This window comes from Eucyclogobius newberryi, unplaced genomic scaffold (assembly GCF_026437365.1).
Source record: "Eucyclogobius newberryi isolate DKJ021-1_F unplaced genomic scaffold, fEucNew1.0.hap1 SCAF_15, whole genome shotgun sequence".
NCBI lineage: Eukaryota > Metazoa > Chordata > Actinopteri > Gobiiformes > Gobiidae > Eucyclogobius > Eucyclogobius newberryi.
In genome coordinates this window covers 21,806,369-21,878,457 of record NW_027315779.1, presented here as the reverse complement: position 1 = coordinate 21,878,457, position 72,089 = coordinate 21,806,369, and the positions used below count along the sequence as shown (strand labels likewise).

General features: G+C 44.3%; 3 protein-coding genes across 5 annotated transcripts; 2 read left to right on the top strand and 1 right to left on the bottom strand.

The window, feature by feature from the left end:
• The first annotated feature begins 24,673 nt into the window (after positions 1-24,673).
• On the top strand, positions 24,674-35,284 carry samsn1b (SAM domain, SH3 domain and nuclear localisation signals 1b). The gene is made up of 14 exons (XM_072446740.1): positions 24,674-24,938; positions 26,589-26,717; positions 26,803-26,843; positions 26,940-26,980; positions 27,136-27,210; positions 27,348-27,427; positions 28,305-28,440; positions 29,568-29,941; positions 32,212-32,319; positions 33,606-33,693; positions 33,899-34,050; positions 34,437-34,607; positions 34,679-34,829; positions 35,117-35,284. The coding sequence occupies exons 1-14, from the start codon at positions 24,915-24,917 to the stop codon at positions 35,242-35,244; spliced, it is 1,698 nt and encodes a 565-aa protein (XP_072302841.1). The 5' UTR covers positions 24,674-24,914; the 3' UTR covers positions 35,245-35,284.
• Positions 35,285-35,538: 254 nt separating this feature from the next.
• Positions 35,539-52,025, bottom strand: gdpd5a (glycerophosphodiester phosphodiesterase domain containing 5a). 3 transcript variants are annotated; one of them, XM_072446748.1, is made up of 17 exons: positions 51,794-52,025; positions 46,918-47,088; positions 41,443-41,546; positions 41,274-41,367; positions 41,135-41,194; positions 40,841-40,939; positions 40,554-40,647; positions 40,330-40,475; positions 39,012-39,094; positions 38,705-38,855; positions 38,327-38,548; positions 37,872-38,017; positions 37,446-37,593; positions 36,978-37,060; positions 36,604-36,618; positions 36,291-36,403; positions 35,539-36,188 (listed from the first exon to the last, which is right to left on the bottom strand). In XM_072446748.1, exons 2-17 carry the CDS (start codon positions 47,032-47,034, stop codon positions 36,100-36,102), a joined length of 1,764 nt encoding a protein of 587 aa, XP_072302849.1. In that variant the 5' UTR covers positions 47,035-47,088; positions 51,794-52,025; the 3' UTR covers positions 35,539-36,099. The 3 variants fall into 3 exon arrangements, with proteins under 3 accessions (XP_072302849.1, XP_072302848.1, XP_072302850.1); XM_072446747.1 differs by having other exon boundaries at positions 38,318-38,548; positions 51,794-52,024; XM_072446749.1 differs by lacking the exon at positions 36,604-36,618 and having other exon boundaries at positions 38,318-38,548; positions 51,794-52,021.
• A 2,681-nt stretch (positions 52,026-54,706) lies between these two features.
• On the top strand, positions 54,707-58,480 carry serpinh1a (serpin peptidase inhibitor, clade H (heat shock protein 47), member 1a). Its single transcript, XM_072446739.1, has 5 exons — positions 54,707-54,863; positions 55,909-56,523; positions 56,601-56,699; positions 57,646-57,878; positions 58,016-58,480. Exons 2-5 carry the CDS (start codon positions 55,917-55,919, stop codon positions 58,316-58,318), a joined length of 1,242 nt encoding a protein of 413 aa, XP_072302840.1. The 5' UTR covers positions 54,707-54,863; positions 55,909-55,916; the 3' UTR covers positions 58,319-58,480.
• The last annotated feature ends 13,609 nt before the right edge of the window (positions 58,481-72,089 follow it).

Here is a 72,089-nt window from a genome sequence, read left to right as displayed (position 1 = left end):
CTGTCCTTCAACCACAGGGCAGATGTGGCTACAGATCAGATTTAATGTAGTGCTTTGGGAGGCGTGTCAAACTGATAACAAGCAATACCAATGTAAGGCATTATTGAATATTTTTTAATTGGCTTTTTTGTCATATTATGGGCTGCTGCCTGCCATCTAAAAGCATAACATAACATTTGAGAATGTCAAAAATACAATCTATTTGGTCAATAACTGACTATGCCACACTTTTGCTGTAATTGTACATGTCTGTATGACAACCCCCACAACATAAATCCAGTTCTGCAACAAAGGCAGCACAACCAATTCATTCTCTGGCCTGTAAAAGCTTTTCATAATTCTACACATTCAGAGACAGGTTTCACAGCTGCCACAAACTCTAACCTCTAAAGTCTAATTCCTGCCAAGTTCTAATGCAAGAGTGGGACAGTCCCCAAAACATAAAGATTTTGCATTCCACAGACAAAACTGCCTTTCCAGTGATTAGCTCGAACGCTGCTGACTCCATCTGAGGATAAATGAATGACTCCTACAGCTTTATGTTGCCGTGGCGATGACTCACAGGTCTGGTGTCTCTATCAGAGTTGACCTTAAGATGTGACAAGTCTGGCTGGATGAGAATGGCCCAATGTGAAGACAGAAAGAAAGCATCCATCACTTTGAAATATATAAAATGGTTATAATAATTCAGGTTTTTAAGAGCTGATGGAGGTGAGGGTCAGATAACAAATCAAACACCGAGGTCACACAAGTATTGTAAAAGGTGCTTCTACATGAGCATTCAAATGACTTATGACATGGAAACTTCAGCATGTTTGATATCAAAAAGAGGAACATATGCAATTGTAGTACATGGTTTAATTTATACTTTAAAGCCCAATTCTAAAACCGCCTGACATCAAAGGTTTATTCCACTGATCTCCAGCAGCCAATCTCTGCCTTCTACTCTGCTAATGTCTAACACTTATATACATCTCACTTAATATTATACTATGTTTTATTTATGCCAATCTCTGTTCATACAACTCTCAGTCATGGTCATTTGTCAGACCTTAGTTAAAATGTTGGGAGCTAAAGGAATCTTTAGCTGCAATACCACATTGTAATGTTTCTTGGTAAACTGGTAACGTAAACTGGTTAGAGAAGAGCACGATAACTTGTTTCAAAAGGTTTCAAAAAAGGTTCGATTTTTACCAACAAATACAATACTGGTGTAACAACTTGTTTGTTGTCTTGTTAGGTGTCTTGCTCAAGGGCACATACTCTAAGTACTCCCTGCTGATTTTGTTATGATGAAAAAGTACAACAGAATCTAGATAAACTCTCCTGTTTCTCATTTGACCTTGAGTGAGGTATGTATGTTCAACAATGTGTTGCACATTTTACACAGCAGACCAATCATACACAAACTATGAGCAAATGAAGTTGTTTTGAAGATATGCCAAATGTGAAAATCGAGTATATCCTTTAAAATAAAAAAAGTAAAATTGCTACAAAAAGAGCTGGTTAAAAATTAAAATGAAAAAGTAAGTTCAAATACGGGTAAAGGGTGATATTCCTGAATGTTTGTGATTCATTGGACATTTCATCTTTATCTGATACTAAAACCTAAACTAAAATGTTAAAGACATGTTTAAACACATTTCTGTTTGATTGACATATTCACAAAAAAGATAATATCAAGAGGAGATTTTTTGTCAAGATCGCCCACTCCTGGTATAAAGACTTGAGTTGTTTCCCAAACCTAACAGGTAACAAAACCAAATGTAATCCATACAATAGTAACCATTGGAAACAAGTCAGGTAAAGCTTCAGTTATACTTGTGAAAACCCTATAGTATTATTTGTATGCACTGACCCCACACCCCCTTCCTCCCCCTCCCTGCGCTGGGATGACAGATCGATGGAAGAGTGACAGCGTGTGAGGAAATAGAGAGAGATCCAGGATTTACATCGTCCCGTGACACCCTCATATAAACGCCCTGCCATGGTAGTCACAGTGACAAGGACACTCGGATTCTGCTGCTCACAACTTCCAACATTTGCTGTCTCACTCTCCCTTCCCTCCCTCTTTAGCGGATTTCAGCGCAAAGCGTATAACCTTTGTGAATTATTTAGTTTATTGACCTCTGTGGGGATTTAATATGAAGGTCGTTTCCTGCTGGCAGAGCGAGAGCCGGCGGGGTCCTCAGGTGACACGGCCAAGGTCGCCTGTCTCCCTCCGGTTAATAATATATTTGTCACACGCACGGCCACAACGCCATCGCCTTCCACTTGATTAGTGCAACCAATAAGGACTGCCAAAGATAATAAAGTAGACATTGGCTTAAGGAGATGTGTCAAATGTCCACAGCATCCCTCCCTCCTGCGCCTCCCCCGCCTCCCCCTCTCTTGTTCTTGCTTTATTGTTTCCTAGATGAAGGTTAAAGGGAGATGCTGAACAGACAGAACAGCCCCAGGCCGTGAAGTGGCCTGCCTCGGAAAAATGCCAGCACTCTGGGTATACATACAAGTCCAGTGGAGGGTCAAGAGGGGTTTAGTGGTCACGGGGGCCAAGCATCCACACAGCACAGGGGCATGTGGGTTACCGAATCTGATGCACAGTTAAGGCCAGGAGGGGAGCTGACCGCACCCGTCATGGATAAGAAGCTACATGGTCTTATTAGCGCTCCCCGACAAAATGGCGCCCCATAGGTGAAAACCAGGTGAGTTATTGCACGGACAAGGCAAGGCATTACGGTATGAGGCAGAACGGGAGGCGAATATTTCCTGGCACAGCGCTGCTATGAGGATAAAAAAGTGAGCAGGTTTAAATCGTTCAGGGGTGAACAAGACTTAAGTGCAACATTATTGATTTCATTGTACAGGAGCTGGTGATAATGGAGAATTCTAGGAGGCCCGGCGGTGACAGTGGAAAGGACAGCGGTGTGAAAAGGGAAGGTGGCACAGGGAAGGTTGTGCGGCGCCCGTGTCTCCTCCGGTTTGTCCCTTTCACTGAGCCTGGAATAGTTTGCATGGAGAGGTCAATGCAATGTGACTCGCATATGCAAAGCACATCTGTGAGAGACAAAAGGTGGAGGTGATGTAGAAGACAGAATAGTAGGCAATGTGTAAGACAGAATATGTAGCTGTCAACAAGCTACATGAATACACTTATTTTCAGTTTCTACATATAAAGATATTTCTCTAGTTGTCAACAAGGATAATTAACATACTTAGTAAAATGTCTGTCAATCTTGTTCCGCATAGTAGTGGACTGAACCGCAGCACTTATGTGGAGCTCCGTGCTGGCCTCAGCCTCCATTCTCGGTTACAACAATTTGCTCCCTGCAATTTGAGCTGGTGCAATTATCAAATCAAGACTGCAATTATATAGGTATTAGACTGTCAACTGTAAAAAAAAAGATCTTGTCAGTGGGAAAAACAAATCCGCAAACCATTTAATCTTTATTTTTAGTTAATGCTTCGGTATGTGTTTGAAATGAGTACTCTGAACAAACATCTTGGTCACTTCAATTCAATGCTTTGGCTGTTTTAAATGTGCGCTATTCATTTTTTTAATTATTTTTTTTATTTGATTGAGAATACAGCCTTAGCCTACGTAATCAAAATGAATATACAGTACGAAACTAGATTTTTAGCTTTGTTACTGAGTCCTTGTTACAAACCTCTTCCTTTATGCTACAAACTGTGATTTTTAAATAAATACAAGCATTTTGGCTGACTAACTATAGCTGACAATTTTGGGAGTGAATTAAGTATTGTGAACGTAAATGACATAAATGTAGTTTTCTACTTGAAAATTCATCCAAGCTACACATTTGCAAATGCTATTTCTCAGACTGTAAGGAGACGCCTACTTTAAATCAAGCCGATTCTGTCCCCGTGACCCCTGTGAGCACATAAGAGGGTGTCAGAGGGTGGTGATGAAGCCGATACCAGTCTGAAATAAACATTAGGAGCCGGTGGAGATGGGAGGCCACACCTGCCAGAGTATTAGCATGATGTATGATTTGACTAGAGCGGCGACGCAGTACATTCTCCCTGAATGAATAGATTTGTTGAGTCTATTAATGACCTTCTATTCTAGACCTTTTTCTCTATTATCTGAACTGCCCGGCGCCATCCATAACATGGGCCGCTCCTATCTTATAAATCATTGTTCCAGGCCCATCTCTGCTCTATCATGACAATTAGGCTCAAAGCTTGGATTCGTGTTTGCTAAATCCAGATTAACATGTCCCACCTCTATATCTATAGAACATATGAAGAGGATTAATAGAGACAATGCGCTCCATTATATTTGAGACGGTCTTGTGACAGAGGGAATTAACATTAAGGAGACTCTAATCACAGCAGTTCATCCTAATGCACCAAGGTGACATTTTACAGTCGCACTAAAAATGGGACTTGTGAAGAGCAGCCACAAAGTGTTATATGCAATTCAATTAAAACCATATATCATAGCCACATTTTTATAGTAAGGATTCAATGTATGTAAATTCAATTATATAATTTTATGTCTGTTGAAAAGCTAAATCGCAAAAGAACAAAAAATATTGAGCGACTGCTTGTAAAATGTGTCGGTTGGCACTAACAGTACTTTTTTTTAACACATTTTATTCAACCCTTTTATTAATCATTTACCCTTGAGCAAGAACTTATTTAGCTCTTTGGCCCTATTTCAGTCATAGGTTTTTACCTACTAGTTTAGGATGTATAATATAACAGCCTTTGACCATGTTAAATTCTATAAATAAATAAAGCTTTAAAAAATCAGGTTTTGAGATCATTATGTAAATAGAGTTTCAAAGTAGTATTTAAATATACAACTAGTTGCTAGCTCTCATATAGACAGTACTCACATGCATGAATGTCAAGGCTTTAGAACAGCTTCTCTCAGAGAGCAAAGTGAAAATGGGGTGCACAGTCAATCCAAGCGCTGCTTTTGGCTCTTGCTTCAAGGGCTGCAATTGCTATAATACTTCTTTCTTAGATGCAGAGAGGGTGTACTCATTAACAAGAATAAAGTCGGGCACCTTTGCAAATGTATGTTATATTTATTGAATCCCTAATTCATTTGCGTTTTGAAAATGAATCAATTCACAATTTTTTATGCATTAATTTGAAGGGTTTTCATTTAATCATTTATTACAAATGTTAATTAGACTTTATTATTTACTAGCCCTCTCAACAGTATTAACCTTCCTCCTGGCACACCATATACTACAACTACAGCCTTGACTGGAGCTAACTTTAGGCTCTCGGGTCTCCGTGCACTTCTAAAGTAACTGTGCAACTTAGACCTCATTTGCAACCAGACTAGCCTATTGTAACAGCAAATAAAACAATATTGATTTGGGGCGAGTGGCAACCGGGGCTGTGCATCTTATTGATCCGGATCAAGCACTTATCACTCTCAGACCCGGAGTGTGCCAATGCTAAAGCACAGGTCTTAATTACGTCGGTGGCCTTTACATGATTCCGCACCTGATGATGCTCCGCTGAGTTTGACCTTCGCCGGGTGGATGCAAGGCCCCGCTATGTACAGGGATAAAATTTTACCGCTTCAATCATTTCCAAAGTAGTTCCAACCAAGGATTGTAGGTGGCGCGGGCTTGTTATTTCATATTTAACATCTCTCTGCGGTGTTGAATCTGCCGGTGCATCAATATCAGTGAGTAGCTCTGACCTCGTCCACAAAGTGACTGCTTTGTTAATGGGAGGTTACAGTGCTCCCAGCAGCCATATGTTGTGCTTTAGTGCTGCGGGGCAAGGCACTCAACTTTGACTTAATGACAGTAATGACAGTGGAAAGGTCAATTTAGTTTAATCACAACATGTGTGATGTTTTAGCGGATGGAAAAAGGTGACACAAGGAGAGGGACACCGTGGTCATGTGATTGCTTCCTGTCAAACAATGTCAAATGTAATCATTAGCTAGACTGTCTATTAAAACATCCATAAAGTTTTATTGAATTGACTTATTGTTGATTTACACAGACACAATAGGAAGACCAAGAGCAATGCTACACATTGATATTTGTGTCTTTGTTCCCTTCGTCATCAGTAGTATCTTTTCCCTAAAATAACAAACTTTTGCTACAGATGGTTCTTTTGCCATTCCATCTCTTAAGCATGACTAAGCACTACAGCAACAGAGTGACAATAGAGATGCATCATATCCTCAAATCCAACAACAATGGAGTGCTAAGAGTTTGCTTTGTAGCATGTTATTCTAAAAATCTAAAGTTAAAGAAAGCTACAAAGGGAGACTGCAAAGTTAAAAAGTAGGCCTCCTGCAGAGATTGGGAAGTAATTCAGCAGTGCAGGCCAAAGATGAGAGGATACAAGCCGCTAAAAGAACTCGCCAATATATGTAAAATGCGTGCAAATTTTTCTGGCCAGGCAAGGTCTTGGTCAACGGCAAATTAGCTAACTTCTATTTGGCTCCACAGAAAACCTTGTTAATGGTGTCTGGAACTTCCACACACAAATCATTGAAATGTAAAAGTAGACTGAACTTTGTGTTGATAAATACAGTCTCACTATGACAACGCTTGCTTTGTATAGACCATAGCCTGTATTTCCAGAAGTTTACATACCATGCTTCGGTGTCACGTAACCCATGGATCAGGCCTCAGCCTACTGTGGCTCCAGCATCAAAATGCCCTCAAGATGAACTGCCTGCAATGATAAAAAAAGTAAAATGCAATTACCTCCAACAGATATTTAACCATTACCATTGCAAAGCCAGTGTCGCTTAAAGGTAATAATGTGCACCTTCTGGAAAGGCCTTGGCGTGATCTGCCTTTGAGGAATAGGAGTGTAATTGTGATTCTCAGAAATGTCATGCTGTCTCAAAGACGTAGCGTATTATGAAAATAAAATAAAGGTTCACAAACTCATGAATATATTTACTTAGGCCTGCCAGGTCAACAAACTCTGATACAAGCATGAAGAAAACAAACAGACTGAGTGCATTTCCCCCGTAATGTGGAATACACTCACAATGTGGTGCTAATGCAGTATTATTACTATAGTACTGTAGAAGGAGAGACTCAGTATTGTGATGCACCACACGTTTTGATCAACAGAAGATTTGAGAAGCAGATTCCATAACAGCAGACATAGATTAGGGGGCTAAAAGGAGCATTCCCACTCAAGCTTCTGTCAATTGTTGAATCTCAGTACTAGGTCAGTCAATGGTTCCTGTGCCCTCTCATTTCTCCCTCTGCCTCCTCTCTCAGCAGTGATCTTCTCAGATCTTTGGAGGAGGGAGTAAAATCAATGGAGTAAAGTAATCACTTGGCGGAAGATACAGCAGAGGCCCGGGGCCCACCCAACTACCTGAGTTCCATTTCACGCCTCAGCAGCTGCAACACAAACACACGGCGCTCGCCTGTATTCTCATCTTAAACAACACGAGCAGCCAGTGCTCTGCTCCCAGATGACCTATCAGTCCCCAGAGGAAGCTCCCAGATTGCACTGCAGCACATGGTTCTGTCTACGCACAGCCCACTATTGATCTGCAGTCTTCCTCACAGAGCTCTGACAGCGCCGGCATCACCAGGTTTCCAAAATGCCAAGTGGCACAAACCTGCCCCAGAGCCAGTGACATCAATGGCAAATGTGTGTCAGGTTGAGTCCACATGGCCCTGTAATAATGCAGTGATTTTATGACAAAATGGTGCCTAATTAAGTAGACAAAATTTGAATTCTGCCATTCCTCGACATTTTCTGCGTTTCTGTGTAGCAACAACACTTGGCCAGCATTCAAACATTGGCCAGTGTCTAGACAATGCCACTGTACTGGTTCTTTTACCTTTGGTTCGTATGAGAGGAGAGTGGGCGGAGGGTCACAGTAGGAAGCAGGGCGAAGCAGCAACAAATGTAAAATGCAAATGTGTGTGTGTGTGTGTGTGTGTGTGTACTGTAGCTGCTGTTATAACAAAGGACCAAAGGGAGAGGTCAGCAGTGCCTCAGAAGGGTCACACCAAGGAGAGAGCTGAAGAGCAATGGCTCCAGCATTAAATACTAACTAGACACATTACTGCATGTCCTTAGGTCTTAGCGGCCATGTTGTTTATGTATGGGGTCAATACGGGCCAGTCTTTTTCGCTGGGGTTATCCGTTTTAAGCCGTTCTCACACAGCTTCTGTTGCTTTATTAGTTTGCATAGCAGCAAAGGAGAGAGAGCAGTGAACTCTTAAATATATGGTTGAAATATGAAATATGGCTAGCTTTTAAATACCCTTATTAGAAATGCTGTGTTTTCTCAGAGGAATAAAATAAATATTCAAAGTAGTGGGATGAAAAGAGCATTCAAAATAATAATGCAAATCCTCTAAGTTCTACTTAAATGATTTGTCCAAAACCGCCCCCAGTCAAAACCTACAGTTTTTTAAGGCTCGCAATAAGGAATGGCCTTAAAATACAGAGGCTGTTACTTTGCTGTAGCGACTCCTAAAATTTAATTGTGCTCAAAATGCATGTACATATGTGTTTGTTCTTGTAAATGTGTTGATACAACTATGACCTTTGACCTGCGTATGTGAAATAGTTCAAGTGAACATTTGCAGCAGATGGAAAAAACTCTCCTCAGGCATTTGTAATATTTCAGTGGGATTAAAGTCAAGTCTCCGTGACCCTGACTTTTGACCTCTGAATTTAAATTGTCTGAGTCAAAATATACAAAATTATGATGAATCATATGTTGTAGCCTCGGTTACAAATATCATGCTGTGCTATTTAAACTGCATGTAGAAAGTTGTCATGATATGTATTGTACCCGCGTGGAAAGGATATTGTGGAAATATGGAGAATGCTGCCTTTAGTGCAACCATTGTTGTGATATCTGATAGGTACCAGTACTTGTTCTGCCTTCTTGTGCTATGTAGTTATTACAAATATACTTTTGTGGTCATTTATAAGTATAAATATAACTAAGTCGCACCCTGGCCAAAACTAGAAAGAAAATACGGTATATAGGCCCAGATCGACCACACCAGAGAAGACCCAAGGTGTAGGCTGTGCAAAGGGGGCCCTGAGACAATCCCGCACATAACTGCAGTGTGCAAGATGCTGGCATGGACGGCATACATGGAGCGCCATAACCAGGAGCTGGCATAGTGTACAGAAACATCTGTGCAGAGTACGGGCTGGAGACCCCAAGGACAAGGTGGGAAACACCTCCAAAGGTGGTGGAGAATGACCGAGGTCTTCTGGGACTTCCAGATACAGACAGACAGAATGGTAATGGTGAACCAACCGGACATAGTGGTGGTTGACAAGGGTCAGAGGAAAGTGGTGGTGGACATTGCAGTACCATGGGACGGTAACATCCGGAAAAAGGAACATGAGAAACTAGAGAAATACCAAGGCCTCAGAGAGGAGCTGGAGAAGGCCTGGAGCGTGAAGGTATCGAAAAACATCAGACATCTCCATCCCAGGCCTCGACCCGAGCTCGAAGGGGGATAAATAGAGGCCGCCCGCGGAGGGTGATATATATATATATATATATATATATATATAATCACACAGCAGCAGACAGTTCATAATCTTGACTTCACTATAAGAAGGCATGCTAAACTATAAGTCTTTTCCTACCTTCCCTGTGTGTTTCCTTCTGACAGTTTATTGTTAAGCTCGTCCATTTATCGTGTACAAGCTGAGCCACTGCCTAATTGTTGCCATTTCTTTGAGCCGGCGGTGACCCTGACAGCTCTCTTCCTTGTTGCCACAGACTAATGCACATCTTGGTCAGCCTCAGTCAATTTAAGTAAGAGTTTGTTTTGCTTTGAAGATAGGTAGAGACCATTAAAGCTGACATATATCAAAGCGAGACACCATCTGCTGGGGATGTTTGTGTGAGCCTGCTTCCTTACTCTTACTCTGCTCTGGCAACACTGTCTCTGGAACAAAATATTTCCCCTCTGGTTATTTTAGCGAGTTAGAGTTGTTGCTAATCAGTGATTGTTTAGAGGAGTTTTCGGAGAATTGACAATGACAGGATTTTGGTGGAAAAAATGTAGTGAATAGTGTATATACCATTAGACCTTCAATTTATAAGATTTGCTATTCACAAAGAACATCTTAAACAAGTCTAGGAACTGTAACATTTGGGAAAGAGTGAAATATAAGAAATAAGAATCACTAACATTTCAGAACAAATTTGTAAAAGTCTAAACTCCAGGCACAGCAAGATTTGTCAATAAAGGATGGGATATTTTATTAATTGCAGAAGATTTTCCATCATCAAAATAATTGCAGCCTTTGCAATGTGATAATTGTTATTGATTCAATTGTCATCCGTGGAGTTCAATAAACACTGGGAGAGTTTGGGAGCAACCTGCCTTTAACTTCACAGAAACATGGTCAATGTCAAAATGCCAAAGTTCCCGGGACGGTGACAGTCCTGGGATGATTCCGAGCTAAACTTCTGCTCTTTTTGTTTCTCGGCGTATAGGCAGAGTGTTCCTTCGTGGCTCGAGGTCACCCTGATCTCTAATGCCTCTCCTCCTCCTCTCCCTCGTTCTTCCTCTCCTTGTCTGTGTTTTGGTGATGTTATCTTCTCACTCTCCTCCCACTCACTGCTGTTCCCTGGATGAGTGCTTCATTGTTTTTGTCCTTGCGCGGCTTTGCAGATTTGGGTGTACTGCCTGTGCGTGTAAAGAGGCCTCGCACTCAGTTTGACCTGTTCCATTTTACAACTGCAGAGGTCATGTCTGGGCTAATTACTCTATATGAAAAAGTGTACTCATCAGCAGCCAGTTTATGGGCTTTTTCATTAGTCTCTTCATTACGCAATTAAAAGCTGCGCTGCGTGTTTTTGTTACACACAGTCAAATGTGACGCATATGGCTACTGTGACAAATCAAGGGCACATTGGACACATTAGAGTTTATTTGACTGAAGTAATGTCATGGAGGTGATTATGATAGCAGGCGTGACCCTACTTATCCAGAAAATGGCTGACTACAATACCTGTGGACTAGAGTTAATACATGAGGTACAAGCTTATGCACATTGCACAGTAAATGATAAAAAATACAGGTGGACAAACACATTTGGGATGATATTGTGTATGGTTAAAACACTCTCAGCCTAATTTATGTATGATTGGGATAGAGATGCACATACCTTTACCTTTTAAATGTATCTTGTTCCTTATAAATATTATGATATTAACCTAACATCCAATATATTGCTTTGGATGGCATTTGATTAAAGTAAACTAAAGTTTTTTTCATATTAAATTACAAATTACTTTTAAATGTAACACTAAATTATGGTATTTTCTGACATGGCCAGCTCGAGGAAGGTCAAAGTATGTGCTATCAGGTCATCCATAGGGGGTTATAAACACTAATGTGGAATTGTTAAATTTGTTTTAGCGTTATTTTGTGGTTGCCATTTGAACATTTTTAGATTGAACAAGGGGCTAAAATGTTTGGAGGATCTATGGGATCTAACATTGGCCATCCTACAGGGGACTGGGCAAGTGTGAATGCACCTGTGACATGCAGTTTTGCCAGTCAATATATGAAGCAACTGGTTAAGTCTTGGTGCTTAGTGATTAAATACAAACTCCTCTCCAACTCTCAAAGCTGTTTTTTGTGTTACCAGTCTGGCAGGATGTTTATTTTGCCACTGGCCTCTATTAAATTCTTCATTCCTACCCTCCAGGCAAAAAGCAACTATCAGTTGAATTGCAGGAGTTTTCTTTGAAATGAAATTAAAGATATAGCATCTCATTTAAGTTTGGATGGACTGCTGTTTCAAGATGTAAATTTACATACAGAAGGCTTTACATTGTGCCATATTGTTTTTGACAACTGCCTTGTGCCTAATCAGTGTCTTTCCAGTTGTTGCTCGTTCCGTGACGCCGCCTGGCACCACATGCCGAGGTGCCTTCCATCTGTTTACCCAGTTTGCATAGCGCTTTATTTTCTGATTCTGATCATGCACGCTGGCAAGTTTCACACAAATCAAACACACCTTCAGATGTGGGTCCCTCCACAGGGGCCTGAGTGATCGACAAGGAAGACGCAGTGCCTCCCCCCAGACGGGCCTCCAAATTGATGCGCCCTTTTGGCTCTGGCAACGGTGACCTTAACAATGTGAAACGCTCACGTAGGAGGGCTCCAGCCACTGCCTCACCGCTGATCAATCTCACAGGCTACGTTGTGAACTCGGCTCCCCTTCTCATGATATGTGCTTGAATTGTTGTTCTGCGATGGCAAGTATTAGATGAAGCCAGTACAGTACAAGCAAAGTCTTGTGCATCTCTACATCATGTCACATGTGACAGCCGTGTAAGACGAGAGCTATTAGGAAGCATATAGTCCAAGGATTCAAACATGACAGACCCTGACAAGCTAAAAGTATCTGACAGAACGCAAAACATCAACAAACCCATGTCTTGACCTAACCCAGCTTTGCAATGCATTCCATGATTATTCCCATTGCCCCGGGAGTTCTCATTACGGATTTCGACCTTGAAGGTGTAGCACGCTGTTGACATCTTAAATAAAAAAGACCGGAATAGGCACAATGCACATGCGAGGGACGCTCTGATCGCATTGTCCGTGCTCGAAGACAAGACAACTGGAGCGGAAAAGCCAGTGAAAGTTCAGGAAGAAAAAATGAAATGTGATGAAGTGCTGCAAGGGTAAGATGTCTTTGGACTGACCCCCTCCCTCCCCCTTCTCTGCATCACCGAAAATAAAACCTCTTCCCAAACCAAATCCACCCAAACAGTGTGCGTGCTTCGTAACACACAATCCCTAAAGGCCATTACCTCAACCTGGCTCCCCTCTCTGACCCTGTCATCCTCATCTTTTCCCCTCGACTTATTACTCCCACTCGGCCGATCTCGCTCCTCCACCTGTTCTCTCACCCGCCCTCCCCCATCACCAGCACCACGACTCCCACCTTAGGTCGCTACTGTGTTCATGTCAAGGTAGGAAGCGCACTGCGTAATTCTCCCAGTGATACGGGGATGCTGACCTTTCGTTGCACCTTAAGGAAAGAGGGGGATTTTTTTTTCCCTTTGCCCGGCGTCACTTCTCATCGGTGCTGACGGATCCCGGTGCATTCTGGGACGCGAGATCTGGAATCAGAGATGTAGGATGGAGGGAAGAAGGAGGAGAGAACGTGGGAGGAGGAGAGGGGGCACGGGCTGTCAGAGCGCTGAGTGTCAGGCCTGACCCCCCCAGGTGGCCTAAAGGCAGACAGCAGACAGACCTGCTATTTGTTGCCTTAAACACCTCAGAGGGAGATGTCAGCGGCCATCACAGGCACACATCACCTGCCTGGACGGCTCATGCACTTTTATGAACATGCGCTGTACACTGACCGACCTCTAGTCAACATGGAAAAGCAATCACACTGTAAGAACCCAAATCATAATAGTTGAATGGCACTCCTTCTGACATACATTTGAAAAAATCTCTACCAGAATATTAAAATAGAAAAGACAACAAAAAAGTGGTCTGTAGGGATGAAAAAGAACTCATGTCTGAAAATCATAAACTGCATTACACCAAATTGTGCATTGTTTTTAGCGATGAATAGAAGTAGATATAAAGGTATCTAGCATGGATCTATTATATCTAGGCATTAGAGAAATAGTTTGCTGTCATGGGGAGGAAGGAAAGAGGGGGAAGCATGACAAGGCCTTGAGGAACAAATGTTGCTCGGTCATTTTCTTTTTTTGCAGATTGGAATGACAAATAAAATAACCTTGAACCTTGATTAACTAAACAATCACCGATGAAGCACCACGTGCACAGACGCCTGACTCCACTGTGAACTTTCCCTGATCAACGTAAGATGAATGTGGCCTTTACAAATGTAAAGGTATACACCCTCTGAAAAGAACATTTAAAAAAAAAACAAAGTCCTTAGAATTTAAATTGCATTCAAGATTCTGAATACATTTTGCCTTGACACTTAACACACTGCCTGTGAAATACGCTGATGGGAACACAAAGAACTGATAAGGTTTGTCTTGAAAACGATAAAAAGATGAGCTGTCTGTGAGCTTTTAATTATCAAAGCTTTCAGAAAATGCGAAAATACATCTCTACTCAAATCGCTGTTATTGTTTTAACAGGGGCAATTGAAAAGGGCATATGATTCATTGAATTAGTAATTTGCAATGGCAGAGTGAAGAAACATGGGGAGTGAGCAGGATTTTACCAACATACAAAAAGGACTTTCAGGCTCTAGTCATGTACGGATCAACTGCACTTTAAATGCAGTTTGTTCAAATTCCATTACAGATTGAATAGAAATGACAAAATACAGAAAATAATATCGGTGTGTGCATCCCCGAACTGTAAAGGAAAGTTAATTAGGGTTGGACTACTTTGACAGATCTGATTGCAGTGAAACGCACCCAGATGTATAGGCTGACAGCTCATGGCGGAGCTTCTGTTTATAGAATCTAATGTACACTTCCTTGACAGCCCGCTCCACCGTGGTTCTGCACCAAACATTGGGAGAAATGTCAAAGGATTGTCACAGCTGTTATATATTAGCTGTACATTGAATAACATGGCCTGTCATCTCGCTGTTAATTAGCATGCGGCTTTGAAGGAGCTGGAATGAGATCAAAATAAATGGGCCATGGTACCGATCTTTTGTTTGAAGCCTGACAGACAAAGATAGAGACTAAATTATACACACTACGTTTTCAGGCAAAAACACGCCTTTAATACGCAGCTTTGGGATTGCTTATGCATGTGTTTAATGCAAAGGTCAGCTGGATAGTCTTTCTCTGTGGAGTCTGCATGTTTTCCCCTGTGCTTAGCGCGTTTCCCCCAGGGTTATTCTACTTCCTCAAACCGTCCCCGCACATACATATATCAGAGCACTGGTGGCTCTAAATCGCCCATAGGGAATGAAAGTAGGTGCAAGTGGTTGCGTGTCAATGCGTGTCTCCCAAGTGCTGGCCCTGCAATTACCTGGCTATTGTCCTGGGGTTGTCGCACAATCTATGCAACTGAGACTCGACACGACAATGTTCAAACTGTAAATGTGGTAAAATGTGCGGATAAAGCTCTCGTTTTGTGGTGTTGTGGTGGTGTTTAGGTTGTGTTTACTGCACAAAATGTGAATTAACTGTAAAACTAACACACACATTTTAGACAATACAATACACAACGTTCTAATTTTGCCAAAACAATAGTTGGAATATTCATTGTAATATATATTTTGGTATATATTTCTCACTTCTATAAGACAAACATGAAAGGAACCATACTTATAAATGAGCTGAACTAAATGGAACAAAGCAAAATAGCACAGAAGGGAGGATACATGTTTAAAGAAAAATAACCTTGTTGCTTTACACCACAGACTAAAGCCACTTGCTTCCACTTGCCTTGTGTGGCTTTTGACAAATGTCCTTATTGGTCCTTGATTGAACACCTCTTTACCCTTAACAGTAAAGTGACACAAGATGCACTGCAGTAGAAAGTCCCCTGACTCGAAGGCCGATGGGGAAGTGATAGTGTGTGGCAGAAGTCATGATCCCGTTTTCTGTCCGCTCTTGTGACGCTGTGGTTCATAGCTCCCAGTCTGTGTGTGCTCTGTGGTCTACCATGAAGAAAAGGTGTTTGGTTTCACCGCAGCAAAACAATTTAATGGAAGAAAACACAAAACCAGAACATATGTACACGTAGGAAGCGGCCTATGAACATTATGGAAGATTTGTTGTATTGCATAACACTACGTAGACTACATTGCGTCATGTTAAAAAAGGTCAAATCTTTCTGAAAGTCACAAAAACATGAAGCCTATAAAATAGAACTAGGACGTTTTGATAAACTGTTTATTTTGATTAATTGAAAAGTTAAATGTATAATGAATTTTGATCATAATGCTACATTTGTCAGGTCGGTTCAACAACAATTTGAGTTTTTCTGAGGTCACCCACAACTCTACCGCTTTGCATATGGGAACTAGGTGTCAGATTCCTCACTGACACTGACACGTACTAATTATCACAAATACATGAAAATATTTCACTCTGAGGGCACTATTAATACGTATAGACTGTTTTTCACTTTATTGACTATTCAAACAAATTGAATTAAAACAAATATTAAGATACTAAAGTACATTGTCGCCAAATGTCCTCCCTGGACTTCTTTGTCAGGAATTCCTTGAATTTGCCCATCGTTCCAAATTAAGAAACACAATTATAGCAAAACCACACGTTGCCTACTTAATCCTTTTAAATGAGACCTTTAAAACACTTCATGGGATGTTTCAGTGCTTTATTGGTGCACGAACTATAGCTCTGTGATTTTGGTAAAAGATAATTGCACAATGGCCCATCCACTGTGCCACATGTGCTGGACACGTTTCTGTGCCTGTCCCGCTGCCCTGAAACCTTTCTGGGCATTTTAGTTCAGGTGTCTGTGGATTTAAATCTACAATTATTAGATCTACGTCATGCTGTTTCACGAGTTATATCAGAATCTTATTGTCACGTTTGCCCCTTTTGAAAACTTTGAACCATGAAATAAATCAAAATGCCAGTATAGAAATGTGACAAATATCAGTAAACATGTATTTGAGAACATGGACAGTAAAGAATACATCTCTTATTTTTCTCTATATCCACTTTCACTGTGAGCAACGAATGTTTCCAGGCTCACAGTGCTTACACTTGTTTCAAGCAGGGCAAAATAGTTTTAAAGCCCTTGTGCTATCTTCAGATGACCCACAGGCACCTGTAGTAGAACCCCTCCTCTCTCCCTCCACAGCATGAACATTGTGTGGGTTTATTTGTTTGTTTTATGTTTGTTTTTGTTGTTTTATTAAAAAATAAAATAGTTCAAAACAACGTGCATTATCTTTGTAAATATTGCAGGGGTTGAATTGTCTTGCTCTGAACAAATTATGCCTATGATGGCAGCGCTGGGCAATGTCCCACCAGGAAACACATAATTGTACAGTATAATTGGTACAGTCACTCTTTGATGGTCACTTTACTCAGATGCTCAACATGGTGCTTAAATTTCAGGTTATTCGTGATTATCACACCTGACCTATCATAAATGTTTTCCCTTGCTCAAGAAGGAACTATTATGACCTTCAAAGATGACCTGCTTGTCGGATAGATTGCTTAAAGACTGTTTGGAATAACATAAACACATAGTCTTGGATGTGTTAAATGTCATGCCCCAGGTGCTGGCCCAGTTACTTGCAGTAGCTAGTACGTAATTCCAACCTGTGACTGCTAAGGCTGGATGTGCACTGGAAAGAGTTATGAACTGTCATCTGCATATGCAGCTAGTATAACTTTAATGTGTTTGTGAAACAGTAAAATGATAATAAGAAGAGCACAAACAGGGGTGGGGCAATCACACCACCCTGAGGTACTCCAGATTGCACTGGTGGAGAGGAAGAGTTAGACATTTGAAATCTATTTCTCAAAAGGCATTGTTTGATTGTTGATTCAATTAGGGAAGAAAAGAAAAGAAGGCTTATATTGTTGATATTGTTTTTATTTGTACTGCTGAAATTGACTTTTCCACTGCACATGTTCAAATGTAATGACTTAAAATTGCACATAAAGATATTGAAATCATGACAATAAATCATTATTTTATGTGACAAGCCTTAACACTATGTATGACAGACATTCTATAATAATTCAATAATATAGGCCATGATATATTTGACTAATCAAACCGTTTTTGGTCAATGCGCACTGCAAACCTTTAAGAGTGATGAAAACACCTTCTTACCTCTTGATTGCTTATACTGATTTGAGAATAAATTAGATTAACCAATTCTCCCATGGGTCATACTATTCTTGCAGTATCCCGCAAACAAACGCTTTGCTTATTACTGCAAAGCTCTCTTTCAATGGCAGCTCTGGGTTGTAAAAAAACACCTTAATTTGATATCCTGTCTACTTCTTATGGCTTCAAAGGCCCTTCTCTGCCTAATTTATACACCCAGCCAGGAAAATAGATAATTGCTGACCAGAAAACAGGTCTATTGTGGTATCATATCAAAATAACACACACGCTTCATCTGAAGGGGCTACAAGCTCCTCACACTTGGTTCCAGATGGGAGGGACAGTTGTTCATGTCTGTTTCGGAGGAGGTGCTGGTTGTCACACTGCTAAAGACATTCCCGTGTGGAACAATAGTAATGTTCTTTTTATGAGGCATAGGGGGATTGTAGATGCTTAGGCACCCAGGGGAAACTGCTTTTTAATTATTATATTTATTCTTGACAATAGAGCCCACACAGGGACAGAAATGGGTCACAAATGGATTATCTTTTTGTGTTTGTGATTTTTGACACTGCTTTCGTTGTGTGCTATATATATAGATCTTATACGAACAATTTCAATGCTGAGCCTTTGATAAACAAATGGAGTGGCATAACATAGGATTAATAATTAGGGCAGCAGACAGTACTGGATCTTTACTTACATTGTAAGGAAGTAAAAAATGCTCAAATTCGTAATTTGATTGAAGTAAAATCACATTACTATTACTGATTCTTTTACGTATGACTACTATGACTGACACCACCACCATTGCCATCATTAATACACTTCTACCACTTTCTACCATTTAAATAACAGCATTGCTTTTTGCAATGACTAATTACAACTATTACCGCTACTTAAATGTGTTACTAGCACCTCTAATATCAGAGAATATTACCGACTATCGCTACTGTATTTTTTTAAATTATCAATACGTATTTTCCTCAAATCAACAGTACGTTAATTATATACATACAAATTGGCAATAATTCAATACGACAATAATAATAATAATAATGTATTGTAAAAAAAAACTAACTACTAAAAAACTAAACACTAAACAGTAGTTACAAAAGGAGCAGATCGAAGGTCATTATGTGGGCCTGCCCAGTGAACATTGGAACAGCTACATAAAAAAGTCAACCAAAGGTGAAGGTTAATCTAAAACTTAGTTGTATAAAAACAATACCTAAATAGCAACAGTTGACCTTTGAAGCCACAAGAGAAAATGAATGAAATATAGGTCATAATGTGTGGCGTGTTTGACAATGATAACATTGAGCAATGGGTAAGAGAGTGGACTTTTGAACTTGTGGGCAGATGTTTCAGTGTGTCTAGGTAGCATTTTGCAACCATAATATTCAAGAGTTGTAGTTCTAGTGTGTTTTTATTTGTTGTTATTTGCAACACTAAAACTGTAACTAACTTCTAAATTTGTCTCATCTAGTTGTTCACAAGATATGCAAATATGAATGCTTGGATGAAGATCGATTAAAAACAACGAAAAGCAATATTTCCTTGGTACATCTGTGTTTGGTGTTAGAGTTATGCATTTCCTTATAATACTTAATACGTATAAGCACCAGTACATTTAATAAAGTAAAAGTTCCTTTTACATTCTGCATTGTTGCCTCTGACACCGGGTTCATGTCTGTTCTGGAGGCAAAGCTCGCACGGAGCCGTGTAGATTGTTTTATTGTGACGCACTGACACACCTCGTCCTTTATCAATCCAGCAGCAGCATTTCCAGTGCTTTGTCATGCCGGGGTTATAACTCCCTTTATGGCTGCTGCCATCACACAGTGTGGTAATTAGCTTGGCCGTCGCCACACTGGTGGGAATGAAAAGGCATTTTGTGACCCCTGGGTCGGGTCAGGTCAAAGGTCATAATTGGGCCAATACTAAGACTGGAGTGTATGTGTAAAAGTATACACACAGCTCTGACAAATCTGTCAGCTCATTATATTTATTTGAGTTTACAGTGACACAATGGATTATGTAAAAGGCAGTAAACAGTAGCCTGAGCGCAGTCTGGCTGGCCTCTCCTCTTTGCTACAACACTAAGAGGTTGAAGGGTGAATGTGGCCCTGGGGACACACGCACTACATGTGATGGGCCAACTGAGAGTGACATTTAAGATAGAAATGACATCAAGTGTGGCACCGCTGTGCCCTGTGGCAAGTCACCACATGGAGCCACTGTCAGCTGATCTGACTGATCCTCCCTTTTCTGTAGATTCTCGACCACAGATAGCACACTCACACAGATCATCTTTCACATGTCAGCTCATGTCAAGTGACAGTCAACACGATCTGCCACCTTCCAGATGTGGAAGCCTCTTCTGCCTTTGGGGAGATTTGAACATTTGCCAGAAATTCCCACTGAAGGGTATTTTTAGGTGTTTTAAGTTTAACACGAGGCAATACATCGTTGCTAAAATCATCAGCATTCCATCAACATTGATGTTAAGATCAACAAACTAAGCTAACATAATTGAAATAAGCATACGGTATACATACCAGGAAGTTGGATTTGACACACATAAACCGTTAACATTAAAACTAATTTCTTTATGTATTATTCAGATGCCAGATTTGGGTTTGCTAACACTGACAAAGTCTGTTTATGATCATATGAAAGGCACACTCACTGTGTCACATTTTCATTTGTGCCCATGTGAATTACAGCAGTTGAGGCGAGAGGATGCATCACCTGGTAAGCTCTTGGTATCAGCAAACCACAAAAAACAATTATCTTATTCATACATGGTACAATGACCTTTGACCCTACATTCAAATGGTCAATTTTAGCAACCGTCAGCAAGCTGAAGTGAGCTATGAGAAATCGTTTTTTCCTGTTTGCTGTAAGCTTATCTAGAGGAGGTGCAATGTTTTATAAGAGATCTGTTTGGTGTCCCGCATAAGTCATCAGAACTACAACTCCCAAGGAGAATAGCGATCAGATAGGAAGGTCCGGCATCAAGGACAGGGAAGCCATTTAAAGGTGACATTTCAGTCAACGCAGCAGATGCCACCAATCTATCTTTCCTTGGCTTTACGTGCCACGCTCCCTCTATTCCCCTATCTCTCCTTTCCTCTGCTCTATCCCTCGCTTTTTATTCTGTCCTTTAAACTACTCTGTGCCCTTCTCTCCTTCTTACTTTCTCCCTCCCCTCTCCCAAACTCCCTCCCCCAGCCCCACTGCTGACGAGGCAAGAGGGTGGAAGTCCTGTAATAAAGGGAAGCGCTAATGAAAGGTCACCAGGGGTCAAGCTACTCACATACCTTTGCTGGACAAGGGCACAGGAGGTCGCTCACTCGGAGGGGACAAACTGTTTCACTTTTTGACTGGGAGGTGTCCGCTCCTCTGGAGGTCATCACAGAGGTTACAGGGTCATCGCCCTCAGGCTGATATTGTGCCTGTCCTGAGGTTAAAGGTCACCAGAGGAATGCTGGGTAAAAGGGAGGCAGGGCAAAGGGTTAAAGGTGCAGTTCCCGCCCACTTCGCAGATGATGTAAATGACCAACATTTCAGCCTAGTACCTATCCTAAAAGTGGAGGTCAGAATTGGCCTGCAGCAGTCTGTGGATGAAAGCCAAAGGTGTAACCGTGATTTAATATTATAATTACACACAAAGGGAGGATATAATGGGAATTGATGGATCATATTACATTCAGAATGTCACCAGAAGAATTATGCATTTTAATTAAACTTTTCAGGAATAACTGTTGCAGTGGTTAAAATTTATGCAAGTAATATAAGATCCCATGACAGCAATTCCTCCAAGGCCCACACTGTACCGCGCTGCATACTGTAAGTTATTACAAGGCTGATGAACGTCAACCCAGACAGACGCACATGGACTATTTAAACCAGGGCTTTTAAGGTGAGGCTTAAAATACAGGCTCTGCTAAATGTCTCCAACACCTGAGCATTGCTAATAAAAGAAGCTGGTAGCAGAGGCAAAGCTGTGAGATCTGATGACAGGTGAGAAAGGCTTATTTACAAGGAGCAGTTGGAGAGGCACTGCCATCTAGAGGAGAGGAGAGGATCAGCCAGAGGAGAGACTGAAAAAGGATCTTTCTACTTGAATCTCAAAGAACATCTATTCTCAGTGTTCATGCACATTGATGACTTAACCATGTCTTTTCTATCTCGTATTGAGTGGTGAGTCGACGTCCCCAACGATCATCAACACAAGCTATCCGTATCAATTAAATCTATAGTAGTTACAAAATAGTCCTCAAATTTCCAGCTGTACAGAAATAATGTGGCTTTGTTGAGTAACTCCACATTGTTAAAACATTTTTTCTTTTTACTTCTCGTTTTAATCACAGGGTCGTGCATTTGGGCCTGAAAGGTTGAACATGTTGGATGGACCATTACATTGAGGTTCAATCTTCTCTTTTTTTCTGTGAATTGTAACAGTTAAGTGGTGATTAGAATAAGTCAGAGTCTCTTACCAGACCAGAGTGGGCAGAGGCCGTGCTCTGGATCACAGCACACATGGAAAGTGCAAACCTAACCAAACCAACCAAACAAAAGGTCTGGCCCCTGGACTAGAGTGAAGCGACTGGGTCTGAATGGCAGAAGTTTGAGTCCCACTGCATTTGTAAATTAAACAAAAAGAAAAGAAAAGGGAAAAGGCTGTGATAATTAATCATGATAAAGTATACATTAATATACATAGCCTATAGGCTACATGAATAAATAATGATGACGTGAGCTCAAAAACAAACAAATTAAATTCACCTTTGATGGGGCTTTGAATATTATTCTCACCTGTGGTGTTGGGCCAATGAATAAGCAGCAAGCAAGTTTTTCATCATGTTTAATGTCACTTTTGGCAGACTTGGGACAGACTGACAGAAACATGGAGACTATTATGTACTGTGATTAAACAAACATGTTTAAGATTATAAATAGTGTTGAGAGTGTTCTTTCTTGGTACATGACACAAAATAATTTCATGTTTGACCCTCCAAGTCTTATTTTCAGCTATAATTGTCATAGATTTAATCCTACCCAAACTTGCTTAACAGCAGAAAATGTAACACAGATGGAGAGGAGCAGCCTACTTTTTGACAACTTGTGCAATTCTTTCTTTTGATGCGTGTTGTTTTGTCCTCATTTTCTGACCTAATTCTGCAGCATGGCCCTGATCACAACACCATGAAACGATCTTCTCTTTTCTGAATGAAAGACAAAACGACAGCTCTGCAGAAGGAGTGCAAAGAAGAGGTTTAACTGACAGACAGAAGAGATGTTATTATGAACTGAACTATTGTGGATGAAAAGGCAGCTTAAAGATTTGGAACATAAACTAAAAAAAACCAACAACATTTCCTTGTGTTTATAGATTTATAGGATCGTCAACGGAGCAGCATTAGTATTTCTATGAACAAGTTGTTTGAAATAGAATGAAACCGCTGTAAAGCTTGTGGCAACACCAGAGCTGTCTGCTTCTATCTGATGTTGGGGTTTATTACTTTTTCATTGCTCATGAATACAATTGTAATGCACCTGTCAAAGCCATGTTGTTCTCCCAACATGCTGAAAAATACATCAAATACCGATATCTGCAGCTTTGAAGGTGCAATAGCCTGGATGAATCACAAATTTAAAGGTTTAAGCCTTTTAAAAATAATTTTCTTTGGACATGTCACGATTATTCAGTTGATCGATGATGGTGATTATTTAGGTCACAATATAAAACTTACAAATTACGAACATGATTGTAATTGTGACAAATTTAGAAGCAAAATTGGAGTCCCTGATTTTCACGCCACAAAGAAGGAAGTTTGCATTTTACTATATGTTTAACTCGTCCCTTGCACTCACACGTCAGGCTCATGCATGGCTTTGGAACAGCTTTTTTCAGACGTGAAGTGACACTAGGGCGACCACCCAAGCACAGCCAATCAGAGCACAGCTTTCGACTCTTACTTCCAGGTTGACGAGAGAAAAACACTTTCTTTTCAGCTGCGGACAGTGGAATCCCCCCACACACACAAAATATACTACAATATATTCTTTAGGGGAAAACCAAAAATGTACTCATTAAAAAAGGGCATTCTAGCTTTAAGTAATTCTCAAATGAAATTGTTAGTCTAAAAAAGTAAACCTACAGTAAATGTAAAGTGCTTTTCTGTTGTACATTATCATTCAGAATGTTTTATTTCTTAAAGCGGGTCACAGACTTTAGGAATGGGAATGTGATATACAACAACTTAAAAGAATAGTGAAGATTTCCCTGATGTTTGATCAATGTTTGTGAATAATCGTTAAATCGTGACGTTCCTTCTCACAATAATTGCAACACTAAAATGTTATATTGCTACATCCCTAACCGACATTTCAAATGCATTAAGGGAAAAATAAATGACACTAAACGTGATAATATTGCTGAAATGGCCTGGCACCAAACCTGTGTCCCTGGTCCCTGGTCCCTGGTCCCTGGTCCCTGGTCCCTGGTCCCTGGTCCCTGGTCCCTGGTCCCTGGTCCCTGGTCCCTGGTCCCTGGTCCCTGGTCCCTGGTCCCTGGTCCCTGGTCCCTGGTCCCTGGTCCCTGGCACTGCTCTGTGACTCCTGACAAAGTGTCCCAGCAGCACTAAAAGGCAGGTCAAATGCAGAGGAGACATTTCCCTAAAGGATGATAAAACAAAGTGTCCCTTAACCTTACCTTTAATATTACAATGTGCTTACAACCAATAGAATATCCCAGTCCAATAGATAGTGAGTTCCCCGTCCCTTCTGATAACTTAATCTCTCTTCTGACATTACGGTAATCGTCGCAGACACAAGCCAAACAAAGGCTGTCTGTGCTTGTTTATTGTCTTGTTGTTGGGTGGCCGGGCTCTCCCTGTGGCCCCTGTTGGACGGCTCTGTGCTTCTATTGGATTACGTGAGGGATTTTGAAGTTGGGATTAGGCTGTAGGGCGGGCGGGCTGTGGAGCGGGCGGTAGGGCGGGCAGCATGGGGGCTGTGTGAGCTTTACCATGGCACAGACATGTGTGTGAAAGTGTGTTGTTTTGTCCTCTCCTCAGGCCACGCCGCTCAGCTCGTCTCCCCATCAAAGCCTTTGTCTTCCAGCACAGACTGTCAGACATGAACCTGTTTTGCTTCACACTGGTAAGAATTGTTTCTTTTTAATATATTTTGTGCTTTGCTTTTCTGCATTGGAAGTGCTTATTTACATTGTTTCAGAGTAGATTTCCATAGCCATAGTGCTCCAAATTTGTACTGAAGTATTACTCTAGTTCTGTTACTTTTTTCTAAACAGCATTGCCTGTATATACAACTATATATGAAGTCAATACCTTTTAGGCCCATGTACTATATGTAACTTTTACTTCTATCATCACTTTTACTAACGTTGGACCTAAATTTACTGCTAAAAATACTTTGCTGCTACTTATATGCCAACATCTAAACTGTGTTCTAATTCGACAGTAAATTTGTAACCATAATCACTACTACTCTAACATTTAATTATCTTTGTTTTAATGCAAATTGTCATTGACTTGGAATTCCATTAGTGATTGTCACATCAAGAGAGCGTATTTTTAGATTATAAAACGATCACAAGCTAAATTTGCACCTTTGATTCAAGTGTATCCTGACTTTTAATACTCCCTCCAGGCCAGATTTAGACTTAACACTTAGCTGAATCCTGATTTACACTAAGTTACACAAATGAAAATAGATGACACGGAAGCACTTGTCCTCAGACCTCAGACACCATCACAGATCGATGTTTCGACATGGAAAACTTCATTGCTCCACAAGGGAAATGACTTGGGCACACTTGAGCTCACACATTACAAAATAGTAATAATAAAGAGCAAAATGACTTATCTAAATGGGAAAAATGGCATGAGAAGAGATACTGCTGAAAGGAAAACTAAAATAATAATGTATTTGGAGAGCTGAAAACATGGAACACTGTGTAATATAATAGATGTCCCGGGGTTTACTGTAAGAGCTTAGGATATCTGTGTCAGAGTGTTTTGGTTGAGATGATTGAGCTTCTTGCCCTTTGTGCCAATCACGGACATAACCAACTGCAGCTACATCTTTGTCCGCAACTGATTCTGACGGTCAAACTCAACTGAAGCTGCTAGAATGCAGTTATTGGTATAGATGCCCTTCCTTTACTATATACCTGCGGTTGAGGCTAAAAAACAAACAGAATATTGATAATGAATTGTGATAAATCCACTAGTTTTGAGTTTTGTTCAGGTTTCTCTTCCCACTGCGTGCCAGTCTACAAGTGACTTCATGTTGACTGATGAGAACATTGGTATTTCATGTTTACTGTGGATACTTTTTTACTCTAACTTAACTACATTTGCGAGCAGGAATCTGTACCGGACTGAGAAGTAAAAGTACTTTCTGTATTGTTTGAGGGATTGTTTTTAGCACATTCAGGTTTTGAGTTCAAGTCCTGGCTTTGAGCAAATAAAAATATACATATACAACGTTCAGAAACACACAAATTCTGCTTTTTTATTACGATAACCACATTTCACCCTTTAATAATCTGCACAAAATACTTTTTAGATTTTAAATGTGTACTTTACTACTTTGACGTAAGCTGCTTTTTCTATGTGATGCTTTTATTTTTACACATTTACACATACTAGAGTAAATGCTTTTATCAATTATTTGTTACTCTTGCGTGAGTAATTTCTTGGAACACTACTTTGTACTTCTACTTGTGTAACATAATGTACTGAGGTAAATGTTTGGCTCCTCACCCCACCCGTGTGTCCCGTCCAGGAGGGCTCCACAGAAAGCATGTATGAGCCGTCCCACAGCCTCAAAGAGGAGCGGCCCATGTTCCAGTGCAGTCCTGCCGTGCTGCGGAGGAGGCCAGAGTGGGGAGGCTCCGATCCCTCCATCAACTGTGTACGTTCTGTTTATTCTAGCAAACGACGGACAGAATGTAGAATTGTGACAAACGTGTGCTCAAAAATATTCTTTTTTCTTTCAGAGCAAATCACAGAGCACAAAAATAAAAAGAAACCATGTCAAGTGCGTACAAATTATTATATACAGCATGTAAATCAATTCATTGTTTGGAATTTTATTTCAACTTACAATGAGATCAACTCTTGTGTGGTTTTACAGGTCATGCTTTGTAACATCAGCCTTGGACTGTGAAACAATTGGTAAGTCCACTCGCTTCCTCACTCGCTTCCTCACTCGCTTCCTCACTCGCTTCCTCACTCACTCACACTCACTGTCCCTCATTTAATTAGCTGCTCCACTGAAGGACAGCCTGTCACATGTGTTACACCCTCTTTACATATTACCATACTTGCAGATATTCACAGAGCATGTTGGATTTCATCTGCTGATAAAAAGGACCAAGCTCATCAAAAGAGAGTACCAAATAAAGGTATTGTACTGCTTGTACTTCATTCAGTCACTGTACTATACTCCGTGTAGAATTGTAGAGCGCTTGAATGAAGACATAAAATCTGTAAAGTGCAGAAAAGGTTTTCTTTAATAACATGATTTTCTTTCCTCTTCAAGACATGTGTAAAACATCAGGAGACACTGCAAAAACACCTGGAATGGACCATGAAAGCATAAAGACAGATCCTACTCTTCAGGTAAAAAAGTTAGTCAGTCTTGGGACAAAGAGAAGTTGTATTTGTCCTGTTTCACTGAATGTTTACTCTGTCTCCCATTGATGCATTCAGTTTGTGGCCAGAGCCAGAAAGTGAATGAGTTATGTCTGTAATCCTGTGCCCACATGGCCCTGTGTGGAGTACCTGTTGCACCTGCTGCACCTGCATGTGGACCTACATATGCACATGCAGGTGCACATGCGTGGGGGAAAAACACCAACTTATCTTCTATATTCTAATTCTTCTTACGTAACAACACGTGTACATTATAAGTAGAGACTCAGTGTGGTCGTATAGTGCTGCAGTAGGAGATTGGTGTTTATAAAATAATTCAGACATTACATTTATAATCCTCCTAGTTTTGCATTTGCCTCAATGTTTGCTTCTAAAATGAAATACACTGGTGTTTCTCATACTAAACAATATGTCGTAATCCTAACAGATTGTAGAGAAAGTGAGAGGTCAGCCGCATGTCAGCCAGATCTGATCCACTGTTCACTTTAATCTGGTTCTTTAATCTTTCCAGCCCTTTTGTATCTGCTCTCGAGGACACCTGGATTCAAACATGTTTTTAATGTTAGAACATGCCAGCTCTGACAGCAAAGATCACAAGAATTCTTCTCAGCTTCTTACAAAAACATACCCACAAGGGAAATGACATGGACAAGCTTTTGGTTCAAGCGGTGATATGACAATTTAATAATAAGTCTATATTGCCGACGTTTTTTCCAAAGATTCCTATATTCTCAGACTTTGACCACAAGCAAAGGGATGAGAAATGGCTTGTACTTTCTAATGCAAAACGAAACACGCTTAGCCTTGAATGTGTGCACGCTGCACATATTGTTCTTTATTGCAGGCCAGCAAAACTGCCGCTGACACAGCAGAATCAATAAAAGCAAGAAGTCTAAAGAAGTTACAGAATCTGATGCCAACTACGAAAGGAGGACAACAAAGAGCAAGTGGGAAAGAGAGGAGCGTGTCTGAGGATTATGGTGAGTGTATTTAGTCACTGTTCGTGCACACATTTTGAGCCCGTTTGTGCCCTTGTTTTATTTCTTTATTCATTTCTCTGTTCCTTTGTATTGTATTGATTGGACATTTTAATATCAGAACAGGCAGATCATTACTGCTATTTATTTGACTTATTCCAGAACAGAAAAGGAAGAATCTCAATTAAATAATGCATTATGTCACTTTTCTGGGGGAGGGTCGGCCACTTGTTTGTCTCCATGGAATTGTTATTGTTTTTTAAGACTGGGATTTAATCCCTCTATCGTTATGTAGACAAATAGTCCACATTAAGGTTAAGGTTAAGCTACACTTTGTTGTCCTCGTAGGGAAATTTGACCCAATCCTTCAGTGCCGCTGGGACATATCCTCAGCAGCAGTGCAGTGCCTGGGGGCCCATCTACAGATCTTTGTGCTAGGCTTGGTCAGGACGACTGTAGCTGGAGGATTTTATCTATGGTGCGGTTAAGACTGTTAATGTGTATAAATGTATCAAGGTTTGAGTAAAACATCTGTTACTGAATAAATACTGGATGGATAAGTTTTAGGGTGCACGGTGAAGGCAAAGGCGGTTAGCGCTCTTGCCTCCCAAGAAGGAGATCATGGGTTCGATTCCCGGACCAGACCAATATCACATGAGCTCTCTGGGTGGAGTCTGCATGTTCTCCCCGTGTTACCGTGGGTTCTCTCCGGGTTCTCTGGCTCCTCCCACCGTCCAAAGACATGCATGTGTTGGTCAAAATTGGTGACTCTAAATTGGCCCTAGTGAATGAATGTGAGAGTGACTGTCTGTAATGTCTATGTCTCTGTGTTGGTGACGAGTTGGCCACTGTCCAGGGTGTGCCCCGCCTAAGGCCCGAAGTCACTGGCATAGGCTCCAGTCGCCCGCGACCCCGAAAGGGAACAAGCGGTACAAAATGGGTGGATGGATGGATAAGTTTAATGTGATACTGTTTTATTCCAGGCAAAGCTAATTCACATTGGGAGGAAGCAGGTGGCTGACCAAAAAGTTACTTGACAAAATATTATAATTCATTGTAAAATACAATTATGATATGAGCATTACTTAATGACTATACATTTCACTTGGTTACTTATTGTGACTTTTTAGATCATTTGACAGACATCTATAACCCAGTTTTGACCTGCATCGGTCTGGGAAAGAGGGAAAAGAAGTCCTCAGTCCCTTCACCATCACCGCAGCAGTCTGACAGTCTATCACATGAACATTCAGAGGTGGAGACAGTCTGGAGCCCTTTGGAGAGCCCCTGTGAGCTGTGGAGACCCCCGCACCAGAGCTGTCCTGAGGCTGGGCACACGTCCAGACATGAGATGTGGGAGTGTGGCTCTCCCCTGTCTCTGTCTCGGACTGCGGCCTGGGATCGCTTTGAGAGCCTCATTCAAGAACTGGACAGCAAAGAACCAGACCCCGGGCTTCCTCACTTGGTCCGCTCCATCACTGACCTGGACTTCCACCAAGATGAGGTAAGAGTCTCCTGAATAACAACGAGAGATTTGGAATGTTTTCTTTGTTTGTCAATGTTTCAGAAAAATATTAAGCTGCGTGTTTCAGAGTAAGAATTGCGTCTATATGTGTTATGAACGTGAAATTGTATAAATGACAGTAAAATGGTCAAAGTCAAAGAACTTCTTAATTTAGGGTTCTGGATAACTGACAATTTCAAGTTGTTTCAAGTTGACAAACAAGTGGACCATGTTTGCTAATAGGTGCTAATAGGTGCTAATAGGTGTTAATAGGTGTCAATAGGTGTTACTCTATATTCTATGTATAACTCAGTCTTTCTCCTGTGAAGACTCTCTCTCTGGAGTCACTCATGCACTTCAATTAAGACTGTACAAGTGCTATACTTTGCCCCACTTTTAGTATGCATCACCTGTCTGGGTCTCACTCAACATTAAACAAGCCGACAGTTTAGAAAAGCTCCTGCTATTCCTACGCAATTCATTCAAGCTACCTTAAAAACATAGGAGACATTTCCCCTGTGCCATGGATAAAAGCTGCTGCATGGTTTAATGCCCCGAGCTCTTCTCTCATTTAGACCAATAACTAAACCTACTATTATTGAAACAAACACCAAAAGTCTCGATCAGCCCTGCATAATGCATCCTACAGCAGAACATTAGGCCGCTCACCCTAACCAAGCTTTTAAATCAGGTTCAAGAGCTACGGGATTGTTCCACCTTGGATATTTTAAGAACAAGCTTTTAAGGACAAATAAGACGATTTTTGACATGCTGTTTTAATAAGAAAAGCTACCAACAGTTATCATTGTGGATGTGCTAAAAAAAAAGTGCTATATTTTGTCTAAATATCTGCTGCCGATACAATTTGCTAATTGCAACAATACTTCCCAAATACCATAATAGCTATACTTGTTTTTGGAGTGAATGTTTGATGATAAAACGCTGTGATACATTTTTTATTCCCTTTGACTAGAAGCTTTTAATAAGAACGTCAAGAGCATCATCAAACAATCTCCGGGTGGTTCATGCATGTCCTCTACTCGCATCTGTCCTTCACATGAAATGGGACTAAATTATTTCTATGGAAATATGGAAATAAAGTCATAATACTCAAGACACAAAACGAGAAGTGGGAGATACATTGTATATATTATAATATTGACATTTGAAGCTATGAATAATTACAACCATGACTATATAGAGAGACTATAATAAAGAAAATATTAAAAACAGTCCACTCAACCAAGATGTTTTAGTACATTCCTGAAAGACTACAAAAATATGAAACATGTTACTTCATCTGTCTCATTTGCCTCACATTTATTATGGTTCAGGCTAAAACTTCCTATTGCCACAAAACCACGGTTGTGTTTTGTTTAGGACAGTTATAATATTGTTGCTTATCCATCCAGTGAGTGCGCCCCTCTCTAACAGTGTTGGGAATGAGCCAGCAGTGCGTGTAACAGCTGCTGTGAGAGGCGCGCAGAATGACCGCTAAACTAAAGTTAATGGCCAACCGCTAAGGAGAGCCTCATTGCTTTCATCCTGCCTCCACCATTTGGCCACTAACAGTTCATTATTCCCAAACAATAACAGAATATGCATCAACAAAATGGTGCAAATAAAGGAGACAGGAGCCGCACTGTGACAGCCAATAAAAAACAGAGCACCAGTTGTTACGCTAATTCAGGAAAAATGTTACAAATGGGAATAATAAACAAGGACTGGGGTCAATGGCGCAGAGTGGGCAGATAACGTGCCATCTGTCAGGAGAAAACACACATTTTAATCTGTCTTTGACCTAAACAGACGACCAGATTTGGCGCCTTTAGACAACAGTGGTCTTCGACAATGCAGAAGGATAATGGAAGGCGCTGCATGGTAAGAGGCGTGTCATAACTCTGCCAGTCTGTCATCCAGCTATCTACTTTCACTACACCAAAGATTTGTAAATGCCCTTTAGTCCACAGAACGTACAGTATATTGATTGCATAAAACTCCCAAACAAATATTCATCTTTATATAAACCTTTATGAAATCTAAATAATACGCTAATATATTACCACAAACATAAATGTGCAGATGAACAAGGTTTTATATGTTAGTAGAGTTGCAGAAGTGGTTTCAGTTGTGTAATAGTAATAGTAATAGTGAAATAGTGATAGCCACAGCAGAATGTTCAGTATTAGTAATAATAGTAGCACATTTTATTTTCTTTGACAGTTTTTCATTCATAATTTTCCCTCTTCTCCCGTTTCGCCAAAAAACAGATGAATCCAGTTCGAGGGTCAAACCTCACGTGTCTGAAGGAGGAGGCTGAGGTGAAGTCACAGAAAGACAGAAAGCAAATCAAGACAGATGATGCCAAATCCATCAATGTACGTACATAGAAACACAAACGAAGCATGATTGTCATAGTTTCAAATCAGACTTCTTCTTCAGAGTTTATCAGCTCACAGCTGCTGTCTCTCACAGAGATGACAGCCTCACACTTGTGCTGCCTTCAAAGGCATTGTATAGGGACTGTAAGGAAAGGCTTAGGTACATTACACTTGTCAGTGACAACATAAATGTAGCACTTAAATGTAATTCTCAACACTTTTCAAAAGTGTTGATAGCCAGACATGTCACTTTGAGAACTGTAATCTTGTTTTATCTTGGCTAAGCAGGGTCGGGCCTGGATAGTATTGGGATGGGAGACCCAGGTGCCACTGTGGGGCGGTGGGTTTTGTGCATACTATTATTGTGTCCTTAAGCAAGACACTTCACCCACCTTACCTATGAATGTGGTGCATGTGGTGTGAATTAATAATAAACAAAATTGTAAAGGCGCTTTGTGCTTCTGGAAAGTGACGTATAAGACTATTGTTGTAATATATTCATCAATAGTTATATATTCCCTGTTTCCTTCTTAGCAGTAATAATATTGTTGGAAGCCTACTATGATTAATCCTTTTAGAATTATTCAAATTTGACCTGACACATTTTTACAACCAAAATGGTTCATCTTTCACAGTTATCAACATGTGTAATCTTAGTCCATTTGTACATCCTCCGTACTCTACTTACTTAACTACAGTTCAACCCACTTTTCACTTACACGTCTCGCTTTTGCCCCACTTCCAAAACTATGTCAAACGCTCTCAGAAGCTCTCATGCTGCTACTGACAGAACAGAAAGACAAAAGAAAAGCACAGGTAGTTGGGGATTATGCTCTTGTTTCCACACTTCTAGGTCTTGGCTATAAAAAGCTAAGCAACTCTTGCAGGATTAAGTCTATTTCTTGTCACTGCACACCGTTGGGACCCTGAGCTCCTTGTCACATATGGAATCAAACAGCAGCAGACTATTGCCCTAAGTCAGCATTTTGGTTGGTTCATGCTAGCTTTTTTGTCTGCCCTGCAAGAAAAGTTGACCGGATTTTAGGGAAGTGGTGTCAGTGTTTTTGTAGATCGCAGAGCACAGAGTGGACATATACACCTAAAACATCTTTAATCATTGATGTTTATTATAAATATAAGTGGATAGGAAGAAGTCATACATGTTTTCAAATGTTTTCTATAAATTGCTGGATCAAAACCTCATCCTAATATTCTTTCCTTTGGCACAATAGGTCATTTGTGTGAACAATGCTAATTCAAGTCAAAATGTTCTTGTTTTGCAGGTGAAGCAGAATCTTCATGGGAGAGATCTTACCAAACGACACAGTAACTCCATGGAGAGCCTCTACAGCAGTGGGCAGAGCTCCTCCAGTAAGAATCCATTGACCTCTGACCCTAATGTACACTCTGCCTGTGATTGTGCGACTAGGATGGTTAGGCTCTTCTGTTACTCTTTTAACCGCGGCCGTCAGTGACAACCCCACTGGTCCCAGCACCAGGACAGTTCAGGCAGAGAGTTGAATTTGAATTATTCATTGTGGCTTTGACTTTACCCTGTTGTTCCTGTGGTTCTCAGGCGGAGTCACCAGCGGGTCAAACTGCTCCAGTAACAGGGCCAGTCTGAGGCTGGACGAGGAGCTGTCGTCCCCCAGAACCTTCTGTGGACGAGCCCGAGTGCATACGGAGTTTGTGCCAAGTCCATACGACACCGACTCACTCAGACTCAAGGTGACACACATCTGGGAATATGATAAATAACTGAAGATCATAGATATCATTAAGTATTCATTTATGTTATTCTCTAAATGTCAAGATTATAAATTGTTGTACTGTAATATGTATAATCTTGGTAATACATCATATCTATAATTTAAATTTTCTTGTCTGCCCTGCTCTCTCCACAATTTCATCCTATACTGTCCTATCTAATAAAGCATACAGGCCAAAAAACATGTCATTTAAAAAAATACACAAAATAATAAAATGTATGCGATTTACCGTAATTCATTTGCAGTTCATGGGCTGTTACGCTTTGCTTGTGCCGTATGGATTTATGAATCAATGTGCATTTGTGCATACATGAATAAAAAGCAACTTGTTTTCCCCTTTTTCAGGTAGGAGACGTGATCGACATCATATCCAAACCTGCGATGGGAACGTGGACAGGAATGCTCAACTACAAAACAGGTTACTTTAAATTTATCTACGTGGACGTATTAAAAGAAGAGCCCATAACCGGAGACAGCACATATGTTCATGACTTTCTTCAGCGCTTCGATTTAGAGGTAATGCATTTTCTTCTACGTCTACGCTCATCTTTCCGCAGGGTCACTAAGAATGTCTCCTTTTATCCCAGGAGTATTCGTCGACTTTGGTGTCGCACGGTTACAAGGCATTTGAAGACTTGGTGAGGCTGAGGGAGCGCGATCTGACCGAGCTGAAAGTGACAGATCCCAAACACAGGCGGCGTCTCCTCTTCGCCGTCAGCACACTCAGGCCTCTGCACCGTGAGTGATAGTGAACACGGGAAAGGGCACTCAAAGACGGCCTTATCACAGCACGCTTTACGGCACGATAAAGAATAAAGCAAATCGGAAATAATACACTTATTACTGAAGACATTACGCAGCGATAAGACTAGAACGCTGTTTAGTTTCCCACTAATCAAAGCGACTGGTCAACAGGATAAAAAGCGAAGAGCGTTTGCGTGAAACAGTGGGTGTGGGATGATGAGGGCTTTGGAGGTCGTGACAAAGAAGGATTATTTATATATGTTTGTTTTTCCTGTTTACAGCTGACAATCAGGAGGCTGCGGACGTTAAAAACTGCCCCAGGGACTCGGGCTGTGGGATGCTCAGTCCGGACAACGCCGCTGAACTCTACTCTCCGTCTGAATACACAGATCTGGTCACAGTCTGTTGAAATAGTGAAAATAAACTGGTTTTCATTCATTGTTGTGTACAGTTTGATACGAGGTGGCATGTGTAGGCTCGGTTGACTTGAAGCAATTGACAAAAATAAAGATTTTTTATATTTCAGTTGTTGTTACAGGGATTATTCGCATTTCTACACTATTTTGATAGGATAATTAGAGAATTCAAGGTGTTGTAACAGTTCAGAGCGCAACCAAATTGTTCCTTGTGTTTTTTCATGTCACACAAACACTTATTGTATGAAAGTACAATACGAAACAAGAAACAACAAAGCATCCAAAAAGTGGGAAACATCATTTATTTTTTGGAATTCTCGCCTATCAAAAAATTGTACAGAGCTCATTTTAAACTCTAAGTGACTTTTTGAAGCTACACATAACATGTCACTCCAGATGTACAAGATTAGGAAAAAGGCAACCATGTGAACAATACTACCTTAAAAGAATTATCAGGTGTTCAACAAGCATTCAATCTTGTGTCCAAAACGCTTGAATATGAATGTAAAAGAAAGAAATATTCATAATAATGCGTACACAATACTGCAGTTCATGCTCTTACAGGAAAATACACAGACCCCAAGTGTTTTTACAGAATGTTCCCTTAATGTACAGTAGTATTCAAATCAACTGTATATACACTTGAAAGCATTGGTCATTTTGGTAACAGTGTGAAGTAATCAAATACTTAAATCTGGACTCCAGGCAGACATTTCAAACAGTACATTTATACTGGCATTTTTATTTAATTTCAAAATAATGAAGAGTGAAGCAAATAGTTTGTCAGATTCTCGCGATCCACAGTGTCCAGAATAATCCTCCCAAAGTGTTGAGTTGAAGCAGTCATTTTACAAAAGTCCTCCTTGCGAGTAGGTTGCATACCCATTGTCAGGATAAAGGCAAATCTCCTCTGAACTGCTATGACCGTTACTGAGCTCTGGAAAAGACATACGACATTCCATATTTATCTTCATACAAAACTACTCAAAGATGTTATTACATTTCCTATGTGTGGTTTGTAAAAGGACTATCGTTGTACCTGAGAAGATGAGTTTCTCCTTCATTATGTTGAGCTCTCGGGTTGGTGGGCGCCCAACAGCATTCAGCACTATCTGCTCAGGGTTACAAGTCTGGATTCCACTAATCTTCCACCTGAATACAAGCAAGCACAACATACGTGAATAAAAAGAGTATTCCGTGAAGGAGGTAAACAGTCAGGATGAAAGGATCGAGAGCTTGGCCTTGAAGCGTCAGGCACAAAAGGCACAAAAGGCACAAAAGGCACAAAAGGCACAGGGAGCCGGACAGAAGAGGCAGGGAGGAAAGGCCAAGGCGGTGGCAGCAGCAGTTACCTGATCATATGATAGCTGACAGATGCCAGGGAGCAGTGCAGCAAGGTCACATGCAGATTAGGCACGCAGAAGAATAAGAAGAAGCAAAACAAAAACATCCACACAAGAGCGGCAAAAGACAGAAAAGAAGAATGAAGAGTTATAATTAGATTTGAAGGTGAAGCAGTTTGAACAAAGGGCAAACAAAGTGGTAATAAAATATTTGTACTGCAATGCAAGAATAATTGTATTCTATTTCCTTTTTGTAGACTTTAATTTTAACAGTTGGCACAGAATTCCTGAGATTAAACAATAAGCACAGAATGGTTGAGACAAACATTTAAATGTATGTGTGAATTATACATCTTTGACTTTGCTCATATCCTTGGACTTACTTCTGAAAGGAGAAAATCATAAGGACGACTGCGAGTGACAATAGATCTGAGGCGATCCAGATGAAGTAGTAAGCAGTCTGGCTCTGTAGGACATGAGATAGAAGAGTCAATTCCACCTGGCGCCACTGGAGGTCAGCGTCAGCACCGAGCATGTCTCCAGGCACCAACTAATGCAAAAAGCTGCCAGACAGCTGCTTTTTGGTCTCTTTGTGCCCTTGTCCAAAGCTGTGCTGCACGTCTCTGCCTCCGTCTCAGCGTGTTGTTATTCCCTTGTACCACGCTGAGCTGAAGGCTGCCCACAAGCTCCCGCCCCATTTCTCCAGTGTCCTTGCCCTCCAGTCTAGCGTGGGCCCCTCGTCAGTCTCTGTCCTCTCTCCTGCTGTCCCCTTGTCTCTCTGCGTGACCTTGCCTATGTGTATGTATGTGTGTGTGCGCTGGGAGCAGATGAGAGAGAGGAGGAGTGTTTACCATAAGCCAGATGGGGTAAGGCACCTTTCTGAGGACTTGGGGGGCATCAGAGGACACAGAAGGCACCCCACTACACCACAGTGTGGAGTAAAGCCAGGCCTCGTTCACTGGGTACACGGTCACGCTCATGTTGTTTGCCAGATATTCCCTAAGGAAGAGGAAAGGCACTAGTCATTGCTGACTAAAAATATGGCTTCCCTTTCAGCTCTTGGCACCTTTTGCTTCTCTGCCACATAACTCTACATCAAAACAGGCATTTTTACAGGCACAGTAAATACGGTCATTTCCACCGCTCATAAATCAGGCATGCACAGACTGGGAATCTTAAACGGAGTTGAGAAAAGTTTACATTGCTTTACTGACATTGTAACTTTGAGCCGTTGCCGGGCGTGCGCAGCCTGTCTGTCAGGGGGTCATTTGTCTTACTGTATGTCTTTGTGGTTGGCCTTGCTGTAGTGGAGGGTCAGGCTTGTAATTCCCCGCTGCCTCATTTCTTGCACTGACAGCTTCTCTTGTGTGGTCTGCTGAAAGCCCCGCACCCTCCCCCTGTCGCTGTCCGGGCTCCATGTCACCTGTCCCAAACACAAGGGACACATCACATGAGACAAGCTTTTGTGTTTTGCAAGTGTAAGTGGTATATTTATAGTAAGGTAATAGTGTATTCAGTAGGTCTTGTATAGTACACTAGTCAACAGGAATGCACATATTAATCCATTACTTACAAAACGTAAAACTTAAATGGTCATTATGCTTATGACTACACATTAAGGAAAATAAAAGTGATTATTGAAACTGTGTAAAAAAGGTGGAAAGTTATCAAAGTAGAAAGTATGGACATGATGGCGTATTAGAAGATGATAAAGTTGACATACAGTCCTCACCCGCTTGGTGGGGATGGCTGCCTTCTGCACAGCCCACAGACTGTCCATGAACCAGCTCCTGGCGCGGGGGTGTTGCGCGGGGGGCTTACGGATATTCAGCAGCGCAGAGGCATTTGCTCGGGCTGCAAGTCGCAGCATATCCACCAGACTGCACACCGTCTGGTTCTCGATTCTCACTCTGTCCTTAGACGTGAGGGAGGCTGCTGTCCAGAAGGGGTCACTCTAGAGCAGGAAACAGTGGCCTTAAGATATTTTAAACTGTCAATGAAACAGGAAGCAGTCTAATGGAAAAAATCTAAACTGTACATTTGACACATTCATTGAAGTTCCTATGGGAGGTTGAGTAATAATTCAATTTAGATTTGTGAATAGTCTTACCTCTAGGAACCATTTGCCAGCATTGAGAGTGCGTATCTCTGTCCAGTTGAAGAATGAAGCTTCTTCATATTGTCTGGATGGAAAGACCTTTCTTACATTTGTGGTTCGCCTCAAAGTGCGATCTCTCATGAGGAATGGGACTCCATCCATACTGTAAAGAAATAGTACATGTTTATTTGAAAGATGGGTTGTACTTGAATGTGAGATCTAGTTATTGATCTACGAGAAGTAACCTTTCTATGAGTCTTATACAAAAAGCCTAAACCAATGTAGCGTAGCGTAATTGTCAGACAGCTGCCCTCCTGACCTGATGGTGACGTCGGCCTGCAGGGAGGTGGCCCCTTGTTGCAGCGCTCTGTTAAAGGACAGCACGGTGTTCTCTGGAGCCAGCTACAGCACAAACACAAGGACGTTAGGCTATTAGTATTTAAGCTTATGACCACTGGATCGTAACAGTACAAACATATAGTAACTATTGTTATCAGTGTTGCAATGCTAAAACTATTCAGGAAAAGTACAAATGTGTCCTATTTTTGGTGGTTTTCTTCAGTATTGATTCTTGTTCAAACAAATTATTGAGTTTCAATAATAGTTTTAGTATCAATTAGTACCTGGCTACATATTATTTGACGAGCCTAATTGAGTCTTCATTTGAGACACACATTGCTATACATTTGTTCTTCATTTGATCACATGAAACAGTTTTTGTTTGCACAGCTGTGAAATGAAGCGCTGCAGACTGTCACATGCTCACTTGGTGGACAGGAAAGTTCCACCAATGTGTGTGTGTGTGTGTGTGTTCGTGTTTGTGTGTGTGTGTGTGTGTGTGTGTGTGTGTTCGTGTTTGTGTGTGTGTGTGTGTGTGTGTGTGTGTTTGTGTTTGTGTGTGTGTGTGTGTGTTTGTGTGTGTGTGTGTGTGTGTTTGTGTGTGTTTGTGTGTGTGTGTGTGTGTGTGTGTGTTTGTGTGTGTGTGTGTGTGTTTGTGTGTGTGTGTGTGTGTGTGTGATTTTTTTTCATGATCGATGCCAATACCAATGTTTTTGAATCTAGAGCAGCCGATGGCCCATATTTTAAAGCTGGCATAGAGGACATATTTGGACAATTTCCCCAAAATGATGATATGTAAAAACTTTAACTGAGTCAAGTTAATACATGGCACTGCTCTACATGATAAAAAGCCTGTCAGAGAACTGTCATCACATTTTGTGCAGTGCTACGTTCTTATAGGCTGAAGTTAATGCACCACTAAAGAGAACAAAGCCCCATGTATCTCCTTTAGTCAGGTTTTTTGACCCAAACTAGACGTTCTCCGTGCCCCCGTCTCATCCATGCATATTTCTGTTTTGTTTTACTCACCACACTTACATAACCCACATACCACCAGTTTATTTTATAGTTGATGAATGTGATTTTGAGCATGTTATTTCCAGTTTGGTATTTTAGGAGTTGGTCCCCCCCATTTGTTGTGGCATTTATCCAGTCAAAATGATTTGATCTAAACTCTAAATGTGTTTATGGAATAGGAATCCTACCGTCTGCATGGGATGCTACAGGCAATTTAGCCCAGTTTACATTTGGAAATATTAACTGGATCAGACAGGGGGGCTGGCCCAGCACCAACTCACCATGGGCGATCCCCGGCGGCCGATGATTTCTGGCCGAGCTTTGAGGCTGTGGCGGTCCATGACACAGGGGCAGGTAAACAAGAGCGGAGCCAAATACAGAGCAACCAGGATGACGAAGTACACTGTCAGAACTATCATCTGGAAGTCTGACAAACAAGTGAAACCAGTTGAGACTGTTGAAACCAACTGTGAAAATTGAATTGCAAAAACACAAAAAAACATACTGGATCTTTCTCTACGAACCACGTATCCAGCAACTAACCAGCCGACAGCGGTGACTGTTACCAAGGCGCCAATGTGTAGAAACGGCGCAGTGGCCTGAAAAGCAGACAAAAATGTGAGTTATTTCCATTATTACGGCATTTATCATTAGAGCTCAGATTTGTAGATATATTTGGCATATATTTTATGGCAGATGCCCTTCCTGAATCATTGAAGAAGAGTAAATCCTAGTAAATAATGCGGTGTTATGAGAAATAAAACTGACTATGACACCTTTTTTATGACTAACCTGCAAGGAAATAAATAGAATCTCCCACTCATCTCCCCAGATGTCGTCCACAGACACCACTCCAGAGATGGTGGTGGCTAATGTCGCTAACACGCCAATCTGTAATGAGAGAGGCACAAACGTTCATGATAATGTAGTGAAAGTTGGAACATACTCAATTTAAAGCTGCACTGTGTAACTTTTCTGGTGGAGGTACGCTGCCTGCTTGTCTACATGGAGCTACAGGCACCGTACTATCTACTGAAAAGTTGCACAGTGTGCCTTTAGTTAGATATTTTTTAAAAGCCAAAATACCTTGTGCACCCAAAAGAGGTTGAGTTGCTGACCGAGAGAAATGTGGAAGAGCGCCAAAATCTGAAATAGACCGGAGCAGACGTTAAATTAAACCAGTATTAAATAAAATATAGAACAACTCTCAAACTGGTTTATTTACCACTAAGAATGTAATGTAGCTGATGCCCACAGAGGTAGAGACCACAATGGGAATGGTCTCGTCTGTCCATTCTCCAGTGCGGTTGTATACTGACCTGTAATGTTTCAGTGCAAAGAATTATACATTATTTTATAACATGTGGAGAAATGATGATGTGACTATAATGTACCAATTGAAGTCATTGAAGTCATTTTGTGCCACAAACCAGAAGTAGGTCCAGAAGAGGAGGAGGAAGAAGGAGCAGCAAAGGATGCTGAACCAAAAACACTCCCACTGTAGACAAAGCACAAGAAAAGAAGTAAAACTAATTATTTTAGCATAAACATTTAGTACAAAGTGATGAGATATTACATTTAATAAAAAACAAATGGTTATTTGATATTGAGTAGACTATAAACGTTCTAAAACTATTCAGGAAAGTATGTCGGTGTAATCCCTCATTCGTCCAGGCATGTTCCATTGTAGAAAAAGCTTCAGTTGTAGTCATCTGGACTCAGTTTGAAAAAATAGACGTTTCGACTCTCATCCAAGAGTCATTGTCAATAAAAGAATTTAGATCGAGAACTCCGATATTAATACTGTTCTGTGGTAAGACCCACCCATTGGGAGGAGCCTTCCTGAAGTAGAAGGGCCTAAAACCTTGGATTTAGTTCGGGAACTCGAATCTGTAGCCAGGAAACTAGCAGACAACAGGAATCACTTGAGGTTCAATCTTAGATGCAGACAGAACAACATGATCCCGAAGAGCCTGCAGATCAAATCACCGGTCAGAGGACACAGAGCAGAGAAGATTTGGAGAAGGAGCCTTATGCAGATGCTCAGTGAAAGGATCCAGGAAAACAACGTCAGATTTGATAAATTGAAAGACAGAACAGGAACTTTACAGGAGAAATTAACCAGCATACTCCCTGAAGAAGCTTTCAAAAGAGTGCTGGATTTTACACAGACAGCACAAGAAGCACAGCACAAGAAGAGCAAGGAACGCCAAATCAAGAAGTTCAACATTCTTTTGAACAAAAAGAATGCAGGTGAGGTCGAGCTAGACATTAGGACTGAGACAGACAAATTAGCGACCAGCAAAAACAATTAGATTAAGAACCTATCAGATCGTGTTCTGACACAGGCAGAAAAGGAGGTGCTCTCTAAAGGTCTCAACTTTTCTGTCACCTCTAAACACATCCCTACAGAGGACTACATCACAGCCACTGAAACGGCAATTAGGAACAACAAAATGACTGAATCGGAGGCTACAGACCTGAGGTTACGTGTCACAGCGACCCTGAAGAGTGCCAAACCACCGCCTTCAAATATCACAGCTGAAGAGAGGAAAGCACTTTCAGCACTGGAAAAAGATCATAGCATCAACATCCTCCCAGCAGACAAGGGACGTTGCACTGTGATTCTCAACGCAGCTGATTACGAAGCCAAAGTCCACACCCTCCTCGAGGACACGACCACATACGAGCGCTTGAAAAGAGATCCGACCAGTGGCTACAAGAAGAAAGTGATAGACTGTTTACAAAGGCTGGAAAAAGAGGAAGCGATAGACCGGCCTCTGTATTACAGACTGTATCCTGGTGAAGCCATGCCTTGCATTTATGGCCTTCCAAAAATACACAAAAAGGAGGTTCCACTCAAACCCATAGTGTGCAGCACAGATTCCATCACTTACAATGTGGCCAAGCATTTAACAACTATATTGCTCCGCTTGTGGGGAATTCGGAACATCATGTGGAAAACACGCACAACTTTGTGGATAAAGTGAAACATCTCCAACTGGACCCAGATGACCTCATGGTTTCATATGATGTTGTGTCCCTGTTCACCTGCATCCCGACCTCTGAGGCAGTAGCAGCAGTGAGGATCAGACTGCAGGAAGACACCACCCTACAGGAAAGGACCAAACTGACACCTGAACACATATGTAAACTGTTGGACATCTGTCTGAACACCACTTACTTTCAATTCCGGGGACAATTTTACAGACAGATTCATGGCTGTGCCATGGGCTCGCCCGTCTCTCCCATAGTGGCCAACCTGTACATGGAGCACTTTGAGAAGAAGGCACTGTCCTCATTCTCAGGCATAGCCCCAAAACTGTGGCTTCGCTATGTCGATGATACTTTTGTAACAATCAAGAAACAAGAGCTGGAAACCTTCTCTGATCACATCAATGCTGTGGACCCACATATCAGGTTTACAAGAGAAGACGCTAAGGAGAATCGCTTGGCCTTTCTTGATTGTTCCACGATCAGAGGAGAGGACGGGAAACTCCAAATAGAGGTATATAGGAAACCTACACACACGGACCAGTATCTGCTCTTTGGTTCCAACCACCCACTACAGCACAAGCTGGGTGTGATCAGAACCTTACAACACAGAGCTCAAGGTGTGCCCACCAGCTCAGAGGGCAAGAAGAAAAAGGAAAAACATGTCCGAAATGCCCTCTCAGCCTGTGGTTACCCCGCTTGGGCTCTCAACAGAGTGAAGAGAACCAAGAAGCAGGACAAAAGGGAAACTGAACAGAGAAGGAAGGGTGTTTCTATCCCTTATGTGTCTGGCCTGTCGGAAAAACTGCAGAGAATTTTTAGACAACACGAAGTCCCTGTTTATTTTAAACCAGGAAACACTTTAAGACAAAAACTGGTTCACCCTAAGGACAAGTTGCCGACTCAAAAACAGAGCAATGTAGTTTATTCGATCCAATGCAGTGAAGAAAGCTGTAAAGAACGTTACATAGGTGAGACCAAACAGCCTCTACACAAGAGGCTTTATCAGCACAGAAGAAATACAAGTTCAGGACCTCAGAGCGCCGTGCATCTCCATCTTGAAGCCTCTAATCACTCGTTTGAAGACGGTGAGGTGAAGGTTTTAAGCAGGGAGAAAAGATGGTTTGAAAGAGGAGTCAAGGAAGCTATTTTTGTTAAAAAAAGAAAGACCTTCTTTAAACAGAAATGGAGGGCTTAGGTTTAATCTTCCTGTTATTTATAATGGGTTACTGAACCCCTGGAAAGGTAGAGGACCAGGACATTTAGATGCTAATCAGGTACTCAGGGTGGTTGAGCCAGGGTCTCACAAAGACAAAGAGGATTCTAATAGCCCATTAAGATTCTGAATAGGCTAGCTCGGTAGATACAAGGGGGGAGTTTCTGTTGAAACAAACAACTCCTTCTACTTCAGGAAGGCTCCGCCCAATGGGTGGGTCTTACCACAGAACAGTATTAATATCGGAGTTCTCGATCTAAATTCTTTTATTGACAATGACTCTTGGATGAGAGTCGAAACGTCTATTTTTTCAAACTGAGTCCAGATGACTACAACTGAAGCTTTTTCTACTATTCAGGAAAGTCATTTTTTGTAATTTAATGTAATTATTTTTGTTCAAATGAGTATCAAGGTTAGTTTAGCTTATTTTTTTTTATTTGAGCAATGTCAGTTGAAAGAGCTGTGAAATAGTTTCTATATTATACAGTTAGGATTTGTATGCTATCTAGGTGTTGCAGTGACTTTATGGATGGACAAGCACACTTGGGGTTCATTAATATTTGTGGATAACATTTGCTCACAAATTTGAAAAAACTCTCACGCAAAAGTGAGATTTGAACCCCTCCTCCACATGAAGGGCGATCGCCTATCTTCCTCCCATACCTGGAAGAGCAGCTGAATGGAGTAAATAGGCTCTGGTTCTAAAAGCTTGCTTCAGGTAGCGTAACATGAACAGGCCTCTGAACACGGCAACAAAATGAAAAGGGGAGGGAGAAGAAAAATCAAGCTTCCTGCAGTACTGCTCAGCGGCCTGTAGTGGGCACTAAAATACATTGTGACTTCCAGCCAAACTTCAGCAGCAGAAGTGAGGGGAAAACCGGCTAATTTGGATGTATTTTGGAGCAATTTAAATATAGCTGAGACACACGGTCATTTAAAATATTATTGGTCAATCACTGCTTACCTTGATTGCCCTGACCACTGAGGTCTTACCTTTGACAACGCAACATACTGCCAACAAAGACAATATAAAGAGTAGTCAAATTAAATAACATCAAATTTGTTCCTTCCAAAACATGTATTTAACTTTTATTAATAAAATCACAAAGATTTTAACACTTTCAAGCATTTCATGATCTCAATTATTTTTGTCAGAAGAATGAATAGTATAGAGTTATTAAAATGTTCGAGGAAGTCTTGCAGGTTGCAGCTCTTGTGAGTCAATGGCACTGAAGGACACTTCCCTTCAGTAGTTAACAGGATTAGCAGCTAACGCAAGTGAGAGAATGTGTTGAATATGATCACTCACTGGATCCTATTGAGCATTAATCATCTTTACAACACTGGGACTGGACAGATTATAGAATGGAAAGAGAACTAACGTAATCTGTTCATCAGTTAAAATCATTTTGTTTTTTTCCAGTGACGGAAGTGATTAAGTCGAACGCTTACACAGGTTGTCAACTGAGGTGAGAAGAGACGGTTGTGACAGGCCTGTTTTAATTAGTTTAGCTGATAAACACTGGTCAAACACTGAGGCTGAGCCAGAGTCACGTTATAGGCTTCATCTCCTGCACTGAAAAGAAACACTCAAACAAGATTATTTTGCTTTGTGTGCAACTGTGTGTATAGTTCAAATCGGAGTCTTAAGATTTGTCCTTTTGATACATATGGACCTGTGTGGAGGAACACAGAATTCAAACCTAGGACAGTCCATTTCAGGAGATGTGTGCTCTAACACATGGGCCATTGTGAAAAAAAGAAAAGAAGAAAAAACATACACACAGTTGTATATTCCCCATTGTGGGACAAATAAAGGCTTATCTTATCTTATACAAACTTTTTTGGTAGCCTACATTTTTTTGGGGAACTTTTTGCAACAATTACACGTTTTTCCTTGAGGCAGGCAGCAGAGTGGCAGTTTTTGTATTGTCATTAAAATCTTTGAAGCAAGTGAATTGATGAATGAAAATTCATGAAATACAGAGTATTATCCAGCAGGACTCTGAGCGGCTGCTTGCTCTGGTTCACAGCTGGGTGTCTGGCTCATCTCGCTCTGTTCACAGTAGCCAGGGCCTCAACAGAACACATCCAGACTTTAGGAAATCTGATGACTGGGTTTGTTTTGGAAACACGCTTTGTCATTTACAAGAACACCAATGATGTGCATTGTCATTGTTAAAACAGATTCATAAAATAACTGGAATGTCTAATATGTGTATACCAGACTTAAAAATACTAACTAATTTTACAATATTTTTGCAATAATATATTGAAATGCAATTTTACATGACAACCTCAAAATGGCCTGCAACTATAACAAGGCTTTCCTGAACAACAATACGTTGTGTTCATGTGGTGTCATAACATTCTACAATCTCTATTGTTTAACATGGAGCTGGTGCAGAATTTCTGTGGTTCCGCTGTCAGATTGCAGCTAAAATAATGATGAGGGTGTGTTTTCACCAACCCCTGATTAATATGACAGGTTTGTGGAGCCAATCCCAAACAAAGAATGAAATAATGACAAGGTTCAACATTTATTTTGAACATTTCCTTCAACCATCTGAGATTATGAACTCACCTATTCTCCAAACACAAGACAACCTACCAAAAACGAAACAATAATAATACAGGATGAGTCAGTGACAAAGCTTACCTTGGAGGTGTCGTCTTGGGAACGCTGGTAGCGTTTCCAACGGCAACCATAGATGCCAGTGATGAAGGACAAGAAGATCTGCTTCTCATAGACCTGCAAGGGTTGGTGTTTCACCATGCTCCTTTAGCCTCGCACTGCTGGTGTGTCAGCATCCCACACCGCACACCAAACCTGCACAGCACAACACAACCCGCTCAGTAACACACAGCACCACAACACAACCCGCTCAGTAACACACAGTAACACACAGTAATGCAGAGGCAGACCAGGTCACGGCGTGTAGTGGAGGTATTTTCACTAAACACGCAGGATCTGTTGACAGGCTTTGCACTTGTTTGGAGTGACAACAGACCCCAAAAGAAGTCAACAAAGTCCAATTGTGAGTCATGTCTGGGACGGACAATAATGATATGTTTCTATAGACTGCACAGTCAGTGGGACGTCAGCCTTTTCAGTGCAAGGCTTTGGGAACTTTTCATTATCTAAGCTACTGAGTCTAGAATAGGGCGGGGCAATAGGACAAACAATTCCATTTCCCCCCTCTTATTGATCAATCAATCAATCAATTAATCAATCTTTGATTTATTTGTTTATTCAGAATAAAAAACAAATTCCTCCAAAATATGAACTCTGCTCCAAACCTCAAACTAAGGACTGGCTGTAGACCTCTTAATTAATCAATCTTGATTGAAAATTTTATTATAGCATAGCCCCAGTTTATAAATGCAAAGATATGTACGAAGGCTGTTTTTATATTAACCTTGGCTCAGACCGGCCATGAGCTGGAGATTATGGTATTGCTTAGTTTAGTATACAATTAAATATACCTCCACAAATATCACTTTACATTTCATTAAAATGACTGTATTATTTCCACACACACTCACTGGACTCTCAGATATGGCCCGTTGCCCTGGTCCACCACACACAGAGCTGGAGGCTGAAAAGCCCCAGCTTCAATGACTTCCCTAAAATGTCACAGTGACACGCTTTCAAAACAACTGCTTTATTTCAGTGTTTTGAATGGCGTCTCATGCCCTGTTGTTTCTGCATCAGTCGTTCCATTATGTGTTATGCTATGTATATTAAACTTTTATGATCTTATAACCATGTTATAACAGTTTTCCCTCATCATTATCTTGAGCTGAGCAGTATTTCGATTAAAGGCTGGGTGTGGCCCCCTATCAGCGCCAACTCTTATGTCTCACACGTGCAGGGTTTAAAAAAGTCACCTAGTTTTTTTTCAACAATAAAAACATGTAGTTGAACATCTATTGCTTGAAATGGTGAAATGCCACTATCAGTTCTGCAGTTTTGAACTGGAAGTTAATGGACACATTCCTATTCAGCCGCTTTAGATCAATATTGCTGTTTACAATGAACAAAATGTAAAATAATAATCTACATGTTATACTGTAGCTACAAAACTAGTTATAAAAAAAGTATTATGTGTCTTCTCAAGTTAAACATAAACCTGAGATTTTAGATTTTTTTAAGATAAAGATCTTTTAACGCCATCTTTTGTGTGTTTTAATTAAAAAAAAACTTAATTAAATGGTCAAATCAGTAAAGGATCTGTTTCCAGGTAACTCTCTCTCCTGCTGTCTGGAGATAGAGGCAGAGCAGAACAGGAAAGAACAGCTTTCAGCATCTCAGTGGATCTGATAAGAATGTAATAAATATGCTTTCTAATTTTAGATGTAGGGCCTGTTCTGATTGTTGAGAAAGAGAGCCTGTAACTGCAGAGGAGGTAAAAGTATTCTACCTTCTGTTTTGTATAATGCGAGAACAAATAATTGAAGTTTGCCATTTCAGCACTTTATAAAATGTTTCTTTTACTTTCCCCCTCATTCTTGCATCTCTGACCACAAAGCTAGAGTATGCAGCACACAATTCTATCTTCTGTGATTTAAGTCATTCAAATCTCAATGTCAGTGTGAGTAAAGAAGCCCGTGCCTTGGCTCTTCTCGTGGATTGGCTTGAAATCTTTATAGCTTCGTCCTTGGCCTGTGAAGTACATTTTGGCAATGTTTTATTAAAAATCAGCAGAGAACGTTTTCCAGTATAATTCAGCAGCTGATCACGTAACCTTGGTGAGGGTAATTAAAGTAAATGGGAGTGATAAAGTATCTTGGTGAGGTGCCTCAATGAGAAGGATGCAGGCTGTGAGAGCAGGCTTACTGTAGGACACGGTCACAGAGTTTAACAGACTTGATCAAAACGATAAGATCTGGATTAGAGGAAAGAAAGAAACACTCCATGTTCTAGAATGTCACACACTATTTACAAGGACATTTCTGATATTCAGATATTTTGATGTTGGATCTAAAATATTCTAAAGCTAAATCAAAAACCTTGCAAAACCTGCATAAAAAGTGTTGGACTTAAAGACTTATTTGTTGTTCTATTGTTCCATTTCACACGTAGATCATTATTTAAGACTGTGTTCATTACAAAAAGGTGCACTATAGGAGCCCCGTTTAGCACAAGATGATTGGACAAGAGAGAACACAGACTCAGGTCAAAACGAAACGGCAAAAAGCAGATATGAACACAAAATAATTCCTTCCCAAATGCTGGCTTGAGCTAATGACAAAGCGCCGTGTTTCCAGTGATGATAACTTTATTTGTTGAGCCACGTGTAAACGAGCTAGTGCACTTTAAGATCAGCTGTTTCCTGTTTATTGATGCACAGGACTCCAGTACATTATGTATGTAACATTTAACATGATCTAAACCCAACACTTTTCAGAAAAAATACATGAAAAAAGTTGCATAGAGGTGAAGGAAATCGGGGAAAACGCCAAAAAAGTTGACAAAACCTGGAAGTTGCTCTAGCTTACTTACTCTAGCTTTAGCCATGTGCCACAGCGCCACAAATCTGGAATTACTAAATGTTTTTTTGTGAATTTCTGTGTGTTGTCGGGCTGCAGTGCCGGCCCGGCCTCTTCACAGCTGCATTTCAAAGGCGCGTCTATGTTGAAATAAAACAAAGATGAACCGAGTATCCAACACTGACAACGTTGGACTTTCTAAACCCTCTCGCATCTAATGTCCGCGCCCCGCAGGTTGAGACTCCCTGCTCTTAAACGTTCGTCTGTAAATAAAACCGTGGCCATAGTTGAGCTGCCCTGCTCTCCGAGGGGCTTTCACACGACCTCTTGTTCCTCTGGCTTATGGGATGTCTGTTATTACCTGAAGACCCAGCTCTGTCGCCACTTCTTTGCTCACATACACTTTGTAACCTGGGTAACCTAGTAACTGGCCCTTAAAGAGTGCAGGTGTCTCATTGTGCCAGTTCGAGTCGTGAGCTCATTGAATAATAAGACTAATCCAGCCAATTGTCTCCATGTCCGTGGGTGAAGCTCCTATTCTAAGCCCTGTATCTCGGTCACTGTCCCCACTTTCCAGGCTTGAATAGCTCTTTATTAAATGTGTATATGCATTAATAATAGCCACAATCTCTGAGAAGATTCAGCCCAAAATAGAGCTCGCATTAGTCCATTATCGAGGCACAGTGAGGGATAGGGGAGCAAGCGGGCTGGAAAGTTGCCCTTAATGCTGGGCTTAATCATCACGTCCCTCGGTCAAGTGCTTGTCTGAAGAGTCTGAAGAGCTGCACGCTATCGCTCAACCTGGCAACCTCAGACATGAAGATACAGATATGGCAATAACCGGACTCAAAGCTTGGGATGTCAACTTGAATAGGAGATATTTTTACCTTACATTTACTCATATCACATCATTATTCAGCATCTACATGAATAGAAGATTTCATTTGATTGTTTTGCCTCAACAAACATCAGACAGTTTAGTTATAATCCATTGATTAGATTAAAATATACCAATAGATTAAGCAAACACTGCACTGTATTGCACAAATGTGGCAATTGATTATATTAATTAAATTATAAAAAATGATGATTTGCAGATAAGCAAGAATAGCACAAAGAATTGGTTTGTTGAGGAATCAAATTATATGATGTATTTGCTGTGTGACTAATCACATCTTTATGTTTTACTCAGGTGCTTAGTACGGAGCTATAACGTAAATTGATCCTTATTTAACATTTTATCTAATTTAAACCACAATATTGATCTGGAATGGCTTAACAATAGAAACAGGTCCATTGACTTCCTGTTCAAATCTGCAGAACTGATAAGCTCCGCCTCTTCATAGTGACATTTCATGTAACAAAGTGAAGCCAACATGCGTCACTTGGAGTCCTAATGTTTCAAATAATCTCAACTAAGCACAGGTGTGTGGGCAGGGATAGGGGGTAGGTGAAAACAGAACTTTCTGAACAATACAGGATTATTCAAACATGTATAAATCAATAAAAATGTAACTTTGAGTATACTGATGATGAGGAAACACTGTCGTAACAAGGTTAAAAGCTCATGCATATTTTTGCATATGTCCTCTTTAATAGTATAGATCTAATTGTTTCAAATCGTCAAGGATAAGAGTGATGTTTTTTAATCAACAGATATACAGCCAGTGGTTCAGGGATGAGGATGGACACAGATATTAGGCTGTTTGGCCTATATAACAGAAAAATATCAAATGACATCAAATGGAAATTGCATGGATGTGGATTTTGTGTAAAGGTGGATTTCCATTGTAAACCTTGATAGTAGACCACATTATGCCTTATTATCACAAGCCATGAAATTATATAAATCATGTTTGTTGTTAAATTCATGCTACTACCAGGCCACTTAGACTAAATAAATGTGTATGGACTTAGCCGCGATCAGATGGCAGCAACAACATATTATAGCCAGTACTTATCATAAACTCATGAACACGTTTATGTCTAATGCTTATAGGATAATTAGCAGTTAATCGGATGAGGCGCAGACAAACACATACCTTAGCTCCACAAAAGACTTTATTCTTTGGGTCCCATCAGTTCACCTTCACTGGACGATGTCGTCAAGGCTTCTCACTCCGTCCCGGGACTTTCAGGAGAGAAATCCTGGGAGTTGTCAACAGCAGCCGCTCTCAGGCGCAAAACGACCGCCACCATGAGCGCACTTTTCACGCGGACGTCAGACATAGACCTGTTGAGACTTCTTTACGCAGGCGCACACGACAGTATAGATGTGTAGGGTTGAGTTGAGCAGGAGCAGAGAGACGCAGCTCTCAGAGGAGTTAAAATCACAGTAATCCCCCCCGACACCGTGTGGGCGGGGCGGGAAAGATGCGCACTGTAAAACACAATCTCAGAGTTATTTATGGACGAGTGACGGCGTGAAGCTGCGTGTGGATCTGTCACTGCTCAGGAGATCGGGTCAGATCATAGAATAGATCCATGGGTCAGATGTACAGCAGATAAACCAGCGGTTCCCAAGGAGGGGTCGGGGCCCGCAGGGGGGGGGTCACGGGGCACGATCAGGGGGGAGGGATGTGCGTTCTAAATTATGACACTGTGTTAATTCTCCTTTTTTATTCAACACAGTTTGTTTTGGTGAAGTTGGATCGGATAACACAAGATACTAAATAAAATACAAATAAACCTGATTTTGATTGGTTGTTTTGGGGTCCTGAGCTGAAAACCCCTGATTTAATCAATGAGATCCACAGTTTACAGCCAAGGCCTTCATACTCGCTTAAGGCCAATTGTTTCAGGATTTACATTTTACATATAACAGCATTCTACCTACTGCATTAAACAATCATTATTTCAAGGAGCCCAATTATCCTTCTGGAGTTTCAGTACATTTTAGGCCTATAAATTAATATGAAATATGAACTGTAATGTTTCTTTTAGGGCAAAACACAACAGACAAAACATTGTCCAATCTGCAACTAAAGATCTAATATTATTTTATTTATTTTTATTTTATTTATTTTTTTACTTAAATCAATAAGGTGAAATCTTTATGCCCATTTTCAGTAAGATCTACTTTATAAACAAGATATCTATAATCCCCTCTGTAATGGAGCAAATAATTCAAACCATTTAACAGACCTATATTATAGTACAAAGTTACAAAGTACACATAAAATGCCTTATTTATTTATTTATAAGGTATGAAAACATTACGCAATGAAACACTTGTAATACATGTTTTTAAACCACATAAGTAATTGATATTTCTAAATGTAAGATTTTCCCATGAACCCAAATGCCATTTTAGTTCAATCCACCTTCTGCTTTAGGTGTGAATGTCACCATGAGAAGACCAGACTTGGTTTCATTAAAGCCCCCAGTGGGAGGGCTGCAGTTGCCGGGTAAAGCAGGCATCCCTTCGAGATCTTAGGGTTTCTTGGAATGTACAAAGAAAAAGCCACAATGAGGAGGTGTTTAAACAATCCCTGAATGTTTTTTTAAAAGACAAATAGAAAAGTGTGGAAACAGTGCCTGAAAGCAGCATTTTCCCATCTGAAAATTGTGTCTAATAGTTTTATATCTAAACTAGTTAAACAATAATGGCATTAATAATGGTAGCTATTGTTAAATGGGGCAAAAATACCATATGAAAATTCACAATAAAATAATACTCAGACAAACTTTATTGATCCACAAGGGAAACTGTTCAATACATTTCACATTCACACATCTAAGCATCTCACTAAAACAGTTTTCTCATGTGTTGCAAATGTGTGCTCCATCTTTGCCTGTGCCACACCTGGTGACGAGGAGCAGTGTCTTGTAGGAGATCTATTCCAGGCCCAGCAGCAGATTAGCCCTGGGCCCTTACGTCAGAACCCTTTAATCCCAAACAATTCACTAGTACTTATGAAACACCAACAACCAGTCCTCAGTGGGTCCTGCCTTTACTCCAGTGGTTACTGACGACCCCAACATCAAACTCCCATGTCAAACTACTGTCTGAAGACAAATGACAAAATTACTGTCAGATTTTAGTAGATGCAAGTAGTTTGGATCACTTTTTTAAAGACTCTTTGGTGGCTCACACGAGCTCTGGGGACACCAAGTGGCCCCTAAAGATCCTAGCCCAGTTTTATTTGAGAGCGTCTTTGTCTGTGGTCTGTTCATTCTGCATCTCTCTGTTGACCTCTGGTGGTCACAAAAAGAACAGGACAAATCTTTAACTTTAGTATAAAATATAAACAATACACACAAATATGTTCTAGGGTAATACAAAACATATATTTTCAAAGAACAAACCATTGTACTGGCTGAATATATGATAATGATAAATAATATGTAAATACTATGCAAAAACGAGTAGTTTTTTTCCAGAAAACAATGATCCTTTTGCATCTGATTATTTTTGACACTCACTGCAGTAGTGCAAGACTTTGGAGCACATACATCCGGTGCATCCACATTCAAACCCACACACACCCACACAGAAGAGGACACATGGGACACCAGGATACGGACAGAAACAATAACCACAATGTTTACTTACAGAATGGTTTTAAGGCTGAGCATGTGCTGTGAATCTATAAACACTGCTGCTGCAAAAGCACATTATACATAACAAGAAAACATGCCTGAATGAAAGTAACATTTTGCCATTAAAACTGGATAACTAATCTTCCGCTTCTGGGTTTGAATGTACTTGTCACAAGTGGCAGGTACAAGTACATTAGAAACTGCACAACCAGACTGAAAAGTATCCTGTGCATTTGCCTACAACGTCATATTGTGCTGTATTTATATAATTTGCATAACTTCTATTACAAACATATGATGACATAAAATATGACCTGCTCATAAAGTGGTCTTCTATTCAGGCTTTAGGACCAAGAGGGGCAGGATTCTCCCCCCACTTCCCACTGATGCATACTCTGGGCGGGACTGCAGGAAACTGAATTCCTTTCCCCAGATTTTCCTGCTTTTAAGTCCCAGCATGAAAACTAGTGCCACTTCTACTACTGACACTTTCTAACATTTGCACTTTCTAACTTTTTTCAAGAATCACTGCAAGGACAACTGCTGGACTTGTTGGCCGCAGCTATTAAGGTAAAATAAACAGTGGTACTATGGGGGAAGGGAATTGCCCTGGGAAATGTTTAGGCATGTAAAAAGAGGCCACTGTGTCAGATCAGGAGATATGGGATTCCACTGTGATGGGAACAAAAGACCTAAAGTTTCCAGGAGCTTGTAGGAAAAGACAAAAGGCACAAATCTTTTGTACGTTGATGATGCAAACTTTTTCATTCATTGCAGTCATACTTTTTGTATCATTATTGTGTGGCCACAAGTGAACGCACCCTTGTGACAGTAATGCAAGGGTGAATCAGAGATCTGCACATGCAAGGGCATCTGACACAACTGTAAGAGTCATATTAAAAAGCAAAGCCCTGCAGACTCGGGACGGCCATCTTATTTTAAACTACTATTCCTGACTAAATGTAATATCTGGTATGAACAGACTTGATATCATTTGCTATTTCTGAAACTTGTGACCTCAACTGCACAATGTCTGGAGGTGTAGGATCCCCATGACGAGACAGAGGAGAAGCACCAATCACCTTTGGAAAGCACTACTTGTGTGATAAAGATCCCTTTTGCACTCTGAGGACATGAGATGAATCTGTAAAACGAGCTAATGCTGTGGCTTACAAACATGCAGCTGCCTACGTGGCTGTTATGGTTATGTAAGACCTGGACCAAAGCAACATTTAAGAAATAGATCTTTAGATACTGTAGAAAAACTGTAATACAAAGAATACAATATGGTAGCACTTTCCTGTATAGCATGGTAATAGCATGGTAATAGCATGGTAATAACATGGTAATAGAATAAAAATGGCATCGTAAATAAAGCATCTGTCTGTCATTCTACTGTATTTTATGACAAAACATGGTTAGTAATTTGGTATTTAAGTAATTATGTGGAAACAGGGCTGCAAAATGTATTTATCCTTTGTTACCATCTTATCATCCTATTACCAGGATATTACTATGTTATGAAGATCAACCAAAGCACTTTCTCTTCATTTTTTGGGAATTCAAGCTAATTTGTTGTATTATTTCTATTAATTAAAAATGTCCTTTGTTTTAGGATTCAAGATGTGGTTGACGAAGGTGGTAACCCTTGCACTGATCATAAACGCTGCCTCCGCTGCTGCCCCGAAAGCCTCTGCACCGGCCAAGAAGGTCCTCAGTACCCATGCCACCATCCTGGCAGACAATAGTGGCAACCTGGGCTTCACGCTCTATAAGCACATGGCTAAAGCAAAGAATGAGGAAAATATTGCCATCTCTCCTGTTGTAGTCGCTTCGTCTTTAGGGCTGATAGCTTTAGGGGGGAAAGCGTCCACAGCATCCCAGGTCAAGACAATTCTAAAGGCAGCTAAAGTGAAAGACGACCAACTGCACTCCGCCCTCTCTGAACTGCTGACAGAAGTTAGCGACCCCACAACGCGCAATGTCACCTGGAAGATCAACAACCGCCTCTACGGGCCCAGCTCTGTCAGCTTTGTGGACAACTTTGTCAAGAACAGCAAGAAGCACTACAACTGTGACCAATCCAAGATCAGCTTTAAAGACAAGAAGAGTGCACTCAACTCTATCAATGAGTGGGCAGCAAAGTCGACGGATGGCAAGCTCCCGGAGGTCATGAAAGAAGTGGAGAACACCGACGGGGCCATGATTGTAAACGCCATGTTCTTTAAACGTGAGAATAACCACTATGATTGTGTTTTGTGCTTGTACTTGTTTGAGCTGGAACGGTCATGTCGCTTGTTGTCACAGCTCACTGGGATCAGCAGTTTCATCACCAAATGGTGGACAACCGAGGCTTCATGGTCCCTCAAGGCTACACTGTCTCTGTCCAGATGATGCATCGCACAGGTATTTCCACCAGGACAAGTGCAGAATGTATCCCTGTGTTATCACTGTGTCTAACTTAGTCGACACCCACATTTTTGATGCTAGATTAGATACAAGTTTGTCTGTTGCGATGTCTGTTTGTCTGTGTAAAAGGCTGAGGCATAATGTGTGTCCAGCCCAGACAGAATGGATCTTCTCTCACTAGAGTTAGATATAGACAGATCTGCAGCCGGTAGACAAGAGAGTATTAGTTGATTTTGTTTAATTTTTTTCCGATTTTAATATTATTTTCACATTTTAGTTACTTTCAACTCTTATGTATTTGTTTTTCTTATTACTGGCGCCCAACTTTATCTCATACTAGATGAAGCATTGTGATAAAAATGTATTATCTGATCCATGCAGCAATGTCTCTTGTCTTGTGTATGTTTTTGATGATATAAGGCAAGACACTCCTGGCTAATAACGATTTTTTTTCCCTATTTTGCTCTCTTAATATATGTACTTTGACAGAAACAACATTGTCCAATCTACACCATATTTTTTTATTTGTTTAATCTAATCAACTTGCACCCATCGATTTATAAGGGACTTTGTAACTTCAATGTATTTATCTCCTATAGGCTATAAACATCATTATTAATTAGTTCTTACATACACAAAACCTTACAGTCTGGTACGGAACAAGATTTTGACTGATTTTACACAAGGATTTGACATATTTGATATCTATATGTTTTTTATTGAATTTTTACGCCAACTTTTAAGAGCTCATTTACTCACATGTTAAATAGAACATCCAAACTGTGACTTGTTTTTAGGACAAAACGAAGCAAGAAATATAAACCTGGCTCCATTAAGTTTTCAGAGTCATATGTTCCAAGTAGATGCAATTTACTTTCACATCACATTATATTCATGTTCCTATGTTTCATAACACACTAATATTGAATTGAATTTGTCACAGGTTTTTACGGCTACTTGAGTGACACCACTAATAAGTTGTCAGTCCTGAGCATGCCCTTGTCCCAGAAGAAGTCCAGTATGTTGTTCATCATGCCTCACCACGTGGAGCCCCTGGACCGACTGGAGAAGATGTTGACGAAGAAGCAGCTGGACACGTGGCTGGGCAAACTCAAGGAGACTGCGGTGGCTGTGTCTCTGCCCAAGGTCAGCATGGAAGTCAGCCACAACCTCCAGGTAAGAACAACCTGCTGAAACAATACATAAGACTTTATTTTGACCGGCTGCTTTTTGGTAGAAGGGCCCATGTTTTATTCAATGACACGGCCAAACGAATCACAGAACATTCTAACACTCTTTCTGTGTGTTTGTAGAAATACCTGGAGGAACTGGGCTTGACAGAAGCAGTGGATAAATCTAAAGCCGACTTCTCCAATATGTCTGGGAAGAAGGACCTGTACCTGTCCAGTGTGCTCCACGCCTCAGCCCTGGAGTGGGACACAGAGGGGAATGAGATGGACACCTCCATCTACGCGTCCGACAAACTCAGAAACCCTAAACTTTTCTACGCCGACCATCCTTTTATCTTCTTAGTCAAGGACCAGAAAACCAACAGCATTCTGTTCATAGGCCGGATGCTGAGGCCCAAAGGTGAGAAAGTGAGGGACGAGTTGTAACCACTGAATTGTTAAATGGGTTTGTTAAATTAAGAAACAGTGTAAGTAGATGTAGCATGACTGAAACAAAGCCTTCTTAAGACTGCTGTTGTATTTTATTAATGCTATTTTCACAACACTTCTCAGGATGTAATGATGAAAGAAAGTTTATGAAAAATGTAATGCAAAATCGATGCCTTTTTGATACAGTCCTAAAGCACCACTCTTTTCTATTGATGTTTCTGAATTTATTGTCAAATAAAACACCAGTCTGTGTAGTCTGTATCTATTTCTTCAGCAACATCCTCATGGTTTTACGCAGCAGTCGTCTTAAGTCAGAGGTGTCCAAAATATACTGGGGCCCAAATGCGACCATCAGGCCTCCATGGGCCTCAAGTGATCATAGTACTAGGATTTGAATAATTCTACCACTGTAAAAGTAATAAATGATCTTACATTGCATAACACCTTTAGGAGCAAGAACAAACATCTTGCTTCTTATGAAGTTTGAAAAGGCCTAAGGTTTGATCAGTGGCTCTGTCAAAGCTGTAATATGAATCACTGCATTAAATGTCACTCTTTGATCTGAGGCCCTTGGTGGTTTGGAGGCCCCTCTCATAAGTATTTAGACTGGACCAGAACATGTGTTACCTTGTGTTCTTCAATCAGCAATATGCAGGTCTCTACTTAAGTGTTTCATTTAACCAAACTGTTTTGCACACACATTATCATGACTGCTCTAGTCTAATGCCTTAAATGAAAACTGGTTTGAAAAACAAACAAACATTAGAATAAACTTCAAGCAATAAACACTGTTCTAGTTTTATCATAGGCCATAGATCAATGATGATGAAATGATTTACAGTCTGACTTTTGTCTTCCTCAGCCGCAGCCGGATGTGTGCATTCTGCCATCTACAGGTCAACTCTTGTAACTGCTAAACACATACTTTAGGCTAGTAAAAGGCTAATAGAAATAATATAACAAAATCATACAAGAGTAATCAAATAAGACCATTTTTATTTTCCACACCCTCAGTACAATAGACTATTGCAGTTATACTTTTGTGTATTCTCCGGTACAAAAACACATTTAATTGAATTTCCTTGTTCCCATGTGGACAAAATGTGCACATTATGAGTGACAGACGTGTTGTGAGCAACATGCAAACGCCCAATGACAACACGGATTCACCTATAAATGCAGAGAGCAGCGCCTCTGTGCCCCTCACACACGTGTCTGCCTCTGTGCCCCTCACACACGTGTCTGCCTCTGTGCCCCTCACACACACGTGTCTGCCTCTGTGCCCCTCACACACACGTGTCTGCCTCTGTGCCCCTCACACACACGTCTGCCTCTGTGCCCCTCATACACATGTCTGCCTCTGTGCCCCTCACACACACGTGTCTGCCTCTGTGCCCCTCACACACACGTGTCTGCCTCTGTGCCCCTCACACACACGTGTCTGCCTCTGTGCCCCTCACACACGTGTCTGCCTCTGTGCCCCTCACACACGTGTCTGCCTCTGTGCCCCTCACACACACGTGTCTGCCTCTGTGCCCCTCACACACGTGTCTGCCTCTGTGCCCCTCACACACACGTGTCTGCCTCTGTGCCCCTCACACACACGTGTCTGCCTCTGTGCCCCTCACACACACGTCTGCCTCTGTGCCCCTCACACACACGTCTGCCTCTGTGCCCCTCACACACACGTGTCTGCCTCTGTGCCCCTCACACACACGTGTCTGCCTCTGTGCCCCTCACACACACCTCTGCCTCTGTGCCCCTCACACACGTCTGCCTCTGTGCCCCTCACACACACGTCTGCCTCTGTGCCCCTCACACACACGTCTGCCTCTGTGCCCCTCACACAGACGTCTGCCTCTGTGCCCCTCACACACACGTCTGCCTCTGTGCCCCTCACACACACGTGTCTGCCTCTGTGCCCCTCACACACACGTCTGCCTCTGTGCCCCTCACACAGACGTCTGCCTCTGTGCCCCTCACACACACGTCTGCCTCTGTGCCCCTCACACACGTGTCTGCCTCTGTGCCCCTCACACACACGTCTGCCTCTGTGCCCCTCACACACACGTCTGCCTCTGTGCCCCTCATACATGTCTGCCTCTGTGCCCCTCACACACACGTGTCTGCCTCTGTGCCCCTCACACACACGTCTGCCTCTGTGCCCCTCACACACACGTCTGCCTCTGTGCCCCTCACATACACGTCTGCCTCTGTGCCCCTCACACACACACGTCTGCCTCTGTGCCCCTCACACACACGTGTCTGCCTCTGTGCCCCTCACACACACGTCTGCCTCTGTGCCCCTCACACAGACGTCTGCCTTTGTGCCCCTCACACAGACGTCTGCCTCTGTGCCCCTCACACACACGTCTGCCTCTGTGCCCCTCACACACACGTCTGCCTCTGTGCCCCTCACACACGTGTCTGCCTCTGTGCCCCTCATACACGTCTGCCTCTGTGCCCCTCACACACGTGTCTGCCTCTGTGCCCCTCACACACACGTGTCTGCCTCTGTGCCCCTCACACACGTGTCTGCCTCTGTGCCCCTCACACACACGTGTCTGCCTCTGTGCCCCTCACACACACGTGTCTGCCTCTGTGCCCCTCACACACACGTCTGCCTCTGTGCCCCTCACACACATGTCTGCCTCTGTGCCCCTCACACACACGTGTCTGCCTCTGTGCCCCTCACACACACGTGTCTGCCTCTGTGCCCCTCAAACACACGTGTCTGCCTCTGTGCCCCTCACACAGACGTCTGCCTCTGTGCCCCTCACACACGTCTGCCTTTGTGCCCCTCACACACACGTCTGCCTCTTTGCCCCCACACACATGTCTGCCTCTGTGCCCCTCATGCACGTCTGCCTCTGTGCCCCTCACACACACGTGTCTGCCTCTGTGCCCCTCACACACGTGTCTGCCTCTGTGCCCCTCACACACACGTGTCTGCCTCTGTGCCCCTCACACACACGTCTGCCTCTGTGCCCCTCACACACACGTCTGCCTCTGTGCCCCTCACACAGACGCCTGCCTCTGTGCCCCTCACACACACGTGTCTGCCTCTGTGCCCCTCACACACACGTCTGCCTCTGTGCCCCTCACACAGACGTCTGCCTCTGTGCCCCTCACACACACGTCTGCCTCTGTGCCCCTCACACAGACGTCTGCCTCTGTGCCCCTCACACACACGTCTGCCTCTGTGCCCCTCACACACGTGTCTGCCTCTGTGCCCCTCACACACACGTCTGCCTCTGTGCCCCTCACACACACGTCTGCCTCTGTGCCCCTCATACATGTCTGCCTCTGTGCCCCTCACACACACGTGTCTGCCTCTGTGCCCCTCACACACACGTCTGCCTCTGTGCCCCTCACACACACGTCTGCCTCTGTGCCCCTCACATACACGTCTGCCTCTGTGCCCCTCACACACACACGTCTGCCTCTGTGCCCCTCACACACACACGTCTGCCTCTGTGCCCCTCACACAGACGTCTGCCTCTGTGCCCCTCACACACACGTCTGCCTCTGTGCCCCTCACACACACGTGTCTGCCTCTGTGCCCCTCACACACACGTCTGCCTCTGTGCCCCTCACACAGACGTCTGCCTCTGTGCCCCTCACACACACGTCTGCCTCTGTGCCCCTCACACACGTGTCTGCCTCTGTGCCCCTCACACACACGTCTGCCTCTGTGCCCCTCACACACACGTCTGCCTCTGTGCCCCTCATACATGTCTGCCTCTGTGCCCCTCACACACACGTGTCTGCCTCTGTGCCCCTCACACACACGTCTGCCTCTGTGCCCCTCACACACACGTCTGCCTCTGTGCCCCTCACATACACGTCTGCCTCTGTGCCCCTCACACACACACGTCTGCCTCTGTGCCCCTCACACACACACGTCTGCCTCTGTGCCCCTCACACAGACGTCTGCCTCTGTGCCCCTCACACACACGTCTGCCTCTGTGCCCCTCACACACACGTGTCTGCCTCTGTGCCCCTCACACACACGTGTCTGCCTCTGTGCCCCTCACACACACGTGTCTGCCTCTGTGCCCCTCACACAGACGTCTGCCTCTGTGCCCCTCACACACACCTCTGCCTCTGTGCCCCTCACACACACGTGTCTGCCTCTGTGCCCCTCACACACACGTGTCTGCCTCTGTGCCCCTCACACACACACGTGTCTGCCTCTGTGCCCCTCACACACACGTGTCTTTCTCTGTGCCCCTCACACACACCTCTGCCTCTGTGCCCCTCAAACACGTCTGCCTCTGTGCCCCTCACACACACGTCAGCCTCTGTGCCCCTCACACACACGTCTGCCTCTGTGCCCCTCACACACGTGTCTGCCTCTGTGCCCCTCACACAGACGTCTGCCTCTGTGCCCCTCACGCACATGTCTGCCTCTGTGCCCCTCACACACACGTGTCTGCCTCTGTGCCCCTCACACACACGTCTCTGCCTCTGTGCCCCTCACACACACGTGTCTGCCTCTGTGCCCCTCACACACATGTCTGCCTCTGTGCCCCTCACACACACGTCTGCCTCTGTACCACTCACACACATGTCTGCCTCTGTGCCCTTCACACAAGTCTGCCTCTGTGCCCCTCACACACAAGTCTGCCTCTGTACCCCTCACACACATGTCTGCCTCTGTGCCCTTCACACAAGTCTGCCTCTGTGCCCCTCACACACAAGTCTGCCTCTGTGCCCCTCACACACATGTCTGCCTCTGTGCCCCTCATACACGTCTGCCTCTGTGCCCCTCACACACAAGTCTGCCTCTGTGCCCCTCACACACATGTCTGCCTCTGTGCCCCTCACACACATGTCTGCCTCTGTGCCCCTCATACACGTCTGCCTCTGTGCCCCTCACACACGTGTCTGCCTCTGTGCCCCTCACACACACGTGTCTGCCTCTGTGCCCCTCACACACGTGTCTGCCTCTGTGCCCCTCACACACACGTGTCTGCCTCTGTGCCCCTCACACACACGTGTCTGCCTCTGTGCCCCTCACACACACGTCTGCCTCTGTGCCCCTCACACACATGTCTGCCTCTGTGCCCCTCACACACACGTGTCTGCCTCTGTGCCCCTCACACACACGTGTCTGCCTCTGTGCCCCTCAAACACACGTGTCTGCCTCTGTGCCCCTCACACACACCTCTGCCTCTGTGCCCCTCACACACGTCTGCCTTTGTGCCCCTCACACACACGTCTGCCTCTGTGCCCCTCACACACACGTCTGCCTCTGTGCCCCTCAATCACTCGTCTGCCTCTGTGCCCCTCAAACACACGTCTGCCTCTGTGCCCCTCACACAGACGTCTGCCTCTGTGCCCCTCACACACACGTGTCTGCCTCTGTGCCCCTCACACACACACGTGTCTGCCTCTGTGCCCCTCACACACACGTGTCTGCCTCTGTGCCCCTCACACACACGTCTGCCTCTGTGCCCCTCACACACGTCTGCCTCTGTGCCCCTCACACACATGTCTGCCTCTGTGCCCCTCACACACACGTCTGCCTCTGTGCCCCTCAATCACTCGTCTGCCTCTGTGCCCCTCAAACACACGTCTGCCTCTGTGCCCCTCACACAGACGTCTGCCTCTGTGCCCCTCACACACACGTGTCTGCCTCTGTGCCCCTCACACACACGTCTGCCTCTGTGCCCCTCACACAGACGTCTGCCTTTGTGCCCCTCACACAGACGTCTGCCTCTGTGCCCCTCACACACACGTCTGCCTCTGTGCCCCTCACACACACGTCTGCCTCTGTGCCCCTCACACACGTGTCTGCCTCTGTGCCCCTCACACACGTGTCTGCCTCTGTTCCCCTCACACACGTGTCTGCCTCTGTGCCCCTCACACACGTGTCTGCCTCTGTGCCCCTCACACACGTGTCTGCCTCTGTGCCCCTCACACACACGTGTCTGCCTCTGTGCCCCTCACACACACGTGTCTGCCTCTGTGCCCCTCACACACACGTCTGCCTCTGTGCCCCTCACACACATGTCTGCCTCTGTGCCCCTCACACACACGTGTCTGCCTCTGTGCCCCTCACACACACGTGTCTGCCTCTGTGCCCCTCACATACACGTGTCTGCCTCTGTGCCCCTCACACACGTGTCTGCCTCTGTGCCCCTCACACACGTGTCTGCCTCTGTGCCCCTCACACACACGTGTCTGCCTCTGTGCCCCTCACACACGTGTCTGCCTCTGTGCCCCTCACACACACGTCTGCCTCTGTGCCCCTCACACACATGTCTGCCTCTGTGCCCCTCACACACACGTCTGCCTCTGTGCCCCTCACACACATGTCAGCCTCTGTGCCCCTTACACACGTCTGCCTCTGTGCCCCTCACACACACGTCTGCCTCTGTGCCCCTCACACAGACGTCTGCCTCTGTGCCCCTCACACACACGTCTGCCTCTGTGCCCCTCACACACACGTGTCTGCCTCTGTGCCCCTCACACACACGTGTCTGCCTCTGTGCCCCTCACACACACGTCTGCCTCTGTGCCCCTCACACAGACGTCTGCCTCTGTGCCCCTCACACACACGTCTGCCTCTGTGCCCCTCACACACACGTGTCTGCCTCTGTGCCCCTCACACACACGTCTGCCTCTGTGCCCCTCACACACACGTCTGCCTCTGTGCCCCTCACACACACACGTCTGCCTCTGTGCCCCTCACACACACACGTCTGCCTCTGTGCCCCTCACACAGACGTCTGCCTCTGTGCCCCTCACACACACGTCTGCCTCTGTGCCCCTCACACACACGTGTCTGCCTCTGTGCCCCTCACACACACGTGTCTGCCTCTGTGCCCCTCACACACACACGTGTCTGCCTCTGTGCCCCTCACACAGACGTCTGCTTCTGTGCCCCTCACACACACCTCTGCCTCTGTGCCCCTCACACACACGTGTCTGCCTCTGTGCCCCTCACACACACGTGTCTGCCTCTGTGCCCCTCACACACACACGTGTCTGCCTCTGTGCCCCTCACACACACGTGTCTGCCTCTGTGTCCCTCACACACACCTCTGCCTCTGTGCCCCTAAAACACGTCTGCCTCTGTGCCCCTCACACACACGTCTGCCTCTGTGCCCCTCACACACACGTCTGCCTCTGTGCCCCTCACACACGTGTCTGCCTCTGTGCCCCTCACACAGACGTCTGCCTCTGTGCCCCTCACGCACATGTCTGCCTCGGTGCCCCTCACACACACGTGTCTGCCTCTGTGCCCCTCAAACACACGTCTCTGCCTCTGTGCCCCTCACACACATGTCTGCCTCTGTGCCCCTCACACACATGTCTGCCTCTGTGCCCCTCACACACACGTCTGCCTCTGTACCACTCACACACATGTCTGCCTCTGTGCCCTTCACACAAGTCTGCCTCTGTGCCCCTCACACACAAGTCTGCCTCTGTACCCCTCACACACATGTCTGCCTCTGTGCCCTTCACACAAGTCTGCCTCTGTGCCCCTCACACACATGTCTGCCTCTGTGCCCCTCATACACGTCTGCCTCTGTGCCCCTCACACACAAGTCTGCCTCTGTACCCCTCACACACATGTCTGCCTCTGTGCCCCTCACACACATGTCTGCCTCTGTGCCCCTCACACACATGTCTGCCTCTGTGCCCCTCATACACGTCTGCCTCTGTGCCCCTCACACACGTCTGCCTCTGTACCCCTCACACACATGTCTGCCTCTGTACCCCTCACACACATGTCTGCCTCTGTGCCCCTCACACACATGTCTGCCTCTTTGCCCCCACACACATGTCTGCCTCTGTGCCCCTCATACACGTCTGCCTCTGTGCCCCTCACACACACGTGTCTGCCTCTGTGCCCCTCACACACGTGTCTGCCTCTGTGCCCCTCACACACACGTGTCTGCCTCTGTGCCCCTCACACACACGTCTGCCTCTGTGCCCCTCACACACACGTCTGCCTCTGTGCCCCTCACACAGACGTCTGCCTCTGTGCCCCTCACACACACGTGTCTGCCTCTGTGCCCCTCACACACACGTCTGCCTCTGTGCCCCTCACACAGACGTCTGCCTCTGTGCCCCTCACACACGTCTGCCTCTGTGCCCCTCACACACACGTCTGCCTCTGTGCCCCTCACACACACGTCTGCCTCTGTGCCCCTCAATCACTCGTCTGCCTCTGTGCCCCTCAAACACACGTCTGCCTCTGTACCCCTCACACAGACGTCTGCCTCTGTGCCCCTCACACACATGTGTCTGCCTCTGTGCCCCTCACACACACGTCTGCCTCTGTGCCCCTCACACAGACGTCTGCCTTTGTGCCCCTCACACACACGTCTGCCTCTGTGCCCCTCACACACATGTCTGCCTCTGTGCCCCTCACACACACGTCTGCCTCTGTGCCCCTCACACACATGTCAGCCTCTGTGCCCCTTACACACGTCTGCCTCTGTGCCCCTCACACACACGTCTGCCTCTGTGCCCCTCACACAGACGTCTGCCTCTGTGCCCCTCACACACACGTCTGCCTCTGTGCCCCTCACACACGTCTGCCTCTGTGCCCCTCACACACACGTGTCTGCCTCTGTGCCCCTCACACACACGTCTGCCTCTGTGCCCCTCACACAGACGTCTGCCTCTGTGCCCCTCACACACACGTCTGCCTCTGTGCCCCTCACACACACGTGTCTGCCTCTGTGCCCCTCACACACACGTCTGCCTCTGTGCCCCTCACACACACGTCTGCCTCTGTGCCCCTCACACACACACGTCTGCCTCTGTGCCCCTCACACACACACGTCTGCCTCTGTGCCCCTCACACAGACGTCTGCCTCTGTGCCCCTCACACACACGTCTGCCTCTGTGCCCCTCACACACACGTGTCTGCCTCTGTGCCCCTCACACACACGTGTCTGCCTCTGTGCCCCTCACACACACACGTGTCTGCCTCTGTGCCCCTCACACAGACGTCTGCCTCTGTGCCCCTCACACACACCTCTGCCTCTGTGCCCCTCACACACACGTGTCTGCCTCTGTGCCCCTCACACACACGTGTCTGCCTCTGTGCCCCTCACACACACACGTGTCTGCCTCTGTGCCCCTCACAAACACGTGTCTGCCTCTGTGTCCCTCACACACACCTCTGCCTCTGTGCCCCTAAAACACGTCTGCCTCTGTGCCCCTCACACACACGTCTGCCTCTGTGCCCCTCACACACACGTCTGCCTCTGTGCCCCTCACACACGTGTCTGCCTCTGTGCCCCTCACACAGACGTCTGCCTCTGTGCCCCTCACGCACATGTCTGCCTCGGTGCCCCTCACACACACGTGTCTGCCTCTGTGCCCCTCAAACACACGTCTCTGCCTCTGTGCCCCTCACACACATGTCTGCCTCTGTGCCCCTCACACACATGTCTGCCTCTGTGCCCCTCACACACACGTCTGCCTCTGTACCACTCACACACATGTCTGCCTCTGTGCCCCTCACACACACACGTCTGCCTCTGTGCCCCTCACACACACACGTCTGCCTCTGTGCCCCTCACACAGACGTCTGCCTCTGTTCCCCTCACACACACGTCTGCCTCTGTGCCCCTCACACACACGTGTCTGCCTCTGTGCCCCTCACACACACGTGTCTGCCTCTGTGCCCCTCACACACACACGTGTCTGCCTCTGTGCCCCTCACACAGACGTCTGCCTCTGTGCCCCTCACACACACCTCTGCCTCTGTGCCCCTCACACACACGTGTCTGCCTCTGTGCCCCTCACACACACGTGTCTGCCTCTGTGCCCCTCACACACACGTGTCTGCCTCTGTGCCCCTCACACACACGTGTCTGCCTCTGTGCCCCTCACACACACCTCTGCCTCTGTGCCCCTCAAACACGTCTGCCTCTGTGCCCCTCACACACGTCTGCCTCTGTGCCCCTCACACACACGTCTGCCTCTGTACCACTCACACACACGTCTGCCTCTGTGCCCCTCACACAAACACGTCTGCCTCTGTGCCCCTCACACACACACGTCTGCCTCTGTGCCCCTCACACAGACGTCTGCCTCTGTTCCCCTCACACACACGTCTGCCTCTGTGCCCCTCACACACACGTGTCTGCCTCTGTGCCCCTCACACACACGTGTCTGCCTCTGTGCCCCTCACACACACACGTGTCTGCCTCTGTGCCCCTCACACAGACGTCTGCCTCTGTGCCCCTCACACACACCTCTGCCTCTGTGCCCCTCACACACACGTGTCTGCCTCTGTGCCCCTCACACACACGTGTCTGCCTCTGTGCCCCTCACACACACGTGTCTGCCTCTGTGCCCCTCACACACACGTGTCTGCCTCTGTGCCCCTCACACACACCTCTGCCTCTGTGCCCCTCAAACACGTCTGCCTCTGTGCCCCTCACACACACGTCAGCCTCTGTGCCCCTCACACACACGTCTGCCTCTGTGCCCCTCACACACGTGTCTGCCTCTGTGCCCCTCACACAGACGTCTGCCTCTGTGCCCCTCACGCACATGTCTGCCTCTGTGCCCCTCACACACACGTGTCTGCCTCTGTGCCCCTCACACACACGTCCCTGCCTCTGTGCCCCTCACACACACGTGTCTGCCTCTGTGCCCCTCACACACATGTCTGCCTCTGTGCCCCTCACACAAACGTCTGCCTCTGTACCACTCACACACATGTCTGCCTCTGTGCCCTCCACACAAGTCTGCCTCTGTGCCCCTCACACACAAGTCTGCCTCTGTACCCCTCACACACATGTCTGCCTCTGTGCCCTTCACACAAGTCTGCCTCTGTGCCCCTCACACACAAGTCTGCCTCTGTGCCCCTCACACACACGTCTGCCTCTGTACCACTCACACACATGTCTGCCTCTGTGCCCTTCACACAAGTCTGCCTCTGTGCCCCTCACACACAAGTCTGCCTCTGTACCCCTCACACACATGTCTGCCTCTGTGCCCTTCACACAAGTCTGCCTCTGTGCCCCTCACACACATGTCTGCCTCTGTGCCCCTCATACACGTCTGCCTCTGTGCCCCTCACACACAAGTCTGCCTCTGTACCCCTCACACACATGTCTGCCTCTGTGCCGCTCACACACATGTCTGCCTCTGTGCCCCTCACACACATGTCTGCCTCTGTGTCCCTCATACACGTCTGCCTCTGTGCCCCTCACACACGTCTGCCTCTGTACCCCTCACACACATGTCTGCCTCTGTACCTCTCACACACATGTCTGCCTCTGTGCCCCTCACACACATGTCTGCCTCTTTGCCCCCACACACATGTCTGCCTCTGTGCCCCTCATACACGTCTGCCTCTGTGCCCCTCACACACACGTGTCTGCCTCTGTGCCCCTCACACACGTGTCTGCCTCTGTGCCCCTCACACACACGTGTCTGCCTCTGTGCCCCTCACACACACGTCTGCCTCTGTGCCCCTCACACAGACGTCTGCCTCTGTGCCCCTCACACACACGTGTCTGCCTCTGTGCCCCTCACACACACATCTGCCTCTGTGCCCCTCACACAGACGTCTGCCTCTGTGCCCCTCACACAGACGTCTGCCTCTGTGCCCCTCACACACACGTCTGCCTCTGTGCCCCTCACACACGTGTCTGCCTCTGTGCCCCTCACACACACGTCTGCCTCTGTGCCCCTCACACACACGTCTGCCTCTGTGCCCCTCATACATGTCTGCCTCTGTGCCCCTCACACACACGTGTCTGCCTCTGTGCCCCTCACACACACGTCTGCCTCTGTGCCCCTCACACACACGTCTGCCTCTGTGCCCCGCACACACACGTCTGCCTCTGTGCCCCTCACACACACACGTCTGCCTCTGTGCCCCTCACACACACACGTCTGCCTCTGTGCCCCTCACACAGACGTCTGCCTCTGTGCCCCTCACACACACGTCTGCCTCTGTGCCCCTCACACACACGTGTCTGCCTCTGTGCCCCTCACACACACGTGTCTGCCTCTGTGCCCCTCACACACACACGTGTCTGCCTCTGTGCCCCTCACACAGACGTCTGCCTCTGTGCCCCTCACACACACCTCTGCCTCTGTGCCCATCACACACACATGTCTGCCTCTGTGCCCCTCACACACACGTGTCTGCCTCTGTGCCCCTCACACACACACGTGTCTGCCTCTGTGCCCCTCACACACACGTGTCTGCCTCTGTGCCCCTCACACACACCTCTGCCTCTGTGCCCCTCAAACACGTCTGCCTCTGTGCCCCTCACACACACGTCTGCCTCTGTGCCCCTCACACACACGTCTGCCTCTGTGCCCCTCACACACGTGTCTGCCTCTGTGCCCCTCACACAGACGTCTGCCTCTGTGCCCCTCACGCACATGTCTGCCTCTGTGCCCCTCACACACACGTCTCTACCTCTGTGCCCCTCACACACATGTCTGCCTCTGTGCCCCTCACACACATGTCTGCCTCTGTGCCCCTCACACACACGTCTGCCTCTGTGCCCCTCACACACACGTCTGCCTCTGTGCCCCTCATACATGTCTGCCTCTGTGCCCCTCACACACACGTGTCTGCCTCTGTGCCCCTCACACACACGTCTGCCTCTGTGCCCCTCACACACACGTCTGCCTCTGTGCCCCGCACACACACGTCTGCCTCTGTGCCCCTCACACACACACGTCTGCCTCTGTGCCCCTCACACACACACGTCTGCCTCTGTGCCCCTCACACAGACGTCTGCCTCTGTGCCCCTCACACACACGTCTGCCTCTGTGCCCCTCACACACACGTGTCTGCCTCTGTGCCCCTCACACACACGTGTCTGCCTCTGTGCCCCTCACACACACACGTGTCTGCCTCTGTGCCCCTCACACAGACGTCTGCCTCTGTGCCCCTCACACACACCTCTGCCTCTGTGCCCATCACACACACATGTCTGCCTCTGTGCCCCTCACACACACGTGTCTGCCTCTGTGCCCCTCACACACACACGTGTCTGCCTCTGTGCCCCTCACACACACGTGTCTGCCTCTGTGCCCCTCACACACACCTCTGCCTCTGTGCCCCTCAAACACGTCTGCCTCTGTGCCCCTCACACACACGTCTGCCTCTGTGCCCCTCACACACACGTCTGCCTCTGTGCCCCTCACACACGTGTCTGCCTCTGTGCCCCTCACACACACGTGTCTGCCTCTGTGCCCCTCAAACACACGTGTCTGCCTCTGTGCCCCTCACACAGACGTCTGCCTCTGTGCCCCTCACACACGTCTGCCTTTGTGCCCCTCACACACACGTCTGCCTCTTTGCCCCCACACACATGTCTGCCTCTGTGCCCCTCATGCACGTCTGCCTCTGTGCCCCTCACACACACGTGTCTGCCTCTGTGCCCCTCACACACGTGTCTGCCTCTGTGCCCCTCACACACACGTGTCTGCCTCTGTGCCCCTCACACACACGTCTGCCTCTGTGCCCCTCACACACACGTCTGCCTCTGTGCCCCTCACACAGACGCCTGCCTCTGTGCCCCTCACACACACGTGTCTGCCTCTGTGCCCCTCACACACACGTCTGCCTCTGTGCCCCTCACACAGACGTCTGCCTCTGTGCCCCTCACACACACGTCTGCCTCTGTGCCCCTCACACACACGTGTCTGCCTCTGTGCCCCTCACACACACGTCTGCCTCTGTGCCCCTCACACAGACGTCTGCCTCTGTGCCCCTCACACACACGTCTGCCTCTGTGCCCCTCACACACGTGTCTGC

Bases quoted from the DNA above. Each gene is read 5' to 3' on its own strand.
- samsn1b (XM_072446740.1), top strand. From the start codon at position 24,915: ATGAACCTGTTTTGCTTCACACTG. The intron at 26,981-27,135 runs GTAAGTCCACTC...CCATACTTGCAG, and splicing joins CTTGGACTGTGAAACAATTG to ATATTCACAGAGCATGTTGG. The intron at 34,830-35,116 runs GTGAGTGATAGT...TCCTGTTTACAG, and splicing joins CACACTCAGGCCTCTGCACC to CTGACAATCAGGAGGCTGCG.
- gdpd5a (XM_072446747.1), bottom strand. From the start codon at position 47,034: ATGGTGAAACACCAACCCTTGCAGGTCTATGAGAAGCAGATCTTCTTG. The intron at 40,476-40,553 runs GTATGTTTTTTT...CTTGTTTGTCAG, and splicing joins GGTTCGTAGAGAAAGATCCA to ACTTCCAGATGATAGTTCTG. The intron at 36,189-36,290 runs GTACAACGATAG...TGTCTTTTCCAG, and splicing joins GGAGAAACTCATCTTCTCAG to AGCTCAGTAACGGTCATAGC.
- serpinh1a (XM_072446739.1), top strand. From the start codon at position 55,917: ATGTGGTTGACGAAGGTGGTAACCCTTGCACTGATCATAAACGCTGCC. The intron at 56,700-57,645 runs GTATTTCCACCA...AATTTGTCACAG, and splicing joins CCAGATGATGCATCGCACAG to GTTTTTACGGCTACTTGAGT. The intron at 57,879-58,015 runs GTAAGAACAACC...GTGTGTTTGTAG, and splicing joins AAGTCAGCCACAACCTCCAG to AAATACCTGGAGGAACTGGG.